The sequence below is a fragment of the Lagopus leucura genome, unplaced genomic scaffold (assembly GCF_019238085.1).
Source record: "Lagopus leucura isolate 7727_CA_CO unplaced genomic scaffold, USGS_WTPT01 Super-Scaffold_702, whole genome shotgun sequence".
Taxonomy (NCBI): Eukaryota; Metazoa; Chordata; class Aves; order Galliformes; family Phasianidae; genus Lagopus; species Lagopus leucura.
In genome coordinates this window covers 5,750,234-5,811,181 of record NW_024962254.1, presented here as the reverse complement: position 1 = coordinate 5,811,181, position 60,948 = coordinate 5,750,234, and the positions used below count along the sequence as shown (strand labels likewise).

General features: G+C 38.2%; 1 protein-coding gene across 1 annotated transcript; it reads left to right on the top strand.

The window, feature by feature from the left end:
* The first annotated feature begins 1,794 nt into the window (after nt 1-1,794).
* On the top strand, nt 1,795-24,196 carry RAB38 (RAB38, member RAS oncogene family). The gene is made up of 3 exons (XM_042862542.1): nt 1,795-2,054; nt 10,301-10,581; nt 21,518-24,196. Exons 1-3 carry the CDS (start codon nt 1,850-1,852, stop codon nt 21,668-21,670), a joined length of 639 nt encoding a protein of 212 aa, XP_042718476.1. The 5' UTR covers nt 1,795-1,849; the 3' UTR covers nt 21,671-24,196.
* The last annotated feature ends 36,752 nt before the right edge of the window (nt 24,197-60,948 follow it).

Genomic DNA, 60,948 nt, shown 5'->3' with positions numbered 1-60,948 from the left:
TGCCACATCAAAGAAGGATAAAATATATGACTGTAATTTCAGCCTCATCCAAAACCCCAATTTCTTCATTTCCTGTATAGCTAACCTCTCTGAGACCCTTTTCTTTCTTAACCTGCAAGATAGGACTTTGCAGCTTTAGAGAAGTATTATAAGCCCTTGGAAATGCTTGGCCATCAGATACTCCCTCAAAATGGCAGTGCTAGGAAGTTAGAGATACATCCTGCTATACTGTAGCAGGTAGCAATAATAATAGTATGAATCACACAGAGGCGGTAGCTCGTTGCAGTAACTGATTCGTGTCTCAAATTGCAGCCTTTAATGATGTCTGTAGCTAAGGAGGATAACCCCTTTGTAATTTTCTCTCCAAACAGAAGTATAGAAATAACAGGGGTTTTTGTTTGCTTGTTTTGAATGAGATTTTGTCTTATTGAAAAAAGTCTTTCAATAAAAACAAAAGTTTAAAGGAAAAAAGAACTCCTCAGATTACACTTTTTCATATGTATGTGTATATACAAAATGTTGAGTTTAATGACTGATTATAAAACATTGCATAACATAACTTTTCCTAATAGTACTCTGAACTCTTAATAAAATCCAGCTTTTTGGATAGGTGACAAATTCCTAATGCCATTTCAGTACATATTTGGATGAGAATTCCATTAAGTAGTATTTCAGTAAGCACAGAATATGTTTTCATTTTCTCAGTGTCATCAATAATGCAAAAATCAATCATGGATGAGTTTCACGCAATACTGAAATTTGGGGGGGTTGCTATCAAAACTGTTGAAAGATCAAATGCCTTTAGGCAACAACAGATGAAGGTTGCCAACAAAGCTGCCTAATTGAAACCGTGACTGCAATTTTCACTTAAAAGATAGGGTCAATTGTGTCAATGGAATGATTTACTCTTTTTTTTTAATTGCTTACAAGCTTGATATAACTGAATTTGGAAAACAGAGAACCATTGAGATACTGGCACTCATATGCTCTAATGCTGTTACGCTTTTATAACTTCTGATTATCAGTCATGGGATAAATCTTCCAGATTTTTTGAGTTTTAGATTCCTGTAGCATGAAAAAAAAACAAAGCATGAGCTTTGTTCTGCATTCAGCAACATGAGCATGCTGATATGTACAGACAGATGATCATAAATTATTATGTTAATGCAATTTTAAAATATTTATCTGTTATAATTGAGTTCATGCAGCCCTCCTGGTGTGGACACATGTAAAAATGCTTTATATTGTTACAACTGCCATTTCTAGTGATACAAGTGCATTAATATGTTGATTAAAAACAAATCACATCTGAAGTTAAAGCCACACAGGTTTAAGTTTTACACTGTAATGGAAGCATGACATCCTGCAAGGAGATTTCTGCCCTGTTGTAGTGACTGGCATTTTAAACCTGTCTAGAAATTAGGAGATGTGTGGTTAATTATCACTAAGAAGACAGTGATTAAAAAAGGGAGAGCAAGCAAAACTAGAACACAGTAGAAACTCCTAGTAAGGAATGAAACAGGGACCAGGACTGTGACAGTGATTTTCCTGTGAAGTTTTCAGCAGGCAGACTAATCTCAGACACACCTCATGCTGACCTTTACACGCGTACCTCCTAAACTTTCTGGGTGACTTTTCTCCCCCCAGCCCTTTGCTTCCTCCATCTCCCGGCAGGGCTGCCTGCAGGATCTGGTGATCCTGCTTCCGGACAATGCTAAGCAGCCTCCACCTCCCTCCCTTCCCCTCTTCCCTCCCCAGCTACTCACTCCCTCTCTCCCCTCAGGCTGGCAGGATTCCTGGGGCAGAGCATGCAATCAGTTCGCAGGGAACAGCCACTGCAACAGGAAAGATGCAGAAGCACAACCAGAAGGAGCACCTCTACAAGCTGCTGGTGATAGGGGACCTGGGAGTGGGCAAAACTAGCATCATCAAGCGCTATGTCCACCAGAACTTCTCCCCCCACTACCGGGCCACCATTGGGGTGGACTTTGCCTTGAAGGTCCTCAGTTGGGATGCTGAGACTGTGGTACGGCTGCAGCTCTGGGATATTGCGGGTAAGTACAGAAGGAAACCCAGTTCCTAAAACATCTAGAGACTATAGACAAAATATAGATCCGTATTTGTTTGTACCAGTCTTTAAATTGCCTTTGTGGTGAGAGAGAACTTTAAGGTAGATTGAGATTTTGGAGTTGCCACAAAGCCAGCAGATGCATAAACAAGGGATGTCAGAGCAAAACTTGTCCTGCCTGATTTGTTTCTCAAGCCCTCAGACCTGTATGGGGACATGGCCTCCTCTCTCCAGGTGCTCTGACTCTTCCCTGCAACTGCCACATCATTAGACTCACAGATCTCTGGGATGGGAGAGAGGTTGACAGGAATTTTTTGCTCATCTAGTTAAGTTAGTGGAAGAGATGAGGGATTCAGTAAGATGGCTAATGTGATTTTTCACAATATGTTTTTTTCCTTCCTTTCCTCTCTCTTCCACATTTCTTGTGCCCAATAAAATGTAAAAACTTCCGCAGCCATTTGAAAATTGTTTACATTTGGCCAGACTTCTGGTGGTTAAAATGTATTTGGTCAGATTTACTTATCCTCCAAGAATAAACTACTTTATTTTAATTGTACTTTAGCCTAGAATAAAGAATCTAACATCAAGAAAAAAACAACAACAAAAAAAGATAATTTAATCTTGGGGGAGGGGGAGATGGCTGGGGAGAAAAAGAATAAAGAAGTCCATCTCTATAATTGCATATTTACATTATTAAAAATAGGAATTGGCATTGTTATAGTCAGTGTTTTTTTTTTATATATTTATCTTCCAATTAAAACTACAGCTTTTACTTTTTGCCAACTCCCTTCCTAGAGTTGAAGGATTTTTGAGTCAGTGGGCAAAATAAAAGCTGTGTATGGCATATTTTGCATGCAGTAAGTAATCCTTCCTCACGTAGCATACATGAGAATCCAAGTTCAGCAAAAACACGACAGCTTGCAGCTGAAAGGAGGGCATCTTTAAAACTCTAAATTAAGACACTGTGTTCATTAAGTAAGGAATGAAGGTGCAGTTTCAGGCAGCTGTGCCAGCCTGTGGGTTCAGGGTTCTAGTATGGTGTTGTGCTGAGTAAAACTACTGAAATAGGAAAATTCTTAACATTCATATTCATGGAGGGTGTGCCTTTCTTCCACAGTTAGCTGACTCGTATCTGAGCACTGAATTTGGCACCGAGGTACTAAAACTTATGCAACAATGCTGCTTTGTGCATACCCTCAGCCTTTTTACACAACCATAGAGTTTTGGGGCTCTATGGTTCTAAATAAGCCCATGTCCAGTATTCCATATCACGAATCAGAATAATGGGGAAAGCATTGCTTTTATTGCTCATCAGTGATTGTAATGATGAATATGTATACATCCATCAACATTTTTTTGTGTGGGAGGAAAAAAAAACACTTCTAATAGTAAATTCTGAATGCATTAGGGACTTAAAGAATGTATTTTGCATGCTTTGTTTCAGAGATTTATTACACTACTAATCATGTGCTGGCGGATCATATGATGTAGCTTTCAGTCAGGCTGCAGAAGCAATTACACCGAGTTGTAGTATACTGAATGACTAGCATGCTTTCTGAGTTATCACACATGACAGAGAGAATTACAGCACAGTACTAAATTTCATATGAATTGCTCAATTCAGAGCATCTCTGTGAAGGTCAAGACAGTGGCCGGTAATAAACAGAGTGCTGTCTCAGTTTTAATGACTTCTGTGTAAGGAGCTGTAGCTGTTGATGGCTGTACATAGAAAATAAGTTCTGCAGGTAACACTCTCCATTCAGAGCAGCGTGGAGTTATAAAAATGGATCTGATTGATGAGGAAAAAAAAGCGTTTAAAAATGATAGTGAAGTGAAACTGATTGGGTATATGGTGGGAGTGGAAGTACTTTGTCCTTTTGTGGCTGTCATTTGTCATCACTTGCAAAGCACAGATATATAGGGTAGGAGCAACCTCTGTCTTTTGCTAGAATCCTTATTACTATGTCATGTTCAGCTTTGAGGATAAAAATTATCATAGAATCACAAAATGGGTAGGAAGGAAACATAAAGCCCACTCAGTTCCAACGTCCTGCCATGGGTTTGTTGCCACCTCCATCTCAGGCTGCTCAGGGCCCATCCGACCCGGCTTTGAGCACCTCCAGGGATGGGGCATCCACAGCTTTTCTGGGCGGCCTGTGCCAGTGCCTCCCATCCCCACAGTAAATAATTTTTTCCTAACAGCTAACCTAAATTTCCCCTCTTTTAGTTTAAAGCCATTCCCCTTTGTCCTATTACTATTAAACCACGTAAAAAGTCATTCCCCTTCCTGCTTATAAGCTCCCTTCAAGAACTGGAAGGTTGCAATGAGGTCTCCCTGGAGCCTTCTCCAGATTCAACAAGCTCAGTTCCCTCAACCTTTCTTCACAAGAGAGATGCTCCACTCATCTGATCATCCCTGTGGCCCTCCTCTAGATCCACTCCAGCAGCTCCTTCCTGTACTGGGGGCCCCAGGCCTGGACGCAGTACTCCAGATGGGGCCTCATGAGAGCAGAATAAAGGGACACAACCACCTCCCTCTCCCTGCTGCTACTCCTTTGTTGATGCAGCCCAGGATGCTATTGGCCTTCTGGGTTGCAAGAGCACACTGCTGGCTCACGCTCAGCTTTTCATGCACCTGAACCTCAAGTCCTGCTCTGTAGGGCTTCTGTCAAGGAGTTCTCCCAGTCTGTACTCACATCTGGGATTGCTCCAACCCAGGTGCAACACCTTGCAATTGACCTTGTTAAACCTAATTAGGATCTCATGGACCCATTTTTTTTAAGCCTGGCCAGCTCCATCTGGATGTCATTCCTTCACAGAATTGTAGACCAAAGAGTAGCTTCCTATTTGAGTGTAAAGTGGCTGCTGAGCAACCCTTTCAAGGGTGGCAAATCAATGGCAGCATTTTTTTAGTACCTACCACCACTTTAGAAGATCAAGTAATTGTTCTCTTAATGTACAACCTTCCATCAAATACCTGTTAGGTACAATTTGGTATCCATAACTTGAAACAAATCATAGAATCATGGAATAGCTTGGGTTGGAAGGGATCTTAAAGGTTATCTAATTTTATTCTCCCTGATATGGGCAGGATTACAAACCACTAAATCAGCCACTTCCTTCTGTTCTGTCAACTGCACCACTCACTTGGTGACATCAACAAATTTGCTGAGGGTACACTTGATTCTGCTTGATAAAGATGTTGGATACAAATGCGTTTTCTCTCTTTAACCAAGCTTAAGAATGTTGGCTTAGCATTTAGGGCATTTTTACACTGAAGATAATGGTGCAAACATGTCAATATTGTTTTGTGTCTGTACTTCTATATGAATATATATGTGTGCATATCTATATATATCAGATATTTCTGCATTCTTATCTCTCCCTTTGTACAGTCAACATTACCACCAAGCATGATTCTTACTTACACTTCGTTGTTTGCATCAGTGGGCAGTAAATTGTTTAAAAATTTAGAAATAATTTCATCAAAAATATTTTGAGTAAAATTAATGTGAAGCTTATGTGTATAATATATACCTGATGACTTCATGCTTGGAGTGGTGCTCTCTAGCCACCAAATTTACCAATTTTACCTCTGATCACAGATATAAGAATAGCTACACATGCTAACATTCTCCTTGTCTTTAATTTCATCTCAATTTTATTTCACTGAATGTCCCAAAAAACCTGCTGTGGTATTCATGTACTTCTTGAAATATGCCATCACCTATACTACTGTCTGAAATATCTTGAAATCTTGTTCCTCTGGCTTTTGTTTTGTTCTGTTGGTTTTTTTTTATTTGTTTGTTTGTTTTTAAACTGTTACCTCTGTATGAGCATCCTTTAAATTTGTCAGGAGAGATTTTTAGAAGGGAAGCTTTAAAGGAAACAGTCATATTTTGAACGAGGCTCTTAAAAGACAGGATCACTGTCTTCCCTCCCTTCTTTCTGGGGTAGCTCTGCAGAATAAACCACCTATTGCAGACACCACGTCCAGACGTCTTTGCTATTCAGTTCTCTGTAAGGCTCCTCTCTGTGCTGTTGTCCATGTGTTGTGCCCATTTAGCTGTAGACTTATTGCAGGCAGCAGCTCTCTGGGAGAGGCATGGGGCAGAAAGCAGCACTCACAGCCTTCCCCTCACCACTTTCTTTTTCAGAACCATTTCAACACTGCCGTTATCCCTCCTGCCATGCATGTGTGGGCTGCATTATTCACAGTTAACAAATACATGTTGATTTGTTTTTACAAAGCTGGATCTCGACTCATAAACTTGGTCCACTGCATTAGAGACATCAGGCAATACCAATGACAAAAGACCAGTTTAATTGCTTTCCCTGCAATTTCCACCTTCAGAAGCAACAGTATTTGCATAGATATAGTCACATGACTTAGTAGTTGTAAATTTGCTGGGACTGTTATACTCCAGAAGGAGTAACAAGGCCATTCACTAATGCGAGGCACAGTGTATCCTCAGTGGTTTAAGCTTTCAGTGCCTGCTGAAGATTGCAGTACGTATGCATAAATAAGATAGTCATGGTGATTTCCAGGCTAAGTTACCTTGAAATTACTGTTCTACAATCATAAATATGTCCTTCACTCTGATGGTTTTATTTCAGCTGTGATTTGATTGGATCTGAGGGCCTGATCCAGCCCATAGGTTGCTTTTCTACATTTTGGCATGCCACATGCAAGGTGCCTTTTGGCTGAGTTTCAGTCCTGCTTCTACAAAGACAATGACTTGACTTCAGGGGTGAAAATTCTGAAAGGTGCTTTGAAGTGGAAAATAAAAAGCGTTTAAATCTTTTGCACAGTTTCTAGCTTCTCAGTTTTGGGTAAAGATCACTGGATCCCAGCTTTCCCCTTGTAGGATGAGGGATAGTGGCAAGAAGTGAAACTCATTGTAAAACTGGGCGTTAGACGGTTTTAATCAATTTTTATCTAAACTATTTTTTAGATAATGGCACTTTCTCATTAGTTTTTATTACTTTATCAAAGATGATAGTGGCTTGTGGAGATTGCAGAGTTCTACAACTTATTCTTCTGTAGAGTGCATTTATATAAGCTATGAAAGTTCAGGTGTTGATAGCTTTAAGCTTATTAAATTAAATGATACCTTGCTGCAGAGGTGCCTCTGATATCAGTATGGACAAGTACAATTTAGAAAGCAAATCCTTCTTTTGAATGGAAATCTTATTGCTTTAGCACCTTCATCTGTTTGGGATCACTTCAAAGTGGATCAAAATTTGTCCGGTTTAACAGTTAGGCATCTTTTACTGAATCAGCTGAGTGTTAGCTACTATTTTTCAGCTTACCAGGGTGTCAAATAAATCGACTCATAAAATCATAAAATGTCCCGAATTGGAATGGACCCATAAGGATCACCAGGTTTGTGTTGTTGATATTTTCCTGGTTTCAAGCTTGTCAATTCCTAGGTTGTGCTGCTTTGCCTCCATGGGGAAGCTTATGTGACCTCGTAAGTGACTATCCGGGCCGAGAAGATGCCCTCTGGATATCTTTTCTCAGTCTCTGACTAAAAATAGACCTAGTCTTTGGTACAGTCAGTGAATGTTCGTGAATGAAGTTGGGGCTGGTGAATCTCAATGGAGACCACCATCTCACTGCACCAAAATCATCAGACTTGTGGGGTTTGATGCCAGATGCCGCACAGTGGTCTTGCAAGAGGTGCAGCAAAGTCCAGTGATCCACACAAAAGGTTTAACAGGTTTCTGGTTCTTCCCATTAAAAGCAAAACCCACCTGTCCCAGATTCTTGCTATAAAGCGTGTTCTAATGTTTAAGACTGCCTGTGAGATTCCAGTGAATACCTAATGGTTGATCTATTTTCTAACGTAATTACTGCCTAAGCCATTGTGCTGCTGAAAACCTGAGGCCACATTCTGACACCTTTAATACATCAAACAATGCCTATTTTTGTGAGTAATTCTGCAAAAGGAAATGGTTTTAGGAACCTCATCTATTAAGATAACTGTTTGCTCACATAAAGTGGGACCTTTGGAAAAAAAGTCTTCCTGGATGCTAAAACAATATTTTGCACTGCAAGCAGGGCACCGACAGAGTTCCCTTTCCAGCTTTGCCTTTCAGCTTAAATAATCCACAGTATCCACAAAGGCAGTTGAAAGTAGGAGAAGAAATTGGTGTCATAGAATTTGTCAGTGTTTTATGAGCCACTATTAGCCAGAAGAACACATCTTCGGAGCCTTTCCTTCCTCCTTGCGATGCATGATTTATGTGCTGTAAATTAATGATTCAGTGCATGTTCTATAACAAAACATCCCACCTACCTTAGAGAATTGTGTCACAACAACTTACACAGTATGTAAGGTCCGAGTTCAGTTATTCTTGTATCTACATCACATCTGCAATGTAAGAAATCTACATGAAAAGTAAGAAGTATTACTGTAATGCATCAAAAACAAACTGTATTTGTTGTTTTTGACCTCACTGAGATGTTAATCAGATTTCTGTCTTTTTTTGCATATACTTTCTAGTAGATGAAAAACATTTTCTCAACAAGGAAATTGCGGAATAGCACATGACTTAGCCATGAATCTGATTTTCCCTTCTGATAGGAATCATAAGACATTTTAATAAAGATAACCATACGAAATTTTCAATATGACCTTATATTTTCTGGATTTTTTTATATTTATATCTTGCTTTATCAATGGAGAGCAGTGTTTGTTTAAGGGGAAAAAAAAAAAAAAAGATTAATTTGGGGAAGTCAGATATAAATTGGCTTCTGTGTCCTTCAAAAGACCTTGCTATTGCTGGAACAACTATTGCATAAAACCAAAGATGAATACAAATAGGTGGTATTGTCTCCATGATGTGCATTCAGTAAATTCCAAGGGCAGGCCCTAAATCTTCCTGGTCAGTGCCATTTCCATTAAATACATGTTCTAGAAGCCCAGGTCTCATTCCAGCTTTACATTTGACAGCGCATTTAATCACATAAAGCCTCCACAGCTAATCTCCCAGAGGTGAGACGAACTGGCAATCTTCTTGTCTTCGTAACCTACTCATAACTACACGCATCCAGAAAATAAGGCTAGAAACAGGTTTCCATGGAGCACTGTCTATTTTCACAGCTTTTTTTCCCAGCTGTGGAAGCTTATGATTAAATACAATGCCTGTCTTGCTTAAGGATTGCAGTAATTGTTAGATGTTTGGGGTATTTACAATTGTTCATTTTTGGGTCACAGCTTGGCAATAAAGATCAATGGAAATTCTGTTCTTTTCACTTCAAGGAAAATGCTGTGTATTTTTGGAATTTTTTTTTTTTTAATTTTCCTGTGAAAATAGCATACATATTAACAAAACCCTTATCACCAATATATTGCATCTTAACATCATTGACTTTTTTTCACTGTTAATCACATTAAATTTGAGACATTTCTACACTGAAACCTAACGTTACCTTTTTTGTCACAAAAAAAACCCCAACAAATACAACAAAAAATCCTTGTCTCTAAATATATTTCCATAAAATCCTTTGAATTCAGCAAATAAAGCCTTCTTTAAAAAAACTTCTAAACAAATCTAGTGTGAAACCTCTTCTGCCACCTCTTACTGGAGCAATATAGTTCTTTGTATTTCTATTGCTGTGCTGGTTCTGATAATGCTTTCCACTTCTGCAAGGTTTTAAATCCACCTTTCTCACCTTTATGCTTTGCATCACCAGTAATTAAGTTCATAATGAATCTAATGTCTAGTGTAGCTCAAGAGCTTAGTTAAGTTATGGTGGAAAATAGACAGGACTTTCATGCATAAGGAGATCAACTGTGTTAGATATTTCCCAAATAATAATGTAGTGTCAAGGAGCTTCAAATCTCGTACCTAGATCTTTTGTGACTCTTGTTTAAAATCCTATGAAGTGTATCAAGAACCATGTACTATCCACAGAAATCTGGCCACTTAATAAGACTGAAGTTCAAGCTTGTCATGCTGTTATTACATTTCCTTGCATGCTTGCTTTAAAACTCCTCTAACTCCTTTTTCTTGCTATACTTCCATTCTCATACAAATGAGTCTAGCACTGTAGTTACACTTATTTAGACAAGTAATAGCTTTCCAGAGGTGTCAGACTTACGAAATCAAGCTCTAACTTCAATAGTGTTGCACTAGAAAATGTGCTATGTGAAATACTTAGGTTGGAAGCAATGATATTTACAAGTTGTTTTTGTTCTTTTCTTCCCACGCTCATAACCACAGGTCAGGAAAGATTTGGAAACATGACCAGGGTCTATTACAGAGAGGCCATGGGAGCATTTATTGTCTTTGATGTTACAAGACCTGCAACATTCGAAGCTGTGACAAAATGGAAAGAAGACTTGGACTCTAAGCTTGTTCTTCCAAACGGCAAACCTGTGCCAACAGTCCTCTTAGCAAACAAATGTGACCAGGGAATAGACGTTCTTATGAACAACGGCATCAAGATGGATCAGTTCTGCAAGGAAAATGGGTTCGTGGGCTGGTTTGAAACATCAGCCAAGGTAATGTTTCCATTTCTTTTTAAATGTTTTTCTTTGTGCAGAGAAATTGGTTCCCAAAATAGCTCACAGAGTTGAAATGTCTAACTTGCATTGCTTCTATTTTGGTGGATTTAATTAATGGTAAATTTGCAAATTCATAAAGCCTTCTGTGGTAATTTGTATTTTCCTTAGGTATTTTATTCCAAAAGAAATTATATGCAATGATATGAAATGCAACTTCTCTTAAGATTATAGACCAGCAGCAAATGTACAACTGGACAACAGCATACTCTGTAATAGCCTAGGGAAGAAGATGACTTTTGGTAAGATGCAAGGATATGAAATTTTTTTCCATAATTCTTGCATTGAATGTTGTCTCTAAATATTTATATAACCACTGTCCCTTAGAAATCTGATCTGAGACAAGAGCTTCATTGTGTTAAATTCCAGAAAGCCAATCCATGGTAGCACTCATAGTAGTCTAAGTGTTATAACCTCTCAATCTCAATGACCTTTTCAGAAAAGTCAACATAACCAGGGAGGAGAAGAGTACTGAAGCTGCTGAATGAGCTTCTCTTTTGTTCAGTTCTTTGCCTTGGTGCAGATTTCGTGGGTGACTGTAAGAAACTCAAGATTAAAATCAGAAAGGCACAGGGATGTTTAGAGCGAAAAAAACATATATCCAGGTCATGACTCCCATACATCAATTTGAGGTTTCTCATACAACTTCACTACATAAAAATTTGCAGAGCTGACAGACTAAGACTGAGGTTCTATGAAAGGGAACTGTCTCAAAGACCCTATTTGACTATATGACACCTGCATATTGTTATAGTTTGTGAAAGATTGTCATAACCTTGGGACTTTTCATTTATGTAGTTTAATTTGAATTGTGATAGTATCTGTAAAAACTGTATTCCAAAAATGCAGTAAACTTTAGTAAGGTTACCGTGCAGGAATTATGAAAAGCTTCTGCCTCTAGATACCTCAACAAGATTTCTGTTTATGAAGAAAGGATGTGACCAAGAATAAATAAATACGCAGTACAAATACCCCCACCATTGTATTTTCGAAAGCTTTCAGTATGTTTAGTCTTTTAAATAGAGCCTTTTTCCTCAACTCTTTATCTATAAATCTGCTTTGCATTTCCAGCCTTTTGTCTGCCTCCAATTTTGGCTCATATTCACAGAACTGAGGAGAGGAGTGCTTGACCCCTTCTGATGCTGAATGGGTGTTTTTGAATAAATATGTTGTCCCCACATACCTAAGTTCCACCTATATTTTCATCTCAGTGCCTTGCATCACGTTTTTCCTCTAACTCTTTTGAAGCAGAGTGAGAAGCCTGTGATGTGGCTGTCTAGACACCTCTCAGAGTAAATGAAGAAAAATGTACCTTTCTGTATCGTCCTGAATTGGGCACATCTCCCTAAAAGGAATATTAGCTCTCCATTTACTGTCAAGAGATCTTAACTCTCTATATCCTCCCTATAGCTGTCTAAAATTAGCTTATATGATTTACACACTTATTATATTTGTGTAGTTTCTATCACGATGCGACCAATTTTTTTCTATCACATTCAATAAGAAGATAGGAAATCTCATATTGTGATTCCTATCACCAGCAATTGTATCCAATTAATTTCAAGTTGCTGGAACCTAAATTTTCACTATTTTTATTATTTCATTTCTGTCATGACAGCGATCTCTAATAGAAGCTTGATCGTATGCAAAATAATGATTTAAACACAACTTCTCAATGGATATTATGTTTATTATATTCTCTGATTATGAAAACTGCTCTCATCATTAACAGCCCGGGAAGACATCTGGATATTTTAAATACAAACAATTTGGCTCTGACTTGGCCAAAATTTTTAGCAGACTGAAAGACAAAATTTTGTATTCAGTTTGTATGAACACTTCATGAAAGTTACTTAAGAATTTTTGGATGATATGCTTGCATTTTACTTTTCTTGGCATCTGGACATCTTCTAAAGTATTAATACTTAAAGGAAGGCTCACTTATAGTTAGCAGAAGTAACAGCAGGTAACTGCTTCAAGCACTTTATGAGCTGTGGGCCAAGACATCATTGTAGTCAGCGTCTCCTTGTTCCTACTGAATGGCCTTCAAAGTAGTCACTTTCCAAAGTGCTGTCTTCAGGGAAACACTTTGGTCTGTGTCCATGAGACAATTATCTTTCTCTACGAATAGGGTTCATCTCATTCCTGCTGATTTGTGCTGGATGAAGCCACTAGAAGCCAGTGTTCCTCTATAGGACAAACAAATATTTGCTGTGAATTGTGTTTAGTTCTGGTTTAACTGAGAGACTGAGATCTCTTACATCGGGTTCTTCATGATAATTATGGCAGAAAGTTAATTATTCCAGGAGAAAAGGAAAACCTGGGGAGCAAAGCATTTGGAATAGCAGCTGCAAGTAGATTTAGAGAGCCAGGGGAATTTATCAGGACAAATTATTTTTTGCAAAAGAATTACATGTTCTGGCCCTTTTTAGTATTCTGTCAGGTGTCCATCTGCCTTTCAGGTAACAAATAACATGAAATATCTCATCATAATTGATATGGAGCCTATGATGTGTGATGTTGTGTGTGGCTATTTTGTTCAGAACTACTTATTCTTCATTCCTGGCATGTACCTGAGTCTACATTTCTTGGGGACAAGAATAAATTCACTAAAAACTCAAGGTCTAGTGGTAAAATCACCACCACCAAAAAACAAACAAACAAACAAGCAAAAAACCTGGGAAGAAATGTACAACAGATTGGTTTAAAATGCTTGGATCTATAAGGTTTACAGAGATAACGTGAATTTGATGGAACAGAGGTATAGGATAGCTCTTGATTGAGGAACAGGGGTTTCATTATTCTAGTTTTTGTTTTGCATCAGCAGCTGGTCACTGATCTTTAACCTATGAGTTCTAGAAATCAATTCCAATCTGTTCACCTCTTGAGAGCAACACATTTCTAGTGACATGTACAAACAATTTCAAAGGTGGCACGGTGATGGAGGCTGGCTTGTCTTGGGCAGAATTGTGGAAATGCAAAGGATAATTAAAAGATATCTCAAAAGGGGAAAATTCAGAGTAAGTTTCTATAAGCCAAATAGGCTTAAGTATTTCAGTTATTTAGAAACAATAATTATCTAGATTCTTCTTACTTTATTTAGCTTAGGAATAACTGCTGGCCAAGCAGTCCTCTGCTTACCACTGAAGTCATGTTGGAATATAATTAATCCAACTATGACAAAACTTGTCTTCAATAGCCATTGACGGGAGAAGTGAGAATTGAGGCCCCCATTCCTTTTATCGAACTATGTTTTGAAGATACAGGCTAGGGTCTAAGATCTCCATATCTGATCTTCATCCAGAATTGTAGGCTCTAAATGATTCAAAGCAAAGTAATCACACTAAGGACAGTGAAATCACAATACTTATGGTGAATTAGACCACAATAATTTCCCCATTTGGTCTTTTTTTTTTTTTTTTTTTTTTTTTTTTTTACTAAACAGAAGTTCTTATAACTATTATTTTAAAATTTTAGTTGTGGCATATATCCAGTATTCTTTCAGCCTAGGGCTTATTAAATAATAGAACTTGGGACTGGGGAAAATAAAAACCTGCCTATGGTTGCTATAGAAAACAGAAACTCTTTTCTGAAGTGGAATAACACTGACAGAGAAGTCATCATATTGCAGCTAGCAGTTTTAGCAGTTCAAATAAATAATAACTCTTTCTGGGGTATCCTGGAATAATTAGGTCTCCAGAGGTTTGCTGCCAGCATGCTTGGAAATGTTATCACCTTCATAACAAACTGAATATGATTTATGTGTTTTGGAAGAACAAAGGTGATTATTTATAAAAATGCATCTTTTAGTTCTGGTTGCCTTGCGAGCTGTGTATGTACCTACCATATTTTATGCTGTCAATGGTTTGAAATTTTTTTCTATAACACTGGAATATTACACCAAAAACATCACTGTACTATTCCCTGGTGCCGGTTTTCTTAACAACTTTAATATAAATCATTTGAGCCACCTAATGTATTCTCTTGTGTTAGCCTGGATTCTTACATTAATCTAAAGGAAACATTCAACCTTTTCCAATCTTCTGCTCCCTACAAAGGTGAAACTTATATTGACAGATTCTCATGTAAGAAGAACCTTGTTGGGCAACAGCACAGTGCACTATAGTCATGTTTTATATATTATAAGTCCAGTAGAGAACCTGGTGTCTTTTACATGCGTCTTTGGTTCGCTCATATCAATTAGGAAATTATTTAATGAATTGCATTGAAAGAGGGGAGATTTAGAATGGATGTTAAGAGAAAATTCTTTACTCAGAAGGTACTGAGGCACTAGCAGAGGCTGCCCAGAGAGCTGTGGGTGCTCCAGCCCTGGAGGTGCTCAAGACCAGGTTAGATGGGCCCTGGGAAGTCTGAGCTGGTAGCTGACAACCAACCCATGGTGGAGGGTTGCAACTGGATGGGCTTTAAGGCCCCTTCCTACCCAACCATTCTATGATATGATATTGTATAATATTGTGAAAAATGTGTTTTTATAAAGGAAGAAAATTTCTCATTCCTATTACACATGTAATTATCCAGCATGTCACTAGCGTAACTGAGAAGTCCACTCACTCTTTCAAGACTTTAAACCATCCTTGCCAATTTTTCCTGTTCAAAGATGAAAGTTTTTAACTTGGATTAAAATAGCATCAATGTTAAGCTTATTATCACTTCATGATGAAAATGGAACCATTTGTCAGAACAGACAAATCAGGCAAAACAGAGTGTGTTTAAAATACCTGATTCAGAAGTGAATTTAAAAATCTTACTTCTTCCATAGCTGTGTTATGATTATGCTTGAGTCCCTCATTCCATGCTATAATCCTGCTGTCAGCATCAGAATTAGGTAAAAAGGCATTAAAATTTTGTCCACATTGCCCAGAAGGTCTAGCAGGCAAGCTTTTCAGATTCTTACCAACAGGGTCTTGCACACTGATTGCTGAGACCTTCACTCTAGACTACTTGGACACATCCTATTTGGACCTGGAGAAAGTAATATCATCTTTCCTTCATTAGGAAAGGTAGGTAATAATGTGTCCTTCCTGCAGCTTGTGTAGAATTTAGCTGCCAAACACTGGGCACATCAAGAGTCACCTTTGCCACTATTCTGCTGGATAACCTTTCAGAAAGTCACTCTGTTCTCTGACCCAGACTCCTCCAATGAGTAATGTATTGCTCCTTACATTGTCTTTTTAATTTGCCCCCCTCTCAAAATCTAATCCATCTCACTGCGCAGAACCATAGAAAATACTTCGGCTTCTGCCATAAACCAAGATGTGAGGCTGACATTTCGACAGAAGATTTCAGTTCAGATATACAGTCATATATATGTATATATATGTATGTGTATGTGGAATACATTGTTGATTTTGTTCCCTGGAACTAAAAGAATTGCTTCAGAGCACACAACAGGCATCAGATCTATCCAATAGCTCTCTGGTTCACTGTGATGAAATGTATTGCTTAGTGCTGGTTCAAAAGCAGTACATTCACAGAATCACAGAACTGTTGAAAAAGGGGCTTCCTGTGGTCATACCCATCATACCTGACACCTTGCTCAAGCAGGGGCATCTAGAGCAGGTGGCCTATGATGGAGTCCAGTAGGGTTGTGAAGATCTCTGAATTTGGACAGTCCCCAGCCTCTTTTAGCAACCTGTGTTCAGTCATTCCCACAGTAAGAAATTGTTCTTTGTGTTCAGATGCAATTTCATGTGTTTACTTATATCTACCTCTTACATAAACCTGGACATTTTGACATTTCCCTCCAAAAAGAAAATTCGTAATTTTTTATTCCAAACAATCAAGTTGCTCAGTTTAGGAAAATCTTATATCTAACTGAGCCTTTGGCTGAGGTCTGGGTTAGGACATACTGCTCTTATTCCTCAGCCCTGGGGGCTGGCAATGTCTCTGACTGCAACCAGCCTTTCTTCAGGCAGACTGCCCTGAATCCACACTTGATCTGCTTCTGATGAGAAGGTTTCTTACTGCAGCATATTCAGTGAGCTCTAACAATTCAGTTCCAGAAATTATCTTTTTCTTGGTAGTGCAGTCAAGGCAGTTCACATCTGTGAGCTTCATGATCATGCACCTGGATGCTTTTTTAACTTGTGCTGTTATGTTTTCCTAGAAACCCAACCATGGTGATACAGCACATCTTAATAAGTCTTTGCTGCCAGCACTTTGCAAGGGAGCTCTGATAAGGGAGTTTGTGTAGCCATTTCCTCAAATTGGTTGCTCCAGAGAAGTGCAGATTAAAAGGTCTTTAAAGCTTTATCTCTGCTCCTGGATTTTATTGCATGATAGAAAGAAAATGGGAAAACTATGTGGTTGACACTGAGTTCCACATAATACCAAGGTGTTCTGGAATTTGCAAATGCTTACTTATGAGAAGCTGATTTTCTTCATCTCCAGTAGGGTTCCCATCCAGGTCCAGTTTAGGGTTCACATCTCTAACTGGCGATGCTTTAGATGTACCAAGTGCCCTTGTTTGACAGATATGCTTGCACACATGTTGTTATAACAGAGTAGTTCAGTTGGAAGAGATCTTCAAAGATTACCTAATCCAACTGAAAGGCTACTTCAGTGCTGATCAAAAGTCAAAGCACATTAATGACGGCATTGCTCAAGTGCCTTTTGAACACTGACAGGCATGGGGCATCAATCACTTCTCCAGGAAGCCTGTTACAGTGTCTGACCCCCCTCATGGTAAAGAATGTCTAGTCAGAACCTCCTTTGGTACTTCTTACTGCTGTTCTCACATCTGGTCATCGGTTTGCCCTCTTGATTGCTAAGCCATGCTGCTGTCTTGTGTTGTCCCTGCTGTCACCATTACCCCCATGTCCCTTCCTGCTGAGCTCTCCAGCCACTCATCACCTTATCTATGCCCATATCTGACAGTTCTCCATCACAGATGCAGCACCCAGCATTTTGCTTCCTTACACTTCACGCAGTTGTTGACTGCCCAATGCTCCAATCTGCAGATCCCACTGCTCCAATCTGCAGATCCCACTGCAAATCTTCTCATCCCTACAGGGACTCAACAGCACCTCCCGGCTTAGTGTCATCAACAAACTTGCTAAGGATGCATTCAACTCCTGCACCCAGATCACTGATAAAGTGCTGAATAGATGTAACTTTAGAATAGAGCCTTAGGGAACGCCGTTGGTGACCAGCTGCCAGTCAGATGTAGCCCCATTTGCTGTGACACTTTGAGTTCTGCCCTTCATCCAGTTCACCATCCAGGGTAGCACGAACCTGTTTTTCTCACAGTTGGACAATTTGAAGGGAAGGTGATCTGCAGCAGTCATCATGATTCTTTTGGTGTTTCATGTAGAACAAAACGTATAATAGTGGCAACAGTTAAATCATTTCTACATAGAATGACATTTCACTCTGTTTTCTCTCATATATATATATCATTTTTTTTCAAACATAATTTTATTTTTAGGCTTAATGGGTCTGTGTCCATGTTTCAGTATGATCAGCAGGGTGTCTGTGATTATTCCTCTCTGTCGGGTCTTACATCTTGATTATTTTTTCTTTGTATTGGCTGGATGGATTTGCACCTGCTCCTTTTTCTCTGTCCTTTCCTAGATTGCTTTCCAACACCTCCTCTTCACTGCAATTGTCTCTCTGGGTGTCTGTTTGGATAGCAGATCACCTCCTACTCTCTGCAGCTGCTTTTCTCCCTAGGAGAGTATTGACTTTTTTCTTTTATTTATTTAGTTAGTTAGTTAGGTTTTTTTCCCCTACGCTGTAGGAGGAGAGGTGCAGAAATCAATATTTCATTAGATAGATCAGAATCAAGCAACGTCTGGTCAACAGAACTGGGGCAATGATTAGGGTTATAACAAAAGGCAACAACAGCATCAGAAGGGGGATGGTCAAGGCATAGAGCTGCTTTGGTGGCATGAACACAGACTCCTTGCAGAGAGTGTCTTAGTGTGCTGCTTCTCACCTGTACCACATTCCAGCTGTCATCTGAACCACGGGAGGTTCTGAAAGTCAGCTAGAAGCTAGAGGCTAGAGTTGGATACAAACTTAAGAGCAGTAGTGCTGGCTGTAGAGGTCACCCTTCCTCTTCTGCTCCCTTGTCATCTGGCAGAAATTTTCAACTACACAGTTTGGACCATTCAAATACACTTTCATTCAGGAGTCACTGGGCCAAAAGCTGGATGAAAATATGACCGATCCAGGACACACTGTTGGGTGGGACCTTTTATTCCTTTCATCACTGCATAGAATTGCAGAATGGCTTAGGTTGGAAAGGACCTTATGATCATCCATTTCCAACCTCCCTTGCCGTGGAATTTGTTCCTTTCAGAACCAAGAGCAGAAAATTGGTAGTGTGGCTGGAAATGCAATTTGCAGAGTTGGTGCTCTGGCAGAGAGTAAGGTGGACATGAACTGAAAATCAGGAGTTATCCAAGTGGAATGGTGGGAGCCCAGCATAAACCTTATAATAATCAGTAGATCTGTGAAACAATAGACTCAATCTAAAATGCAACTAGCAAAGAAATCAGAAAGATGAGTTGACTTTGGTAAATCATTTCATTAAAAAGGAGAAAGAGCAATGCAGAAAAAAACATTTCAATTTTTCCCGAACTAAACATTTTGAATTTTTATGTCAAAACAATATTCACATGTTCAGTTTTGGCTTTCTTCCAGAAAAGCAAAAAGCAGGTTTAATTATCTGATTTTGATTTGGTTTGAGTTCTAGTTGAGGTAGAACAGCATTGCTTTTCTTTCTGAATTTCTAGTTTCAAGCACCTGGAATTTTGTCTCACATCAGTGAGGATAAGAGATGGTCACCTACTCCCATGTTATGTCTCTGTGGGCTTAGGGTCAGTTCCTCTTTCCCACTCGGATAAAATGTTGATCTTATGTCTCTGACAAAGTGGATTGCTGTTAATACACGTCAACATCAATGGATTTGGGCACAATCTCAGAGTGTCAATAAGGCATTCTTGAAAAATTATGTGCTGCCATCCCAGAAGAGAAGTAGCACATAGCTAAATGAAGTGCTTACCAGTCAGTTAATAACAGAAAACATGATGGGAAGGACTCATGGCTTTTTTCACATTTAGCAATCCTGTTTTATCGTTAGCTCACTAAGCAGCTCTGAGACATTTCTCATCGCCTGCTTTTTTCTAAGAAAATTTCACGGTGTCTTGAAAAAGACTTTTGGTGCCTGCCTAAGGAATTTGCTTGTCTGGTCCCAGAGAACCATGTGATACTGTGGCCCTTTGACAGCTCAGTGCAGACCTGATTCTCAGCTCTTTTTTACTTTTCAGGCGTTACTGTGCAAATGGCTTGTCTAAAGATTTCTTTTTTTTTTTCTTTTTTTTTTTTTTTTTTTAACAACCAATGGATATTCTTTATAGGACAAAATGCAGATGTTTAAATTCAGTTGTTCAATTGAAGAATGCTTTGAATTGTTGGCACTAATTAGCATTTTCAGTTACATATACAGACTTCAAGTCTTTATTGTGGTGCAAAAGTGAGGCTCACAGCGGAGTTTGTGGAGCTTTACAATAGATTGCAAGGGGATTAGAAATCAGCCTCACAGAATCTATTGCTTTGATTTTTGATCTCCAGGCTGGATATGGCTCTGGGCAGCCTGGTCTTGTGCACATAGCAGGGGTGTTGAAACTAGATGATCATTGTGTTCCTTTTCAACGCAGGTCATTCTATGATTCTATGATCTGTCATGTAGTTGCACCATCCCTATTGAAACACACACATACACTTCAGTTTATTTTTTATAGATAAACTTCGTACTTAAAACACCTCATCTGACTTTCTTGAACACATGCACAAACAAAGTGTTTCACATTAAATTATGCAGGCTATTTTGTTACTGTTGCTGCACTGATGCTGAGCATTTTTTGAGGGTGGACTTCATGGCATTGTGTTGTGGGTGGCTGTGGTTTCAGTACAGAAAGCCTCAGGCACAACTTGGAAATGTGGGTCATTCTTAAATTGTAAATAATATATCATTTTCTTGGAGCAAGAGAAGTATGTGTGTATGCATCAACACACACATATATTTGTATATGGATTTACATATATATATATTGTTGGTGGGTGATCTGATAGTTCTGGGCTCCCCAGTACAAAAAAGACAGGGATTTCTTGGAAAGAGTCCAGCGAAGGGCCACCAAGATGGTGAAGGGCCTGGAGCATCTCCCCTATGAGGAAAGGCTGAGTGAACTGGGTCTGTTCAGCCTTGAGAAAAGAAGACTGAGAGGGGACCTGATCCAAGTCTATAAGTATCTGAGGTGTGGGGGGCAGAATGGCGAGGCCGGACTCTTTTCAGTGGTGAGTGGAGACAGGACAAGGGGAAACGACTGGAAACTGCAGCATAGGAAGTTCTGCACAAACGTGCGCAAGAACTTCTTTACAGTGAGGTGACGGAGCACTGGAACAGGCTGCCCAGGGAGGTGGTGGAGTCTCCTTCTCTGGAGATGTTCAAGACCTGCCTGGATGCCGACCTGTGCGACCTGCTGTAGGGAACCTGCTTTGGCAGGGGGGTTGGACTCAATGATCTCAGGAGGTCCCTTCCAACCCCTACAATTCTGTGATTCTGTGATATTCCATATCAGCAGTGAGTTTCAATCTCTTGGCATAGAATCATGGAATCATAGAATCATAAAAGATTCTTTGTGATAAAATACATGAAAACCTAACTAATTTTAAAGAAAAAAAAAACACACACTACAGTAAGCATTATTTAGTAGAGTCAATTTTTAAAAGCTGTTTATTAAGGAAAGTAAACTTTTGATGTTGCCCAGGGAAAAGTTTAATTATATTCAGGAAATATGCAGGATAGTGAAATTGATATTGACTAATCAACCTCTTTCTCTTTCACTTGCAGGAAAATATAAACATCAATGAAGCTTCCAGATGCTTGGTGAAACACATAATTGCTACTGAGAGTGATCCAGTTCAGCCTATTGAAACAGATATTATAAAACCACACTTGAATTCTGGCAAGATTGTCAGCTGTTCGGCTTGCTTTAAATCCTAAGAGACTTCCAGACTATTCAGTTCAGCAAGAGCTGAACAACTATAATTCACAGTGTATCCCTCATCCAGAGCACTCACCCTACCCAGATTGTCCATAAACAGATTTCAGTCATCTCAAAAATCTACTTACATTCTTCCATAATTTGTGAACAGCTAAAATTTGTTTCAAACTTTTCATTGATAGCAACTATTCAAAACTGCCATTGGTAATTAGTCAAATAAGACCCATGGTGATGGCTGTGTTTTCCTGGTTGGGTGTCACCACCAGTGATATCAAAACCTATTTCTCTGCAATGTGGTTTCTGAAAGCTCATTTTCGAGATGTTCCTGTAGCAATAACCTATTTATTCCTTGGTTCTCCAGCATATCCTCTCAATTCCCTTACCAGACAACCATCGTCATTGCACTGTTTTGCTTCCCATTACACTTGAATGATCTCTTTTTCCGTGAGGGAGAAGATAATGATAATGAAGATATAGGTGTTCAGGGAGAGGCAACAAGAACATGCAACGTGAAATATTCCCAAGTTCATTCTCCTGGATGAGTTGGCAAGGCTGAACATGCAGCAACCACTCATGTCATTCAGTTCTTTAGATCTCAGATTGTGAGACTGAAACTGCGGTAGTTTTTGTTGTGTCTCCCTGAAGACTTACAACAAGTAAAGGGTGATAAAACAGTGAATCAAGGGTAGTCTCACAGGTGATGGAGCTGACAGGTTTTAGAAAGTTTATCTGTTCCAGAAATCCAGCATTTACTCTGAAAAAACTCAGTGATTTTGTTCCTACGTCTCCATCCCCCATGCCGTGTATTCCACAAGTCCCTGAATGTATCTCCTCCATTACGTTGATTCTGATAGGAAAATTTTTCACAATGTAATGAATAAACTTTGCAGGAACACATCTTTATTGAACAGTAGGATATATGTTTTCTGAGAACATTCTCAGAGAAAACAAAATTCTGTGCATGATCACAGAAATCAAAATGATCATTGGAAGCAAAATGGAACGGTCTGGAGGGTAAACACTCTTGGAGAATTCGCAGCATTTGTTGAGCTGCATGCTGGAAATGAAATAACTGACTTTCAGAATCTCATGAAATATGCGTGGACTCATGCAGACAAGTGTCTGGACAAAAAGTCTTGACAGCTGGTTGCAGGTGCCGCAAGACAGACTTTGTCCATCTCCTGCCACAGACAAATCACTTCCACTTTCTTGTTCCCATTCAGCCTATTCCCCTCCAAGCTATCCCCTCTGAGCTGTGAAGATAGGTCAGTGGCAAGACCTATCTTCTGAAATGAGTTTCCGTCCTTGGAGATGTGTAACACCATGGAGGAGGCAGAGTGTTATACAGGTGTTTGCAGACATCGCTGCAATACTCCACAATACTTCTTAGAGACAAAGGATTAAAGCTCCCAGAGGCTAGCAAATAAGTGATGGCCAGGAAAAGCAAAACAAAAATCTCCATAGTGATCTTATGTTGTTAAACCCATGGGGTTCCAGTGTCACTACAGCTCAGTCTGTTACTGAATGCTCTGTTACTATATAGGCACTGCAGATGAGAGCCAAGGATGGAGATTTGGCCCTTTGTATGCTCTGCTTACAGCCTTAAAGTGATACATTTTTATCTTAGGATTTTAGAATAAGAAAGCAAGCTTTGATCTTAAAAATAAAAAGCCACATCCACGATTCACCTGCACGCACACACATAGATTAAAAAAGCCCTATATATATGTATGGACTGGGTTTTTTCAAGGAGAATAACTTTCAGATCTTGATTTCAGTGTCATCCTTTAACACAGGCTCCTGCTACGATCTGGGCCAAACACCTTCCTGCCTCAGTTTCCTCATCTGTAAAACAGGGATTGATGTACACACCTACCTCACAGCACTCCTTGGAAGTTACTGTTGGCACAATGCCTTGATATGTTACACAAATGCCAAGGTGTATTATGGCTCAGAATGAATTATGAGTGCCCTCTAGCATAATTACATGGTGCTGTAATGCCCTAATGTTTAAATCTACCCATGGCTTGTCTGTACTGCAACAATTAGCTTCAATTATTCCACCTCAGTTAACCTGGTTGGGGTTGTAAAGCAGCATGGGGTGCACGGGATGATTTGATTAGCTGCAGATGTGCTGCAAATGGAAACTGGCTGCACGGATGCCATGGTACTGGTTTAATAATCTCAGCAGCTAGGCTGTAATTAAGAACTACTGCCAGGTCAGTTATTTCAGATTTAAAGCATTATTTAAGTCAAGCTGTATGGATGCCTTAGTAAGGTTAACACTTAATTCATACCTTCAGCTAGCACTGTGGGGAACACAAGCACCTAGGCATATAGATAGCTTCTAAAAGGCTTCACGAGCCAAAACCCATGCTTTACTTGTAAATGTAGATGCCTCAAGCAAAGGAAGTTGCTGTTTCTTCCCCCAAAATTACTATGTACTCATCTTTAGTTATCTTCTGATCACTTATCTTTAATCGCTTTTAGGCAACATTCATGTTTATGAGAGCTAAAAAGTCTGGGATAATGGCAATTTAAAAAAAAAATAAACATAAATAAAACATTTAGAGGATATATAGTTTTTGTTTCTGATTTTTTTTCTTATTTTTTTCTCTTAATTTTGATTCAGTGCATTTTACAAACCTGCTTTAATCTCTGGTCTCATTATCTGCTCCCTGTATTTCTGTCAGATTTTGCTGTAATCACAGTTTCGGGCCAAATATCCTCTGATAGGTGAAGGTCAGAGTTTGGTCCATTTCTAGGCTAAACATTATATGATGTCACGTGAGACCTAAAGTCATACATATTATACTACAAGAATAAGAAAAATATGAAGAATTAAGCTTCCTTAGGAAGTTATATAACTCCAAATATTCATACTTATTTGTATTCAAGTGATAAGAACATGTCAAGTCTCCTTCTGCAGTGCAATAAATGTGTGAATGCCAGCTGGGCATCTACTAAACAGAGCCTTTGCAGAAAGGGTGGTTGTAGGCAGGCCAGAATGAAAGGTTTACTTTGGAATTAATGAGCTCACTATGCTGATACCTTTTCAGGAACAAACGTAATATTTAATTATACTGTGTCAATCCCAAACAGATTGGATTTTTAAGTTTTTTTAATTGATAAATTCTATATTATGCTTTCTTTGCTAATTGTTAGGGTCTTAATTGCATAGACATTTCAAAATGAAACATTTTCCCCTTTTGCAATAAATAATAAAAGATAGAATTGTAGAATCTTTAAGGTTTGAAAAGGCCGATAAGATCATCTAGTCCAACTCCCAATCCATCACCACCATGCCCACTAACCATGTTCCTCAGAGCCATATTTACCCAAGTGGGTAAAGATACTGCAAACTGGATTTAAAATTCACAGTCTTTCCAATTCTCTATAAAACCTTAGGATATCCCAGCACCTAGGACTGTGGGATACACAGCTGATGTGCTGGTCATGAAGAATGAGACCCAAACACTCATGAACTGGATGGACTGGATGATTGGACTGGATGATCTTGAAGGTCTTTTCCAACCTTGGTGATTCTATGATTCTATGATTCTATGATAAACAGTTTATTTAAATTGTTGTATAGATGTATACTATAGCAAAAAGGGAAATTAGTGATCTTTTGAATGACCTAAATAGCTCCAGAGTTCTTACTTTTACCTCCCAGATTTCATCTAGGTAGATAGAACAGGTCTTGCCTCATAACTGTGATGGTAAAGTAGTCTGTAGATATGGTCATGACAGCAGTTAGCATATGCTCTAAATGTTTTGAGCAGATACGCTGTAGAGGGAGCATGATGCTATGCTTTGGATGGTGGAGATGGCCAGCCCTCCCTAGAAACAAGCCAATGTTGTCATACGAAGAGATAGGATTAAATGCTGTCTGTCATGAGTGTTTAGGAGAGCCCAAGTGTGGAATATAGACACAGCCATGTCAGCTTTGCTTCTTTAAGCAAGATAACGGTTGGACTGAATGATCTTTTAGGTCTTTTCCAACCTTGGTGATTCTATGATTCTATGATTCTATGAAAAATGGTTAAGCATCTCTGCTAAAGACTTCAGATAACAACTCCACCACATCACCAGCAGTGATGGGGTGTCTGCCACTTTCTGTCCTCAAAGGTTGAGACAAGTAGTATCTCACAGTCCTAAATACATTTAGGTGATCCTAAATAACTTGGAAAACACATACACATACCTCGAACAAGAACATAGGAGTGAACTGCAAATTGTGCTCTTTTATGGCTGAAAATCATGATCATTATTTATTTGATCAGGTTGGATTTTCAAAAAAGAGCCATTTGAACACTTAAATTTTGAGTCTTCTCATACGCCATTTTTAAGATGATGCTTTTTCATTGAACTTTTCTGTTTGGGAAGAGTTATTCCCGACAGTACTTTCTTTGTGATATTTTGTCTTCAGACTACCTCTCTCTCTCTCTCTCTCTCTCTCTCATTTTTCTTCCTTCTATTTTAATTTACTTGACTATATAAAAGGGGAGGGAGGGTGAAGGGGCATGTTTAAAGAGCAATTTTGTTTTACTTCTTGAAACAGCATGTTCAGCTGGCTGAAGGTCTTAAATACACGAGGGAGCACAATTTTATGTCAATTGCCAGCAGTCAATGGAAATGTATTTTATTGCACCAATATTTATGCATGTGACTGCAGGTCCTATTGTAATTAAAAAGAAGATATTTCTGACTAAATGTGGAATATGAGTGTTTTGTTAAGTTAATTCATTAACTTTGTAAGGATATACAAATAGGCAGAAGTTAATTCAGCTGTTCTCATCCACAGTCAACGTATGACATATTCCTAATGGCTTTGTGTTTTGCTTTTTTTTTTTTTCCCCCCACTTGTTTCTTTGTTTTTGTCATTGTCTTTTTGGCCTGGAATAGTTTCATTTGGACTGTTTCCTTTCTGTACATCCTCTCTCACAAAGCATCCAGGTTAGCATTTGACATTGATTAAAGGCTTGCAGGTCTGAGAATGAAACTTCCTACTTTTTCATCCACTCGTCATCCCATTCATTTTGCAATTCCAGATGCAGTTTTAAAACTATGCCTCTTGAGAGAGCGGCAGTTCAAAGTCTGTTTTCTGAAGGAAGAAATTCTGGCTCAGAAATAGATGCATCATCAATTTTGGGGCTTGTTATTAAACACAACCTTGGTTCTTGGAAGTCTGACTGGGTAATAAGTGGGCTACGTTTGCAAACCAGGCAGCATGCATGTTTAGGATGCAAAAACTGCATTCATCTTTAGGTGTCAGGGCAAACAGGTGCCTGCAGGAATGCTACACATTGACCTTTCATGATTCTCTTTTTGTGCCTTCAGCTGTTATACTGTCTTACTTAAAAAAAAAAGGGGGCATGTTTGCAGTGTGATTCCAGACTTTATTTTACAGTGTTTTTCTGTAACGACCCCCCGCCCCCCACACACACACACACACACACACACACAGACATTCTGGTTTCGTTCCTTTTTTAAAGAAATCTCAAATCTACACACTCTAAGAATGGAAATGCCCCACAATGATATTGTTGCTGCTACACTGAGCAATCGCCTTACAATGAGGAAACATCTTTGAACAGTTGAGAATACTCATTTCCTGTAGTTCACTTCCCTTTACAGTTTCAGTGCATCTGCTGCCTAATTAAGACTAGAATCTCCATGTTCTATGTTTCAAATGCATTAATAATAGTTTACAAAGATAAGACATTAAACTGAGTAGAGCCACAGCATGCATCTCCCTGGAGTGGAAGCTAATGAACATGTCCTGGCAGACTATTCTGCATGTCAGTAGCAGGAGAAAGTTGCTTTAGTCTGATATTTGCTTAGTTTCTTCCAATAAATGAGCTTCCAGCTAAGCTTTAATATCTGAATTCTGCAGCAACAGAATAGTGCTGCTGGCAGTATTCACACCTGGCATTAGGAGTTTAAGTAGTTTTAAAAGACCACGCACTATTTCTTTCAGAAATATTACCTTCGTTAAAGGTTTAAATGTCAGTGGCATTAAATATTTTCTCAGGCACCTAAAAGATCATTTGGGTATCCAGTTCTCATAGTAATCCATCAATGTATTTGTGCTTTTATGAATTCATGCCTTAGGCTTTTACAAAGAAAAAAAGGGCAACAGAATCAACATAACAAAGGGAACGTAACCAGAATCAGGGTGGAGAGCAGCAACTGGGAATAAAATTGGGGTAGAAGCAAGAAACATTCAAGAGCAATGAAAAGATGTTCTACAAGTTCCTTAGAACTGCAGAAATTTCTTAGTGAAAACCTGACTCAGTGTTCAGCTTTTATCATAGAATCATAGAATCACAGAATCATAGAATCATAGAATCACAGAATCATAGAATCATAGAACCACAGAATGGCTTGGGTTGGAAAGGACCCCAAGGATCACCAAATTCCATCTCCTCTGCCATGGCAGGGCCACCAACCTGAAGATCTGGTAATAGACCAGACTGCCCAGGGCCCCATCCAATTTGGTTTTGAACACCTCTAGGGACAGAGCATTCACATTATAAGTTATCTATGCCCTTTATCAGTCAGAGGTCTATGAATTTTGCAGAGCACAAAGAGTCGTGTTTCTTGCGTGCCTTGAAGTTTGCCTCTTCATTGGCTACCTCCCTGAAGCTTCCTAGCTTTTTTCAGGAATTCTCTCTTTTTGGTGTTTGGTGCCATCTCATCTCCTTATCTTGCTACTTTAGTGAGGAGTTTTTATCATTCATAAGTGTTTGCATTGAGGCTCATGCTGCAGTGTGCTCTTTGAATGCAGATCATGCCTCCAAGGGCCTCTTGTAATTCTGCATTAGCATTTCTGATTAACGGTGATGATCAATATTACAGAATAACAGAATCACAGAATCATTTGAACTAGATAAGAAAGTTCGAAACCTGAAAGAAGTGAAAAGAGAAGGTTCCCAGAGGAATCTTCCCCTTGAAATCTGTGTCTGCTCTTGGGCAATTTACAGGTAGTGTATATCTAAGGTTTCATCTGTTCCTGACTGGTGTGTCAAACAAACTCATGTTTAAGTCTTAGAGGAAAACCTTCTTTCCTCTGGTTTTCCAAAGAGGAACCTGTGTGTGGCACAGAGACTGGAAAACACAGAGCACAGAGCTGGCGTGTGGCCTATTAAATGTTCTACATTACAAATTTCTTTTTTTCCCTCACAGAAGTGATACACTGACAAAGTGAACTACTTGTCAGAACTCTGTATCTTCCATGGAACTACTGTTCTTTTTTTCACTTAGCAGACACAAGAAAAGAAAAGCCATAGGCTCCAGAATTTAAAGATATAACCTAAATAGCTAAAAAACTGTTGAGATGCCACGTGTAGGGTCTCCCACTGCATAGCAAACACATAATCATCAGCAAACAGGGAAAAGAGTCCCTAGATATTAGTCAGTCATTTGATGTTATAGCTGGCCTCTCAGAGGTTTACTTCCATCTGAAACAATACCTTTTATGCACATTTAAGGTGACGTCAACAGCAACCAGAAATATTTCACAGACTCTGTGGCTAGCAAAAAAAAGCTAGATGATTATTTATCATATATATCAGATCTACTTCTCCTTCTATCCATTTTATATGCCAATTTCTACAGTTTGTTCATCTAGCTTTATATAAATGACCATCATTGTAGCAGAACATGCCTATAAACATCATGTCTGGGTATGGTTGGTTGTCATAGGATTTTGTAGCACATCCTCTGCAATGAGGCTCCTCTCCTCTGCTCATCCAAGGGAGATCCAAGCACCACAGTTGCTTTTGGGTCCTGTCAAGTGGGAAGGGATCTCATCTCAAGTATGCAGCTGAAGAGGGTGCTATACCTGTCTCTTGACCAAGCACAGGAATGGGACATGGTTTGGCAGGTCACATAAGACAGCTCTTTACTGCTTCTGTGGAATTCCACTTATGCTTTGTTTGCACAGCCCCATATCACTTTAGATGCAGTCTTGTCCGTCACGGAGTGAACTCTTCTAAGAATAGAAAGCAGCTGCCAGCCCAAAGACACACAGCTCTGCAGCGCCTCTGTTCCTGGCAGCAGTAGTTCTCCAGGTGCCTCTGCTCTGCCTCCTGGCACACTCATGGATGCCCCTCTGGTGACAGCACTGAGCAGCTTAGTATCCAATTAATTATCTGTATTCTTCCACTACAAAGCCCCTGATTATTAATATTTAAACAACAACTTCAAAGTCTTACTGCCACCTCCTTTCCTATGTTATCACCCACTAGTTAGGATGTTCAACCTTTTATCCTAGTGGGCTTCAAAGTCTTATTCCATGTTGCCCTCAAGTGGAGCAAGCAATGGAAGTATTGCCTGCGCAGAATAACCACATTAGGATCAGGCTTTAGATGGATTTAGTCAAAAGATTATCTAACCTGGCAGCCAAAACACTCACTTGGAAAATGCTTAAATCTCTTTTCTTGCAAATTTTCTCTTATACTAATTCTAAGATTTGCAGGTCCAAGGTCTGTAAACCTATAGAATATCCTACGTGTCTTTATAACAGCTGTCTCTTCGTTTTTATAGTCTTTGTGTGTTTATGCATCTCAGGTAAACTTTGTGCATAGGAACAAAATGGCTGCATTTGCATTTGTGTAAATCCATGTTTGATTTAAGAGCTACAAAATCTCTTACGTGCACATTGATCTTCTGCTCCGATAACACTAAATGCATTTACGATCTGATTTACCACCTAATAAAGAAATTGAGGGCTAAAATAGAACATATACATTAAAAATTGCAGATGGTGAAATTCATAGCAAAATGTTTCTGAAGAGTTAAGGAAGAAATAAGAGAAAATCTTACAGTGGAGATTCATAAAAGTGGTTTCTCATTGTGTAAGTAATTGCAAGTCAAAATCACAGAATCAAAGAATTACCAAGTTGGAAAAGACCTTCAAGACCATCCAGTCCAACCATCCACCTATCACCAATAGTACTCACTAAACCATGATCAAAGAACTTGAAAGCAGGAAATAATATGATATAATTATTTGAAATTAAAGAGGAAAAAATAGAAAACATTGGAAAATTACAAAGTAAGGATACATTAGTTAGAGAAAGCATACCAAATAACTGTAAGCATTACAGTACAATTTTATTTACAAAACTATTTACAAAAGGGAAATCAGGATTTCAAATGACATCAAAACTCATAGAAATTGAAACTAGGTCTTTGATTTTTACATTTATTGTCCAGATAGCAGCTATACTGAAATATCAGCATCAAAGAATATAAGTAAAAATGGATTGAATCCTAGAACTACAGGAGCCCTGCAATTCCCACTGAGCTCTTGGTGAAATATGAAGTAACAACAAGGATTTTAAAATATTCAAAAGTCATGGGGAATACCATTCCCAAATAATGTCACATTGGTTTCATAGTCATTGGATGCCTCTAAAAACAAAACCTTCTTTTCTGGTTTCTAAGCATTGCGAGTTTCAAACAATTTTCCTCACTGTTTTTTCCATCAAATTCAGAATGATCCTTTTTCCAAAAAAAGGAGATGAAAGAAAAAATTCCCATACACTACAGAAATCCAGAATTTGTGAGATTAAACACATTCAGCAGAAGGATCAGCACTAACTTGTATTAAGAAGAAACCTTGAGCGATGGTCCACATTAAACTGTAATTTCTGAAAACATTGTTTTTCATACAGTGTATGGCCTGAAATATGCATAGTGGTATATGTTGAAGGAGTGATATACCTATGTATTATATGCACAATGCATACATTTGCTTATATAGCATTATATAGACAGAGTTTGCTTAATTACAATATATAAGTAATGTTAGAGATGCGACACCTCATGTCAGTTTCTTCACACTGAATTCTATATCCTCCTTTCCCTTCCAATCCAGATGTACCAACAGTCCTCTCTCCCCATCATGGAATCATTTTACCATCTCTCTCTTCCACTGCCTCCCTGCAGCCCTGCCCAACCCTACCACCACCTTGGCCCCATGGATCTGTCTGTAGTTCTGCACTCTTGCTGCAGGCCACCATTTTCACTGCCTACAGAAGGTAGCCAAGTTTTGCCTTTCCCCAGCATCTCCTAGGAGCACAATTGCCATGGCAGTTTCAAAAATACCTAGCTAGAGCTTACACTTACTGAAGTCAACCAGACTGATCTCTAAAGACAGATTACTAAGATGTAGAAAATGAAAAGCATGTATTATGTAGGTCAGTGGCAGGTAGTGTGTTTTACATTACAGCATGCTGATTAAAGTACTCTCGCCAAAGGTATGGGAGGACTGTTCACTGCAGTCTCTTGGGATTTATCAGTTTCAGCATGCTGCTGACATGTAATTTCCTTTCCTGTTCATAGAATCATAGAATCATGGTTGGAAAAAGCATCTAAGATCTTGTAGTCCATTCATCAACCCATCATCACTATGCTCACTAAGTATGTACTTCAGTGACACAACTTCATGTTTTTTTGAACACTTCCAGGGACAGTGACTTCATCACTTCCCTGGGCAGCCTGTGCCAGTGTGTCACCACTCTTTCCTAATATCCAGCCTGAACCTCCCCTGGTGTAACTTAACACCATTACCTCTCTTCCTACCACTACTTACCAGGGAGAAGAAGCCTACTTGGTGACTGTTACACAAAAGCAGTAGTATGAAAATTAAACAAAACCATCCATTAAGTCCCAAGTACATATTTCTTTTATGGGTAAGGAAGACAGAAGCATAACAGAGAAAGATCCAATCAGTAGCTAAACCACTGAACAGTAACCATCATCCAGCACATGGACCAATTCCCTATGAGATCACTTGTAGTGTTGCCATCTCCCTATGGCCACACCAACTGAGCAGGTAGATCTCTTTCTCTCAATTTTGCTTGTGTCTCTTTTGCTGTGCCACCAATGAATAAGTGGTCTCACAGAAATCTTAACTAAATCAGAGGAGGCCTCACAGCCACAGAGACCCACATAATCAATTTGATCATTAAATTCTCTGAGATTGCAGCCATTAATTAGAAATCTTTTAATCTGCTTATAGCTATGGGAAAAGAAAAAAAAAAAAAAAAACCCAAAAAAAAACCCCAGCTTTTCTCAGACAATTGCGTCAGCTTTTCTTTGATCATTTCCCTAACGTAGCAATAATCTCGGGGTAGCAGGACTGTGGGAGATCTAGAGAATTTAAATGTACTCAAAACCAAAAGTATTAGTTGGACAAGCAGCTAATGAAGAAGCACATCTCAAACTAGGAACAGCTGGTAGCTGAGACAATATCAGATACATACACTTTCTTACCTTCTCCTCATTGTTTTTGATGGCTAGTGGAAGTATGGCAGTATTTCTTTTCAAGTTACTCAGGATGTGGAATGAAGCCAGCTTTTTTCTGGGGACTCCACACCTTCATCCTGTAGAACGGCAGGGTAATTGGGTGACAATTCTTTGGCTCATGTTCTACAAGAATCACACTGAATGTTAGGAAAATATCCAATAACCACTTGGAGCCAAGCAATTTGTCATCTTGAGCAACTGTATTAAATTCTTAACATCACATAAAACACCACCTTGCATGATGTCTCTGATGTGAAAAAGGGCTTACTGTGGATTTTCTTTTACGCCTATAGTCAGTGGTTGGACTTTTTGCAACAAAGTTCTGGTTCCTAAGAGTTTAATTCCAAAGCTCATTTCCTCTTCTCTATTTTGACTCCAGAGAGGAATAAAAATATATGAAGAGAACATGACACTTGTTTGGGTTCCTATCTAGGGATGGTCCCTGGATATGATTTGAGAATGAATGTGACAGAAGCATACATGACCAGTGTCACTGGTTGGCTGAACTTTGGACGAGGTGAATTATCACTTTGTGTACTGCCGACGAGTGAAATCGAAACCTAGAAAATTTTGATTCCCAAATGTAATAAACTGTAAGATGTACAGCATAAATGTGGACATATGAAAAATCCTGTTCCTCCTAATAATGTTACATCAATAATAATTCCTGTTGGGGCACTTTTATTTTTATATTTTTAATGTTTGAGAATATATCTTTTTTTTTTTTTTCTCCCAGGAACTAAAATCTTCTACACAGTAGTCAAGTTCAAATTCATATTTTCTTGTCTCTCTCTCTCTCTCTTTTTTTTTTTTTTTTTTTTTTGGTAGTTTTCTTTAGGATATGAAGTACTTTGTCATGTCCACATCTGCTTTGAAGTGCATTTATAAAACCAAGTGAAACATCAGGTAACTTATTTATTAATAAGTTAGCTGTTCCTTAATTGTATCTTATCTTCTATCTTTTGTCAAAGTCAGCAATAATTCAGTTTTCCTTTCCAACTCAAGAGTTTTTCAAAGATTTTAGCTAATTTTTTCCACTATTTATGCATTGAACACTTCTCTCTAGGTTATTTGTAGGTGTATGACCACTTCTAAACAAATGTAAGTGTATAAATTTGTCATAACTCATTTTTTGATTGCCTGTCTATAATAAGAGCATATTTTATCAGCCATGATGCCATGATGCCACTCTTACATTTACATTTTATTTTTCTCCCTCTTTGTCTCTATGATTGTCCCCTTGGTATTCTGTACAGTTTTGACACTTTGTAGTTGACCCCATTACACTGATCTAATTGATGACCACTTGAATTATGATGACAAAGCAGCTGCATTAATCACATAACATATCTGACTTATTTTACCCTATTAGCCCTCTGGGAAATCTTTTAGAAAATTATATCCACATGTTAAGCTCCTTTGCACAATCTGTTCAGCTAAAGACTTAGCCACCAAAATCCATTTATTTTCTTTAGAAATCAGTCACATAATTTCTAGTGACTTAGCCTTTTCTCCACAAAGTTAAAAGCAAATTATGTGTGTATTTTATTCCCAAAGAACATTCACTTTAGTACAGGCAAATGAAATGAACACAGTGGCCATCAAATTCTCAGTTCTGAAGCATATAAAAATAGCCTGCAAGTTTAAAAAGCTTCCTTGTTTTTTCTCTTTCTTATCTTCTGATAATGATCTGAAATATTAATCAAGATGAATGATGTGTGCTCAGCTTTTACCTTGCCCCAGGAAATCCTTATTGCCTCATTATCTCATTCTGTACAGCAGAAACAAGAAGCAAGTGCCTTCATTGTGGATATGTGAAACAATTCAGATTTTGGGGGTTGGACTCTTGTTAATAGAACATTCTGTAAAAAAATATTATTGTTTTCCTATCCTTGTAATAATTTATATACGGTGATGCCACTGTTTGGTTTAATGACTGCTTATTTGCATAGACTGATGGCAGACTCACTGATTTACATGAACAACCAAGATGATTTGATATGGAATTCCAAACTGGGAAGCACCTGTTCCTTCAGGAGCAACACAGAATCTCATCACCACTTAATTTCATAATTGGTTTAGAAGTCATACTTTGTCCCTGCACTATGTGAATAAACACCTATCTCAGGTGCATGGGTTATGCTCTAAGTAGATGTGATCTTTATGCTTCATAAACCTGATAGAAATGAGTCAACATAGTACTGAACCTCACTCAGTTTCTGCCACTTCTCAGCACTGTTTCTTTGTGACTTCTTCAACTCTTAGCATTATGCTTGTCAAGTCTATAGAAAAACTCTTTTGAAAAGGAGATCTGAAACAACCTGAATTATAACAAGTTGACGGAGTCTGGTAAGGAATGTACTGTCTCAAATCAACATGAGACAATTAGCAACACTTTGTAGACAGTTTTATATTCAAAAATGTTTCTTTGGACAGAGTCAAGTCACCTGGAAGAGAAATCTCCCAATATGACAAAAAAAAGAATACATCTCTGTTTAGGATTAGGTCTTAAAGGAATCTCTTTTACTTTCCCATCCTTTCTCCCTGGGAAGTTATACCTTGGAACTGAAGAATCACGTTTATAAGATACAAAACAAGCACTGAGCTTGGATCACTTTATATACATATTTTAACCAGGACACAATGTAAGTAATATACTTTGATCCTGTACAGCATTTCTACAGATTTGCAAGGGAAGAGATGGAAGAAATATGATTGCTTTGAGATCTTTTTTTTTTTTTTTTTTTTTGAGATCTTTTTTTTTTTATTTTTTATTTTTTTTTATTTTTTTTTTATTATTATTTATTTATTTAAATTTTATTATTTAGATTACCGGGGGATCAGGCCTAGCCAGCATGGGTTCATGAAGGGCAGGTCCTGTTTGACCAACCTGATCTCCTTCTATGATCTAGTGACCCATCTGGTGGATGAGGGAAAGGCTGTTGATGTGGTCTACCTAGACTTCAGCAAAGCCTTTGACACTGTCTCCCACAGCATTCTCCTGCAGAAGCTGGCAGCCAGAGGCTTGGATGGGTACACTCTTGGCTGGGTAAGGAGCTGGCTGGAGGGCCGGGCACAGAGAGCGGTGGTGAATGGAGTCAAATCCAGCTGGCGACCGGTCGTGAGTGGTGTTCCCCAGGGGTCGGTGCTGGGGCCTGTCCTCTTCAATATCTTTATTGATGACCTCGATGAGGGCATCGAGTGCACCCTCAGTAAATTCGCAGATGACACCAAATTGGCTGGAAGTGTGGATCTGCCTGGGGGTAGCGAGGCCCTACAGAGGGATCTGGACAGGCTGGAGAGCTGGGCTGGAGCCAATGGGATGAGTTTCAACAAGGCCAAATGCCGGGTCCTGCACTTCGGCCACAACAACCCCAGGCGACGCTACAGGCTTGGGGCGGTGTGGCTGGAGGACTGCGTAGAGGAAATGGACCTGGGGGTATTGATTGATGCTCGGCTGAACATGAGCCGACAGTGTGCCCAGGTGGCCAAGAAGGCCAATGGCATCCTGGCTTGCATCAGAAACAGTGTTGCAAGCAGGAGCAGAGAGGTGATTGTTCCCCTATATTCAGCACTGGTGAGGCCGCACCTCGAGTACTGTGTCCAGTTTTGGGCCCCTCACTGCAAGAAAGATATTGAGGCCCTGGAACGTGTTCAAAGAAGGGCAACAAAGCTGGTGAGGGGTCTGGAACACAGGCCATATGAGGAGAGGCTGAAGGAGCTGGGAATGTTCAGCCTGGAGGAGAGGAGGCTCAGGGGAGACCTTACTGCTCTCTATAACTTCCTGAAGGGAGGTTGTAGTGAGCTGGGGGTCGGCCTCTTCTCTCGTGTCATTAGTGATAGGACCAGGGGGAATGGTTTCAAGCTACGGCAGGGGAGATTCAGGCTGGACATGAGGAAGTATTACTTTTCAGAAAGGGTGGTCAGGCACTGGAATGGACTGCCCAGGGAGGTGGTAGAATCACCGAGCCTGGGGGTGTTCAAGGAAAGACTGGATGTTGTGTTGAGGGACATGGTTTAGTGGGAGCTATTGGGAATAGGTGAACGGTTGGACTGGGTGATCTTTTAGGTCTTTTCCAACCTTAGTGATTCTATGATTCTATGATTCTATGATCTGTCTCTGGGACCTCCCATTATCCCAAAAACCTTCTTGTGGACATATTACATTTGAATTTGGATGGACACTGGGTGAAAATAAGCTTTCAGGACAGAAAGAAGGCTTGGAGACAACATTTGTAAGGAAACGGTTGGTTATCTAGACTGGAAGATACTCTTATTGATATGGGCAGAGACTTGGCAAAGGGCTTCAGTTTTATTGTGTTAGATCCCATTTCACTTCAACTCAGAAAATCTGAATCTGCTAGTAGATGTTACCCTTTTCTTCTAAAAAATGCCAACTATGAATTCACAGATCTTGTAATATGAATAATAAAAAATGGAGTCATCACAGAGATAAGCATTATGAAAAGTACTGGCTAAGCATATTACAAGCTCTCTTCCTATACCCTCCATTTGCATCTCACTTGGCAGAAGAACAACTTCACAGTGAACAACCTCAGGACCTCGGAGGTTGGACTGCAAACAAAGATGAAAAGTCAGCCACAAAGGGCACCACTAGGAACTTTCTCTAACCTTGCACCACTTTTATTCTAGCATATACTCTGGGTGACTTCTCCAGTTCATTGAATAGCAGAAGAGACCTTTATATCAGATCCCTGGGAAAGTCCAAGTGGATATGAAGATTACCCTAGTTTCAACCCCCTGCTATAGGCAGAGATACCTACCTCTAGACCAGGCTGCTCACAGCCCCATCTAGCCCAGCCTTGAGTGCTTTCAGGGAGGGGGCATCCACAGCCTCACTGGGCAACCCATTCCAGTGTCTCATCATCCCCACAGTAAAGAATTTCTTCTTAATATCTAGTCTAAATCTACCCTCTTCCAGTTTAAAGCCATTTTCCCTCATCCTGGGAAACACCCTTATAAAAAGTCCCTCCCAGCTTTCTTGTAGGCCCCATACAGGTACTGGAAAGGCCACTATAATCTTTTAGTTGCTTGAGCGAGGTTTAAATGAATGGACAATATTCTCAGGCTACTTCTGAAGCTAACAAGCTGAGTTCAGTGAATAAGTGCAGAAATAGAAATCTTGCACTTTATTTCTACAGTATTCATGATCATATTTACCATATTCCTTTTATATGCCTATGAACTGAATGAAAATACAGAGTTACTGAAAATATTGAAGCCTGCTTTCTGAAATGGCTGGCTTGATGTTTCCTTATGCATATTTTGTACAGATATCATTCATACCAGTAAATTTGAAAGAAAAACAGAGAAACAAGAATAATATAATGCCATGAAAAAGACTATTAAGGATATTCCTGAGCAGTGATACTCTACTCTCCATCTCAGAGAGATCATAAACCACAGAATCACAGAACAGCCCAAATTGGAAGGAACTCAGAAGATCATCATATCCAACAGTTTGTCAGAAAAGGGAATCTGGAAGAGAATATTTTGTATCCTGTGCAATTACATCTTGAAAACCTTCAATTATAGTCATTCTTACACATCCTTGGAGAGGCTGTTCTGTTGATTGATTGTTCTCACTGTAAAAAAAATCTTATATCAGGACAAAACTTCTCATGTTCAGCTTGAACCTTTTGTCCCTTGTCTTCTCCATGTGGTTCCCTGCGATGACTCTGTCTCATTTCTCACCACCTTTTAACTTCTGAAATATGAACATCTAGACTTCTTTTCACAGCACAGATCCATTTGTCTAATAATGCATTACCATATGGAAAAACAAAAATCCAGGAGTTATGTCTTGTAATTCTTTCATGACTCCTTCTGGAGAGCACTGCAGACTTTTATTGGTACAAGCCAGAAAACCCTCTTCAGTATCTAGCACTGCATTTTCCTAAATTTCTTAAATTAATTTGCTGAAATTGTAAAAATGCATGAAAATCATAATATGAAGCTTCCTGGGAATTAATAAAATATCCCTCCTACCTTGTAAATATTAAATGAAGAAGAGTCAATAAGATGAAGGACCTGCAGAAGATGAAGTTACACCGTATGTTCTGTCTTCCACTTGGTCTTGTCTCTTCACATATCATGGAATCATAGAATCACTTGAGTTAAGTGGAGAGGTTGGTGGCCCTGCATGTGGCTGGGGGGTTGGAGATTCATGATCCTTGAGGTTCCTTCCAACCCTGGCCATTCTGTGATTCTGTGATTCTGTGAGTTAGAACAGACCCTTCAAGGTCATCTAGTCCACCTCTGCTGAAATGACACCTAGAGATCCATCAGGTTGCTCAGAGCCCCATCTAGCCTGACCTTGAATGTCTCCAGGAATGGGGCACCCACCTCTTTTCTGGGCAACCTCTTCCAGTGCCTCACCACCCTTACAGTAAAAAATTTCCTTATATCCAGAGTACCTTTTAGCTGGAAACCAATTTCCCTTGTCCTATCACAACAGACCCTGTTAAAGAGTCTATTAAGAAAGTAAAGGACTGTAGAGTGCAAGAAACCACTCCAACCTACAAAAAGAATATTCAGGCCATTATTACAACTGGAATTAAAAGATTAAAACAGTTGTTTAAAGTGCTAACTAGTCATGTTCTCTTATTAATTTCACACCCTACTAAGCATTATGCCACACTTTGCAGTGCATGGATTCATCCTACACAGCCTGTGCAGAACAGTGCTTTGGGCCTCTGTTTAAATTTTAGTTCTGTTCTAAATCAGAATTCTAGGCTTTATATCCTCTGACATTGATTTCCTTCTTTCATTCCCTCTGAAACCAATACTCACATTTATTTTGAGATCCATGCTTAAAACTGAGTGATTTTATGATGAACCAGAGCAGAGATGACCCCCAAAAATGCATGCCCAATAACTCTTGAATCAGGTCTATGAGGCTGAGGTGAGTTTATCCTTAAAGGTACTGTATGCTCACAATTCCTGCTGAGGCTTTTCCATCCAGGTTCCTGCACAGGCATCTTTGACATCTGGCAGATCTGCCTGTGCTGCATAGCTCAATGCACGATAGACTCTCAGCACTAGACATTCATCATTCCTGCATTACCATAGCAAGTTTTTGCTGTGCTGTGGGAAAGAATCCCACTTATCACATTAAAAATGCAAGAAACAATTAAAGAATCCCACTTTTAATAAGACAGTACTTCTCCCATCAATTTTAAGCAATGAATACAGCAAACTCCTTTTCAGGCATTTTGGATTAGTATTCATCACTCTCTGTTGTCAAGGACAGAGGATCCTGCTGTTATGTGCTGAGCTCCTGACACTTGCAGGAGCTGTGCTGAGCCTCAGCATTGGGTGGCTGTCAGATCTAATTAACGTCAGTCCCAGAGATCCAACCTTCAAGTTACAGTTCTTGGCTAAATACACTGATGTGCTCTCCTAGATTGAATACGTGGAATGTATTTATGGAAAATACTAAATATTGGATATGTTAGTTTACACAGAAGAGAGCTTGAGAAATTTCTGGGAGGGCTGCTCTGAAAGTAATGCCCCCTACTTTATTATGTTGCCCCATGATGTCAGAGGTGGATGTTAGAAGTATGGCTGTAGAGGTCATACTTCCTGACTGTATTCCATTACATTGTGTTGCTGTGGCAGTTTGGCAAAAGGGCATCCGTTATAGAAGTGTGTATGAAAGGTGTGGAACTGAATCCCTCCAGTGGAAAAAAAAAGCACCCATCACTGATATTCACTGACCCTTGCTGAATGTTTATGGAACCAATGGGTGTGTGCAAAGAGAGGTGGCTGATGGTGTGTTTCAGCAATGTGAAAGAAAACCCATGTTCTGGGCAGCTGTGTGGATTTTTATGATCGCGGAATGCAGGCTCCTATTCATCTCTAGCAAAAATGCACATCTAATGGTGATGGCTATGTTAAAAAATCGTGTTTTGTAGCTGAGAATTGCCTCTATCAAGTAGTGTTATTGTGCTCTTTGGACCTGTTGTAGTTTCCAAGAAAATAAATAGGAGGCATTTCTTTCAGAGCAACATCTTTTTTTTTTTTTTTCCTATGGAAATGAATGGAATCATTTAAGTATTGGAGACTTTGTTGAAAAAGCTCTTCTCCTGTAGAGGTTGAAGATTACCACTGATGAAAACAAAATAAAACCCAGATTTTGGAGAATCATTCAGGAATGTATAGCAATCCATTATTGTGAACTTTCTAAGGGAGAGCCAGTGCAAGTATTTAAGTGACAGAAATAAAACATACATCAACTTCTTAAGCAAAGGCAGAAGTATGAAATCAGGATCTTTAGGAAAGTTGATAATAACTAGCTTGTGCATATTTATGGAGAACTGAGATAATGCAGGAAAGAGTTTTTGTAGAGCAGAAAGGCTGAGACCTGGGACTCAGGGAAAAGCAACGGCTGAGAGGAGGTACTATCAGTGCATGCTAGTAGCTGAAGGAAAGCTGTCAAATGGATGGGATCAGGCTCTTTTCAGCGGTGCTTAGCAACGCAGCAAGGAGTAATGGGCCCCAAACAACTGCAACCAAATCTATCAGGGAAACAAAATAATACTGGCAATATTTAAATATCTGTATTACTCTCCAGTTGGTTGTCAATTATCCATCATTTGTTTTCTCTTTTTCCTTTTCTTTCCTTTTCCCCTTCTTTTTATTCTTTCCTTTTTCCTTTCCTTTTTGCTTTCCTTTCTTTTTTTTTTTTTTTCTGGGAGAACTTTCCTGGATCTATTTTTCAGCATTACAGACCTTTGCACAGAAGATACTTGAACATCAGAATGTTATACCTCATCCCAGTAAGCCAAACCGAACTTCACATTAGTAAAAATGCTCATTAATGGTGTAGTAAAGTAGTGAAGAGGGCTAGCAAGAAGATGTAGCACTTGAGAGACAAAAGCATTTCTACTGTAACATGAGAGGAAATAAACATGCAGAGCAACCCCAAACATCCTGAAGAGTTTTACATTTCTTTTAAGACACCCAGACAACTCCATCAGCAGGTCTCCACTGCCACTGTCTCAGTCATTGCTGACCATTTCAGATTTAGCTTTTTCCAAGTACTTCATACAGATAACAAGGATATTAACTACAGTTGAAATAACAAGATGAATGGTTGGATGGATGATCTTTCAACCTCAGTGATTCTATGATTACAAAATTTTCTCAGAGTTGCTTGCAGAGTTGGAGTTGAGCGGATGCCATTATCAGCCAGCACATTGTATTTACAAAGCATTTCAAACTTGCATGTGCAGTACATGTGCAGACATGAAAATATATGATAATATATATAAAATTATATATTTTATTGCCCTGTGAATAGTTTCAATATCCCTTCTTCCAACCCTGACTGTAGGTTTTCTCCTGTAGTTTTTCTTTGTTGATTTTATACAGGTTTTCAGTAGGCCTGCAGAAAGCAAACCTGGTTCTCCCTCTAAGCTGCATCACAACAGTGTGGTTTACCGAGCTCCTACTGAGACACATTAATGGTGCCCTGCTCTCAGGAAATAATGTCACCATTATTTTGTGTCATTCTGTCTCTGTAGATTTGTCTAAAATATGCTCATCAAGCACAAGAAACAACCTCAAAAAGCTGTATTTCCCACTCTTATTGAAGGTTACCTAGAAACATCTGCAGCACAATAACAGTAAACTTTCACACATCCAAGAACATTAGCCATAAAATGCTCCATTGTGCCTATTAACTGCAGTAAGAACTCTTCACAGGGGAGCACTTTATTGCTTCATTATTGGTTTTATATCATTTTAAATCCTGTTCACTGCAGAAACAAACATCCAAACAAATATTTAAAAAGCTAAATGAGGAAGTCTAGTAAAAATTAATCTGCTGCTGGAACCTTTCATGTGTGCAATACCACGTATGGCGTATCTGTGATCAGAATGCAATAAAATACTTTTAAAGATACAAAGAAAACAATGTATTTGCCTTTTTAGTAAATGCAATTTTACTTAATAGGAAGCGATCTGACTGATAGAGTGGGCTGACAGAGAGTAGGAACATGCTGGTGACATATGCAGTGAGATGATAATTTAGGAGAGGCCTAAATCTAGAAAGACTCAATTCATTGTTACAAATAAAGCATAGTTATATGGGAAGAACTAGGGGTTATGTAATCTATAACTACATAGAGATGATACATACTTGAATAGGTAATATTGCCAGCTTTGTCACTGTTCACCGTCCCATCAGACCTTTTCCCTTCCCTTCCCTTCCCTTCCCTTCCCTTCCCTTCCCTTCCCTTCCCATGCAGCAGTCCATAGCTAAAAAACAGTTTAAGCTGTGTTTTTAAAAAACAGAACTTGGATCATACCACACCTCCTTTTGGAGGTGATCTGCTGCAGAATTATAAGAGAAGAAGGAAGAAAGAGAAATTATTTATAACGAAGCAGTAAGACAGAAGGGAGTTGTTCCTTATCTAGTACATAACCCCCTGAATAAAGAGTTTTAGTGGTAAGGGTGGCAAGGCACTGGAATAGGTTGCCCAGAGAGGTGATGGATGTCCCATTCCAGGAGAGCATTGAGGTCAAGCTGGACTAATCTCTGAGCAAACTGATGTAGCTTTAAATTCTGTGATTCTATGAAATAGACATTTTTTAATTGGAAATACAAATTTTTATTTATACATAATATGGCTCCTGGAAATCAAAGCAGTTGAAGTCTGCTAGCAGAGATCTTCCTACAAATTCTCTGTGGTCAAAAACTACTTTTTTTCAGTTTTTGCAATGGTCTCAAATTGAGATTCTATTTCCTCAGGAAAATTTAGTTTGCTGAATCTGTATGATTCAGGCTAGCAGCTCTTCTGCCCAGTCACTGAACTGTAAGGGAAGGCTATGTTTGCTCTCATTGCAAATGATTGCAGTGCAATTCCGCAAAAACCAGAGAACAATTATGATGAGTGAAGATTGCTGATAGCTTGAAAATGTTTTCAGTCTTTTGACATTTTCAAATCCTTTAATCTGTCACACTGAATGGTACCACTGCATTTTTACTTTTATGAAAGGAAGTTCCTATTTGAATGTTTGCTACAATGACTGTGATCTCAGAGGAAGAATAGAAGAAAGAAACAGTCCTGTTATCTTACTGCCATCATCTACCCAAGAAAAAGTTACTTAACACTCTTTGTGTTGTGACTGTGATGCGTTTGTAGTGGAGATGGGTTAGATTCCAATCTCATAAGGAAATCAGTATAATATAATTGACATCAGTGGAGTTATTTAGCTTTTTACTGTGCAAAAGAAATGAGGAACTCCCTCAGATCTTTCTTTATCAGAAGCTTACTAAATATGGAGTTTGCAATGCAAAGACACCTTTTAAAAGTGGTTTTATCTTACTTAAATTTCCAGCTTTTCCTATAGAATGAGAATGGAGGATTAAGTGCTTCTGCCCCCCCAATGAATTTGTTGTGTATAAAAACAAAATAATAGCAGTTTCACTCACGCAAACCTAAGCACACAGTCAAGTAATGACGCATACATAATTGTCAAGTGTCTGCCTCCATTTTACTTCACCCTGTGGCTAATTGCCTCATTGCAGACTTTCAGTTAGTTTTACTCCCAGTTGTATTCAGGAAGCCCACAGGGATTGCTTATATAAGCTTTTGAAGTCCTTTACATTATCTCCTAATCTAAAAAGCTTATCAACACAACATTTGAGAGAAAGAAATAAGAAATGAATACTTATTAAAAAGCATTAATCTTACCATAGCTTTAGAAACTACTTGGAAACAACTGGAGATACTGAATAATGTAAGTTGAAGGCTCTCTGTCCCTTGCCCTCTCACTTCTATCAGGATGTTCACAACAGCAATAAAACTGATTAAAAAGCCTTTTCCTTTTTCCTTCCAGTTTTTTCAGATTCTCTAGATTCTGATTAAACTGGGTACTGAGAAACAACAGGATGACAGGATGTTTTTTAACAGGCACTGGTTCTTGCTCCCAGTAAACTCTGAGCCCACCTGTCTGAAGAATTACAAACAAACTTAGCATTTTGTGCTTCAGAGACACTCTGTCATCACATGATGCTGCAAAGCCAGAAAGTGCCAGAACAGCTGTGAAAAGCCTTGAGCTGCTTGGCCTGAAAGTGGAACATTTCTTTTCTCTCTTTCTTTAGTCGCAATAGTAAATGAGTAGAAACACAGATGTACTCACTGAGAAGCTCTGAAGTCTAATCTTACAACTGATAGTTATTCCCCTACAGTATGTTTTTCCTCTGAAAAAGCAAAAACTCTCTTGTATGCTTATGTACGTCCCAGGCTGATGGTGAGAATAGTTAAGTTAATACTTGTGTAAGACTTCATTAATATTAGGTTTGAAGGGTTGAAGGCTATTGCAGCATTCCCTGTAAATAAGAGCATCTTGTGAGAGTGTAGATCCTCACCTTAACAATACTGAGGCTGTCAAAAGGATTGTCTTCACACCAGTAACAACTTTCTGTCACTCTCAGGCTAAGAACATTGTCTTACCCTTTCTTAGGTCTCTGGGCATGAGGAAGGATTTCTGCTTTTGGAAGAACCTGTCCTCTGGTCTGTAGAAATTAAAGAAAGAGCAAGGGTTTGGTTGTGTTGGTAAGCATCTCAAATAGCATTTCTACTTTTCTTTGCTTGTGGTCGCTACCTCTTGTACACTTTTTCTGGCTGTTCTAGCTGGGTTCATTTTGAAAGGATGTACAGTTCTGCCAATGTCATGTGTACCACATAATTTTTGTTCTCTTTGTTGTCCAGAATCTGCTGAGTCAGAAGCAACTCTTCATTAGCTGCTGTCAAGAAGTTGTGGTTAGTGTTAGGTATCCTTTCTGGTAGCCTTTTGCATTTCTAGTCACTTCCCACTCATCTGTGATAAAAGGTTGATAAAGAATCTTACAAAATGAAATAAGTAATTGTGAAATTTAGCAGATGTTCACCTTTGCTGTTGTTTCTCATGAACTAAAACATCTGAAATTATTAAAAGTGAAAATCCATGACTACGTTCTGTCCATGGAAAAGAAAATTGATTTTGGTCCTGGAATCTGTGATTCACTTGTTTAAAATACGAGTATAAACAAGAAGAAACAATGCTACAAAATTTCAAAAGATGTTCCTCCCATTCTTCATGGCATATTCCCTCCCAACTTCTTTTTTCTCCTCAGCCTTCTTTCCTCTTTTTACATTTTTAGGTCGTATATCTGTTTCCTGTGCTCGTATCTTCAGTCTTCATATTAGTTCTTCTTATTTAAATGATATTAGAAAGACTTCTCTCCATAAGAGTTCTGTGATTGTGATTGCATGAGTATGAATATTAGATCAACAATGGCATTGATAAACCCTTCATTGTAATAAAATATGAAATTCTGTTGCTGTTCTGAACTCTGGCCTCTCAGAATCCATACAGTAATGTTCTGTACACATGAGGAAGATTCAGTTTATTTTTCAACATCTTTGTATTTGCATCCATAGTCGTTAATGAATTGATGAAAGGACTGACAGATGCACATGCACACATGGAAAACAGCAGAATGTACATTAGAGTATTAGGTTAAAAAACTTTTATTTTTGGCTATTAGTGTATGTCCTAGAATTATTCTGTTATATAGAAATTAAATTAAAACAAGAGTGAATGAAAATAGATATAGTGCTACAGATTTATGCATTAGGCTGAAAGTTAAGAAGAATGTGAATGTCAAGTTCCCTGAAATATTCTCCTACTAAGAGAATTCCAATTCTGCTGAGCACTGATGAGTTATATCTTGATATAGGGGAATCACGTGAAGCTATACTCTTTTGAGATGATAACCTGTAACTCTCTGGGGTCAGCAGGTGATGCAGGCAATTCTGCAGTCACTGGACCATATGACAGTAATGCTATGAATGATTAAATGAGCAGATGATCTATAGCATTCAGAGCAACTGCTCTTTCACAGGTGAAGATAAGTTTCTAAACAGCATTTAAGATGTGATTTATTTCATTAATAACTAATGTTGTGAATGGACTGACAATTTTTATGACAAGTGATCTCTCTCACAATTAAAGCACCAACGTAGTTTGTCTTTCCCTGGCATGGAATTTGTAGCGTTCAAACAAAGAACGAAAAAACAAAGGTGGAGACAACAGAAATGACTTTCCTTATGCAGAGTGAAAACCTGTCGAATGGGTGCAACTTAATCCTGATAAATTCCATTCTGGAATTTTTCTGGGTGGAAGGAGCAACTGTCATGGTAAGGAGCTTCCTATAAGGCAGTACAAGATACAGAAAGCTCCAAGACATGAAATACATCAGAAACATACTACAATTATGTTGCTATCTCTAGAAGTTTAAAAGCCAGTAAATCTTATATGCTTTCATTTTAAAGATTAAAGTAGCATGAACAGACACATTCTCACAATAGCCATCTTGTTCACCTTGCCTATCTATGGTCATGCTTAAGGAACTCACTTTATGTGCTAGTGTAAAATATCATTTGACCCAAAAGGCATGGCCCCTGGATAAAAAACCACATCAAACACATACAAATATTCATCACATACAAATTATTACACCAGCTTAAGAATGATTCAGAGAGCTATTATGACTCCATCTGTTTCAACAGGAATAAACCAAGCAGAAGATGACTGTGAAGAAATTCTCATTATAGAGCTTGGACAGTTCTTAAAACTTTCAGAATGAATGAGAATGGCATCCAGTTCCTGTTCTGAAAGGACTACAAGAAAATTAACAGAAGTGGAACTTTGCCACGCTCTCAAAAACATCTGCTGTCCTTCCAGGGCTGCTCTTCAACATGCTGTCTGAGGAATAGGCTTTTCAGTAAAAAAGTTTATACACTTTGACAGAAATCGACAAACATCTTCCAGCCAGTTACAGCAGATGGCAGTTCAAAAGACAGAGGACATCTGTTTGTGACTCATCAGACTTTGAAAAAGATGATGAGAATTTGAGATAGAGCTCTCAAGAGATTTGGTGCCTCCTAGATGAAAATGGAGTCACCTCCATTTGGCAAAAGGTCTCATGATGACGCAAATTCACAAAGGAGTGCTTCTTGTTGGTCAAGGATTTACAGTATAAGTAATATACAGGTCTTCAGGGAAAAGTTACAAAATGTGGACTTGTAATGCTTTCATACAGAATTCTTTGTTCCTGTAATTTGTTTCCAGAATATTCCTCCATTTCATTTTGTAAATTGAAAAGATAGAGTGGCGAAGCCAGCTAAGAACACACTCTGTCACAAATGTTTTATTTTTAGTGAAAGAAATTATGAAGTAAACTACTGTTGCTAGAGTTGTAAAAAGCCAGTAATTCAGTGTTAATGATTATTTTGATCCTTCTTCTTCACTATTGAAGCATTATTGACAGAAGAAAAATGCCATTTTGTACAATGCCAAAATAACTGTGATGACTTTCTTGTGAAAGATATCAAGAAATTTTCCATCATTGAAGATTTTTAAGTCTCCTACATTTCAAAAAGAGTATACATGAACTCATTTACTGGAGGTAACGCTCTTCAATGTGTGTGCACAAGGCCATGTAAGACAATGATGTTATATAACAGCGATGTAAATTAACCCTGGAATCCTCTCCACAGATGTTCTAAATGACTTCAATAAGCTAAAGACAGCTTCATATAATAGTATACGTTACAGTAACATATAACAAGAACAGTAATCAGTTGAACACTTAATTTTTAATATCTTGCAGACTGAATATCACATTGCATTTCCTTATATCCATAAGTTTCTTATGATAAAGGCAGTGAAGCACTAGAACAGGTTTCTCAGAGAGGTGATGGATGCCTCATCCCTGGAGATACTCAAGATCAGGCTGGATGTGGCTCTGAGCACCTGAAAGAGCCATAGGTGTCCCTGTTCCGTGCAGGGGAATAGGACTGTACGGCCTTTAAAGATCTCTTCCAACTCAAATGATTCTATGATTTTATGATTGCGTTTGTAGTGGTAGGTGATCCAAAGGCAGAATCTGAGGAGGAGATGCGATTCTTTTCCGGAGATATACAACAGCAAGATAAAGGTAGCTATGCTATCTCACAGCATACATATTCTCATAGACTTCATTATGTTATTTATGTCTTCTTTCACAGGCTGACCATAGTCTGTGACCAGTAAGATACAAGAACTTGCAAATGCATATCATGAACATGTGGACAGAATACATATTGTTGATTTTCTAAATATAAATAAGTGTCGTTTTGTTTTTTCTTCTGACTCAGTTCATGATTACATTTTGTACAGAAGTAATAATTTACCATCACAGAAAATTTACTGATAAACTCCTGGAGAGAATATATCTTAAGAAAGAAAATAATTGCAAGGGAAAGCTATCCTTGCTGTGCATTACTATTTATGAGTTAGAAAAATACGTGTATATTAAAAGTATTTTGCTCTTGGTTGACTTATTTCTTAAAGTTATAAAGGAAAATAAATAATACTTCCTACTCTGCTGTTTTGAAGGAAGAAAGAGCAAGTATGCAATTGTGAGCTTTGAATACCTTCACTACTTCTCTCTTCTTGGCAATAAAACTATCTGCTATATAGTAGATATACAGTAGTATATAATAGACTTTTATATAAAAATTTTTGAGACAAGTGCTTTTATGAAAATTCAACACTGGAAAATAGCTACAGATTGCTGTTTCCCTTGGGAAGAAAAGATGATAGAAAACTTCTTTGAATCTTGTCAGCACAATAGACTGCCTCTACAAATAATGGGGAGAAATTATTGCAAAAAAGCAAGCCAGTATTAGATGAGTAGAAAATTGAAAGAATTGATCAGAAATGTTTCTTTCTCGATGTTCCAAAATAAATGCAAGCAATAATGTCCTATTTTCAAGTTATTTCAGGATAATGGAATAATCTTTGCTGCTATCACACAAGAAAATTAATGATTCAGAATAAAAACAGTGGCACAGAATTACCGCAGTGTAGCAGGATAAAATGCTCATAGGAGCTAACTAAGTAAGAGGTGTTTTAGAGAAAGTCTTGAAGCAAGTATAATGCTAGGAAGTAAACAACAGACTAGATCTTGACTGGTGAAACCTGTTATTCTATTCTTGTTCAAATAATGTAATTTTCAATTTTAACCCTACTGTTATGTCCTGAGTGAATCTCAGTGTGGATCAGAGCCCAGGCACTGTCCTAACACGTCATCATGTCATATATGTGGTCTCAAGTTCAAGAACTTTTTATTTAGTTTATTGCTAAAGAGGAAGAACTGCACTTTGAAGCATGCATGTACTTTTCTCCTGCCTCATATACATGTATGATGTACAGTGCCTTTTTTTTTTTTAAATTCCATTAGCCCTAAAAACTATTTTGTCCAGCTGCAGATCTGCAGGTACTTTCAACTGAATACTAATGAATTGTTTACGGCGTGAAGTCAGCATCATCCTGGGCCCCATCTCCTATGGTTCCGTGCCTACATTCCCCTGCCAAAATTCCATTCTTCTAATTCTCAGTGCCTCTGCTCTCACACTTGTATTTCTGCATCCTGCCTTATTGTGTTAATCATAAATATCTCATTCTAGCTAGAACAAATGGTTGCTACTGCTATCTAAATAAAACTATACATTACATGGAGATGTGTAAAACAAAATAGCAACAGATACTTGACTGAGTAGAGAAACTTCTGTCACAGCTACTTTAGTTCTAGCAAAACTGTGGACAGGTCCAGAAATGTCCAAGCAGAGCAAACCTGGAAAGCATCAGTCCTGAGCCAATATATAAATTCAGTAGGCAGGTTATGGTCAATGGCAACACTGATGGCAGAGCTATGGACTTACGGTATGATTTACAAAGAGACAGAACATCTTCAGTCCAAATCATCCATTCAGTTGAAGGAACAGAGTGAGCCATATCCTGCTATTGGAAAGTAAATCCTTATCTATGACTGAGTTGATCTTTGTGTCTGGGCAAAACTGATGAAGTCTAGTTTGTGGAACAATGGGACATCTACTTCATTTGCAAAATATCAGCTGTAATATTGTGATTACAAAGGAGATGGGATGGATCTGCCCTGGAATTCATTCATTATTAAAAAAAGGCTCCTTGTATTTGCATAAATGTGGAAACATATATAGTAGAATATCTGCAGGGAGAGATCAAATGGTACTCAAGGATATTTAGAGTAGGTGGGAGGGGAACATTTTGTAATGTGTGATTTACTCATTCCATTGTATTAAATCAAATGATTTTAAGCTACTGAAAATATTGTATGAAATGTTTTTCTAAAGTAGCTTCAAAACAAAAAATGAGAATTTTATCACTATGGTTTCCTAGAGAAGGCAGAGATATGAACATACAGGGTACAGATGAAAACACACATATTATCAACAGCAGTCTGCATGTCAGGAATTTCACAATACTAATTGATTTTTTTCTTTTTTTTTTTCACAGAAACACTTGGTTGAATTGGAAGAAATTGTTTTTGACAGCTGTGTTTCACATAAAATGATGGTTTAAATTACAAGAGATGTTGACAATAGTAATTTTTCTTTCTTAAGAGGAATAGGACTTACAGAAATGAGTCCAACTGATGTTGAGTCTATGACAGAATATATTCAAATCCACATTCAATCAAAACAGTTAATTATTATCATCACAGATACTGTCAACCCGTGGCCCTGCTGATCATTCAAGAAATGCTGAAGACTTGCATCAGAAATGTTGATTTATTTACTTGATGTTTTTTCAAACAATGCAGATCTCATGTGGCTTCTTGTTGATTAAATAGTAAATCTCCTTTGAAAATATGGGAGTCATTTCCATATATAATTTTTGTGCAAGCAAGGCATGTATACAATATGGTCATTTTAGTAAGAGAAATCTGATGTCCTCGACAAATGCTTGGCTACAGCAATAGACTGATCCTGTAGAATAAAGAAGCCACAGTTTTTGTACCAGAATTAAAGAACATTGTTTAAATAATAATGGAAAAGGTCTTTCAGTTCATGCATTGAACACTAAGACGAAACAAAGAACATAAAAATCTTCTGGTTTCTAGGAAGCCCCTCTAAATTAGCAATATCAAGGCTTACAAGCTTCGTATACATAAAAAAACATACTCTAACAAATTCATACGAGTTAAGTACAATTGGAAAAAAAAACCCTATAACTTTCTTCTTCTCAGAAAAGAAATAAAGAAAAATAAGATACTCAGGTAATCAAGCACTCCACATACACTGACTCATCAAACTTCTAGAAGAGGACTGGTAATCAGTTGTATTCACTTACTGATGCATAATAAACATACTAAAGACACATAGGCCTTCTAAAGAAGTTTTTATTCTTCAGTGCTAACATCTTCATTGTAGAGTCATTGAATTTAGTGTTGTAAGATCACAAACACTGACTGTAAGTACCACCAGAGTACTGATGGATAAAATTATGTCTTTCAAACCATTCTTTTAGTCATCCAATCAACTACACGTGTGGCAAGAAAGATCTTAATAACAGCAGCAGTTCAAAAAGTCATTCAAAAATGGTTGTCTAATGGACAGAAATATGACAGTGACTAAGTGTAAGATAAAGAGTTTTAACAGAAGGCAGCAAATGGCTTCAGTTTTGAAGTCATTCTGCCTATGAGAAGTCAAAGATTATAGTTCATAATAGAATGCAGCATACAGCCTCTTCCTTGTACAGAGAGAAGGAAAAACTGATGGGTATACGTTTCTCTTCAGAATAAAATATAGAGTCATAGAATGGCTTAGGTTGGAAAGAACCTTAAAGATCATCCATTTCCAACCTCCTGCTGTTGACCGGGTTACCATCCAACAGAGCAGCCTGTGCAGGTCCCCATCCCCCTGGCCTTGAGCACCTCTAGGGGTAGGGCTCCACAGCTTCTCTGGGCAGCCTGTGCCAGGTTTTCCCCGAGACCTCATTCTTCAAAGATTTTTCAGGGGATCTTCAAGACATAAACGCCTGTGTTTAACAGGAAAACAGCATTTGGCCATTGTTTTAGAATTTTTGTGATGGGCTCAAAGATTTGGGGTGAATGTGTAAGTCAAATTATACATATCTCTATGTCTAACTTTGTCTCCTTTGAACTCCTTGTCAGGCAATGGAAATAATCACTTTTAAGATGAGAGTCATTTCATCAAACTCAGGATTTAATTAATAGTGTTTTAGGTTTGTGATTTGTTCTACATAACATAAGCAGATTTTAGGGTCATGAGCTAGGATAGAAGTATGTAAATTGTAGAGTTCCTGAAGTTTGTTCTGAAAGGACCCTTAGGATCTCTAGTTACGATCATCCTCGTGACCATTTATTTCCTTTTGAGGCTTCAGGAGACATCAAGGTAAATAGCAAGAATGTATAAACCAAGGAGAAGAAAAGATGTAAGCAACACATGCTATACCAGATGGAAAACAGTGGTATAATCATGTTTGGAAAAAGAAGTTTTAATCAGTTTTGTTGCTTGGGTGTATTGATCTCCGTCATACCAGCTTAGAAGCTTAAACTGACATTATTTTCACAGATGTTTTTGGATGAACTTCTACCTCTCAAACAGTAAAAGTGGATATTTTCCTTCAATATTTGCATTTGAACTACATTTCTGCTACATGTGCTAAGCAGTTATTGATTGCATAACTGGTCTATGTTATAAGACTACTCAGACTGCCTCAAAAGCAAATGCTAATGCTCCTCCCTAGAAAGTTTGTTTTGAATATTGTGGAGAAATTCTGGAGTGTGAAGTCATGTGGCAAAAGAAAAATAATTAAAATTTTGACAAAACAAAATAGAACACCCTTGAAACCTTGTTATTAAAATTGTTGTAAACCTTAGAGTTATGCACAGGCAAGTGTGATAGGTGGAGTCCTTATTACCTCATCAGAATAATCTAATATTTATTTGAAAGACACATCCTATCAACAGAGATAAAAAGAGAAACAGATATTTGAGATGTTGAACTTATTCCAGCAATGTTAAAAACCTAGGAGAAAAGATACTCAGACAAAAATATTCTGTCCTATTTCTCACAAGCTGCCTTCAACTGCCTTCACTGAAAAAAGTCAAACCAAGCTGAGAAAGTGATAAATGCACGTTTTACATAAAAATACAGTCATCAGAATAGCAGAATATTCAGCTTAATTACTAAACTACATACTTGACTACCAAATGAGAGTAAAAAACGTTTGGCTTTGCTTCTATTTTCAGATAAAATCAGATCTTCATTTTGACACCTGCTTCTCCTCTGTAGAGATATCGTCTATGGCAAGAAAAGCATACATAGCATAATGACTGTGTGCAAAGAGAAAGACTGATATCACTTAGTCAGCTAGTGACAAACTGCATCTCCAAACTATCTCCAGTGACAGCCATTTCTGAAGAACAGTATAAACCCTTGAGTAGCTAAATCTTTCCAAAATCAAGTAGAGCTACCTCGTGATCTCATAAGTCACAATGAAGGAGACAATGGAAAATGCAGAGGAAGTTCTGTGCCTGAAGCAACTGGAGAGATGGCCATAAATCCTTCTCAGGGGTGTTCTTTAAGGAAAAACCAAAGGGGAAATAATGGGCTCAATAATGCAGTAATGCTGCAGGATGTCCTTCCTAAACTATGCCCAAAGCATGGAATTATGAAAATCCCAACCATATGGGGAGATGTGACCACTGGTTGAGTACGTGACATATAGCAGCAAACGAAAATGAGATTTGAGGCACATTCTCTTCTTGGTGATGGCTAGGAATTAATCTGACAAAACCAACCAAAAGGCTCATAGGTTTAGATTTTTCCACAGTTTTAAGATTTCCCTTGGGGAATTAAGGAGACCATGAGAAAGTGAGTATCTGCAGAAATCAGCTAAAGTTTTGGAACTCGTTCAAGAGCAAACAGCTCCTCCACCAGTTCATGAATGACAGCCATGGGACAGGCTGAAGGAAACAATATTTTTATGCCATTCTGCAGCAGAAATAAGTCAGAGACAACTTGGTTTGACTTTCCAAGACAGAAGAGAAGATTACCCTGAACATACTGAAAACATAAAAAAAGCAATAACCTTCATGTAGGGCATTTAACTTTATAGCACAAACATAAAGGCCTGGAATCTTGAAAAGCACGGACTAGATATATTATTATAAAATTATGTGTACCACTTTTTCCTTCACTATTAAAAAAATACCTTTCTTTAGAGAATTTCACTTCATTGACAACAACAGAATATGTGTTGGGGAAGATAAAAGCATCAGAAAAATCTTTCTGAGGAATCCAGCTTTAAAAAAATGAGGGTAAGTGCTTGAAAGTTATAGACTCAAATCCTGATAATTATCATTGAAAATAAAGATGGCACTAATTTGTATCTTCCATATACAAATATAGGACAGTATAGAATAGAAGTACTTCTAAAATATTAAGATCCAGAGAAAATGCACACATTTCAAGGTCAACAAGACAAATGTGAAGTATGAAATTGAAGAAATATTGCCCTATATGTAAGCGCTTGTTGTAAAAATTATGGATTGAGTGTGAAGGTGAAGAGAATTCTAACACAGAAAGCTTTACTCTGCTGGTGATGTATATCAGAAAAAGACACTGTCAGACATTTTGTAGTGAGGCTTTAGTTAACATCGACAGACATAAGAAAATTAATTTTTGCTTTCATATGAAATTGTTCAGTTAGTATTTCCATCTACTCTGTCTCAATAGAGAACAAGGGTCAGAATTTAGTGATAAAAAGCTAATCATCAAAGTTATGTAGAAGCCAATCTTCATCATTTCAGTGCCTGAAGGAAGGGAAATACTGATACACACAGTGGGGGAGGAAGCACATATATCCTGTTTTTTGCTCTTGTCCTTAGCAGATATCTACAGATTTCTCCCTGGAAATGGGGGAAAAATTGTTTCCACCTTTCAAAAATAAAACTCACCTTGGATGAGTTTCCTGCCCTGAGTGAGAAGAGGTTCATTGTAAATACAAGCACTTCGCTATTTTATGTATCCAGAAAAAAGGTGGCAGTAGCCCTTGGCTGTACTAGTCCTTTATCAATACCACCTTTGTCCTGTAAAGAAGGATTAAATGCAAATTGTGTACAATTTCTGTATTTCATGTAATACAGCAAAACTAAACTGTTATCTAAATAGTTGCCCCCACCAGCTCAGGCTGCCCAGAGCCCATCCAACCTGACCTTGAGCAGCTCCAGGGATGGGGCATCTGGGTAGCAGTGCCAGGGCCTCGCTGCCCTCTGGGTAAAGAATTTTTTCTGATGACTATTTTAAATCTCCCTTCTTTAAATGTAGTTCATTGAAGTATGTACTAATAAAGGTGATTCTGTGAACATCCGGGGATGTGTAGTACGCAGTACTCCAGATGGGGCCTCACAAGGGCAGAGCAGGGGGGGACAATCCTCTCCCTTTTCCTGCTGCCACCCTTCTGTTACAGCCCAGGATGCTGTTGGCTTTCTGAACAAGCCTTTGTTGTACAAATAGTACATTATGGATAATGTACTGTGACTGCATCAAAACAGTCCTGATCTGCATGTTTTGAATAGTCTGAAGAAGTGGAAATGCTTTGCTGTTTAACTCGTTTTTGGTTAAACTGATCAGCAATCAGATGTCTGCTGAGACTTTGGTAACCCCTTCCAGAGCTTTGATCTGAAGCACATGATCATCTTTCCTCACAGCATTAGAAATGGAAAGAGCAACCAAAATTTTTAAAGCACTTCAGAGAAATGCTGAAGGCACATGCACAGTTTTATTAGCAAACCGTCTGATATTTTTTCCTTCAGTGCTTCCTCTAGCAGAAGTCCTAAGGGGAAGGAGACTTACATGCAGTTTTAAAGCGAGCTGTCTTTAAGCAGCCCTTCAACCTGAAGGTGCAGAAATAAATCAATAAAGAACCAAATATATCATCATCCTGTAGAAATGGTGAATTAGTGAAGTTCCAACCAAACAGGTTTCCAGTGCTTCGGTGTTTGATGCACACAGCTTTTTCTGCAGCAAAAGGATTTCTCACATCAGTCTGAAACACTGTATATCCTAAAAGGAGTTTTTAGCTTAGATCAAATTACGAATGATGGAAAATGAGTCCTCTTTACTCTCAAGGTAATACAGAAGTCCATCCATCAAACTGTTGAATTCTTTTATAAATACAGTACTACAGAAAGGAGCTTGGCAACGCAATGCTATCTAATGGAAATTGCCTATTTCTTTTCTAAAATCTACTTTAAAAATACTTTTTTTTGTTTAGTTTATTGCGTTCATCTGTGTTAAGGCAAAGAAGAAAATCCTTTGTTTTACAAAACTATTTGTAGAAAGTAAGCAAAAAGAAGAAATAAGAACAAAATACGTATGTGAGATTTTTCTCATTAAAGAACCCTGACCTGTAAATGCATGTTCTAACCCTTCAGGTTGTGGGTTCATCTTAATAGCATTACATTACATTTGTGAAGAAATGTGATTATTCATTACATTTGCTGGTTTTACTTAATACATAATAAGAACTTCACATTCTGCAGTTATTCTGGTATCCCTCAACCATTTTTCATGGTATCTATTCAAAATAACATCTACTGGCACAACAGAAAGAAATATGCACTGAATTGTTCTGGTTTATATTCTTTATAATACTAATGCTTTTCACAGAAAGTGGGAAACCAAAGAAATCTTAGTTCTCTTGTCCCAATATACCTTGCTTTATGGTTTTTTGTTGGTTTTTTTTTGGTTGTTTTCTGCAATCGCCAGGATTCCTGTGGTACAGACATTTGTGAGTAATTTCCATCAGCAGAAACAAGAAGGGAATTAAGCAACTGGTAATGAAAATGGACACTAAGAGGCTGTTACAAAACACAGACGTTTTCAAATGAAAAGTAAAAGCCTTTTCACATCTGGGTCAAATTCAGATCATTCAACAGTGACTGAAAGTTATTATGGTCTCACAGCTGTTCTCTGGCCTGTGGGAAATGGACTAACTGCAGAGATCCCATCCACAAAAAAAAGAAAAAAAAAAAAAAAAAAAAAAAAAAAGACATCCTTTGGACTAAAAATGTTCTGAAAATTCAGTTAGTGCTAAAATCCATCATCAAATATTGAAAGCAGTATCTGATGCCCCTTGAAACTTTCAGCAGCTGGGGAAAAGCTTTTCAAAATGCTTACAAATTGAGTGATGAGGCAGCATTGTGTAAAGAAATCTCAGAGCAGCAGAGCTTTGGTTCATGGGTCACATTGCTGGCTGTACAAGCAGGCACCTTGCAATGAGCTCTCAACCAGGCTGGAATGAGGTAGGCATGTAGCATCACCTCAACTGAGAGCTTCAGTGAGTTTAATTTATAAGATTTTATTTTTATAAAAAAAATGTTAAAGTGTAAACTCCAAATTTAATTTCTTTCATTCCAGTTACAATTTCCAGATGGAAATTATCTCATCTTGTTCAGGAGAAATATTTATATAAATTATTAAACCTCCTTTGCCTGCACCACAGATAAATTTATTGCATATTTAAAATGCTATGCATATTTAAATTGCCAAATTCTCTAAACCTTGTTGTTGTAGAAAGTGCTGAATAGTTTTGAACAGTCATGAGAACTGTGAATGTATGTCAGCTCGCATGGAGCCTAAATGAAAAAATGCACTTTCACTACTCTCTTCCCATCTATTTTTACTAAGACCTCCAGTTTAACAACGATTTTGATTCTTGTATATTTGTGAAATACCTGTGATATGAATTTGTGATATACCTGTGAAATGTGGCAGAAATATTTTTTACATATTCCACATCATCCTAGAGTGTGTAACATACAGAAACTGGAATTTATTAGGAGTGTTAAGAAACAGCATTTGCAAAAACCACCAGTGCTAAAATATTTATGGTCTTCTCTCATTTAGAACACGCAAAGCATTTCCAAGCATCTTCTTTAGTACCATGCAGGCCTGGTGAGTTACTGGAATTTACAAGAAAAAATATTAAAAAGTTAAAATAAAGGTGAAGTGTAAGTTATTATGAATTCTACAGAGTGTATGGAAATTTTTGATATATCATTTTTAAAGAACTTGGCTAGAGGTTTGAAAGCTCTGAGTTTATTCTGGATGGGGGACACTATCTATCAAAGGCTGATGAGTTACTCACATATAGGGAGCATTCTTGCCCAGATCTTTGATTTAGATATTGATAGAGAAAGTACAAAGGATTTTGGTAAAAGAAAGAACAATTTGTTTCAGTCCACAAAGCAGTCATAAATGAGTGAGTGTCTGTACTGAACTAGAAGGATTTGTTTGTTGTATGCAGAGGGGGAAGGACTTGAAGACTTCCTCTTTCAGCAGGGTGCAGTGTAGAACTGTTTCACATATAACTTTGTGAACAATATAAAAATTTCTCATCAAACTGTGCCTTCAGTATACAACCTTTCCTAAGACAGAAGTTCTAATCAAGTTCAGAGATCAGGATTTGATCAATATGAAGGTAGCACAGTCTCACCTCAAACAAAAGGATTAAAGCAAAATGGAATAGCAATATAAGGGTTTGACCTCATCATACTTTTTATTTCCCTAAAGAACAAAAAGTAGTAAAACTCTCCTTCAGTTTTAAAAATCTAAGAAAAAAATGAATGACATGACACAGAGTCTTTGGGAAATAGTTTTCTGAGTTCCAGAGAAAGCTAATTGGAATGGAGCTTTTCAAAGCTGGCCACGCACAGTTCATCTGAAAAGATTTATATCATGTTTTTCTCTACAGCACAGACAACAGAGACATTTTAGAAGTTTTTTGAACCCCTCTTACCATATTTATTACCGATATATTTTCATAGCCTTTCATAGCCTTACTTGTCATTCATGTAAGGCAGACAACATTTGCTTGTAAAAATAACCACAGCGAAATATATATCCTACTCATACATATTTTCACATGTAGATATTTGCATTAGTCCCACAGTTCCTATAGTAATCTATAGGAATCCAGCCTTAGTTAATTTGGATGGAGTTAATTTTCCTCATAGCAGCCCATATGGCACTGTGTTATAGATTTTTGTCAGAACAGTGTTGATAAAACATGAATGTTTGAACTAACACTGGACATGATGTCAAAGCCAAAATAATGTTGCTCAGAGACTGGCTGGGTATCAATCCATTGCTGGGAGGAGGTGAGTGAGGGCCTCTGTATCAAAACATTATTTTTTTTAAAAACAAACATGCACAATTTTTCTACCTGAACTCATGAGTTATTCTCACATTTTTCTTCTCCCTCCTCCTACTGGAGGGAGACTGAGAGAGCAAATGAGTGGGGGCACAGTTACTGACCGTAGCAACCAACTGCGTATGCAACATATTCTGTCTTTCCAACACAGTGACCACATATCATTACTGATGAAAACAGTTCGGATTTCTTTTTTAGCCTGAACAATTTTCTGTAAATAACAAAAAAAGTAGATGAGGGCTGAAACCACAATTTTTTACAGAAATACTCTAACTCCTAAAAGAATCGTGACTGCAGGCTTCCCTAATGCTGAATACAAATGTTGACAATGATACTTGTACTATCAAAAGAAATATGATGTAAATGAATAACAGTACAGATAAATTCATGCTGGATAAAAAAAAAACCTCTTTCAAAAGACAGTGTTGATAATAGTTCTCCTGCTGTTTTCTGTATGTTTCTGTATATGAAAATGCTTCACTCTGCTGGGAGTATATTTACTATTAAGTTTGAATTCATAAGGAATAAATTAGTTTAAGGGATAGGGTACTATGTGTTGTACCAATTTTCTGTCTCAGTTGTCTTGAAAATCGCTAAGCGAGCCTGAACTGACTGCATAATTTTAAATATTATTTTTTCTTTATTAGGTCTCCAATACTGTAGTGGTTAGAAATGCTTTTAAAATAATCTGTGGTTTTTTTTTTTTTTTTTCCAACCTTGTCATGTAATTAGAGGAATATTTATAATTGGATTAAAAAAAAATGCCATCTGCTACAAGTGAAAGTGAGTATATATATGGATATATAGCTACATATATATAAAGCAAGGG

Bases quoted from the DNA above. Each gene is read 5' to 3' on its own strand.
- RAB38 (XM_042862542.1), top strand. From the start codon at position 1,850: ATGCAGAAGCACAACCAGAAGGAGCACCTCTACAAGCTGCTGGTGATA. The intron at 2,055-10,300 runs GTAAGTACAGAA...TCATAACCACAG, and splicing joins GCAGCTCTGGGATATTGCGG to GTCAGGAAAGATTTGGAAAC. The intron at 10,582-21,517 runs GTAATGTTTCCA...TTTCACTTGCAG, and splicing joins GGTTTGAAACATCAGCCAAG to GAAAATATAAACATCAATGA.